The sequence below is a fragment of the Homalodisca vitripennis genome, chromosome 1, assembly GCF_021130785.1.
Source record: "Homalodisca vitripennis isolate AUS2020 chromosome 1, UT_GWSS_2.1, whole genome shotgun sequence".
Lineage (NCBI taxonomy): Eukaryota > Metazoa > Arthropoda > Insecta > Hemiptera > Cicadellidae > Homalodisca > Homalodisca vitripennis.
Window position 1 is genome coordinate 194,331,059 of NC_060207.1, and position 60,948 is coordinate 194,392,006.

The 60,948-nt window shown below is 32.9% G+C and overlaps 2 protein-coding genes across 3 annotated transcripts; both read right to left on the bottom strand.

The window, feature by feature from the left end:
* Positions 1-16,184: 16,184 nt before the first annotated feature.
* LOC124352980 (phospholipid-transporting ATPase IF-like) lies at positions 16,185-45,222 on the bottom strand. Of its 2 annotated transcripts, none has more exons than XM_046802743.1 (19): positions 45,166-45,222; positions 44,395-44,476; positions 43,070-43,171; positions 41,793-41,912; positions 40,289-40,398; positions 39,991-40,155; positions 37,398-37,555; positions 36,179-36,282; positions 35,316-35,458; positions 34,123-34,365; positions 33,345-33,487; positions 32,513-32,672; positions 26,587-26,689; positions 24,969-25,138; positions 23,852-24,074; positions 21,833-21,978; positions 18,421-18,524; positions 16,786-16,918; positions 16,185-16,360 (listed from the first exon to the last, which is right to left on the bottom strand). In XM_046802743.1, the coding sequence occupies exons 3-19, from the start codon at positions 43,128-43,130 to the stop codon at positions 16,271-16,273; spliced, it is 2,376 nt and encodes a 791-aa protein (XP_046658699.1). In that variant the 5' UTR covers positions 43,131-43,171; positions 44,395-44,476; positions 45,166-45,222; the 3' UTR covers positions 16,185-16,270. The 2 variants fall into 2 exon arrangements, with proteins under 2 accessions (XP_046658699.1, XP_046658700.1); XM_046802744.1 differs by having other exon boundaries at positions 45,150-45,199.
* Positions 45,223-50,536: 5,314 nt separating this feature from the next.
* On the bottom strand, positions 50,537-60,360 carry LOC124354473 (phospholipid-transporting ATPase IF-like). The gene is made up of 4 exons (XM_046804952.1): positions 59,968-60,360; positions 57,876-57,971; positions 53,838-53,927; positions 50,537-50,722 (listed from the first exon to the last, which is right to left on the bottom strand). Exons 1-4 carry the CDS (start codon positions 59,968-59,970, stop codon positions 50,537-50,539), a joined length of 375 nt encoding a protein of 124 aa, XP_046660908.1. The 5' UTR covers positions 59,971-60,360.
* Between the last annotated feature and the right edge of the window lie 588 nt (positions 60,361-60,948).

Genomic DNA, 60,948 nt, shown 5'->3' on the forward strand with positions numbered 1-60,948 from the left:
TATTGCTAGTCAAACATTTAAAATAACAAATTATAACCTCTAACCTGTCATAACAGTGCGACCAAACAAACGAACTAAACCGACCAATCACCACGCGCGGAGTTAGAATTTAACTGTGTTTAGCAAGAATTTCAAATTCCAATTTTAGTAAATTTTTTATTCAACTTTACCATTTACAATAACAAATTTTAATTAATTTCAAATTATGTACAATGTTTTAGTAAACAAAATATATTTCTATAGTTAAAATTTGTGCAATTCTTATTTTCATTCAATTCCTTGTTCCTATTGTGCAATTTAATAATATTCATATCAATAAATATTCTACCGAGAAAAAGACGTTGTCACGTAAAATCTTCGCCCGTAAAACCGACTTTACAGGCAACCATAATTTTTTTAAGTGTTAATTTTGCCAATCAAATTAAATGGCTTTAAAAGACCCACCTTTTAAAGTCCAGTTTACCTGAGTTGTTTTTACAGATTATATATTTAGATGAGATTGTAATGCCCCCTTTTAGGAAGTACTAAATCATAGATGGGATCATAGAACAGGTGTATTGCAGATGTTTTTGATCTGCAAACCCAAAACTAAAGAATAACTTTGCAAACACGTTACATAAGTTAGAGTGCAATCGCTTGTGCAACACTTATAATAGAAATTATGATAATTTTGACTATGTAACAGTGACCACTTTTCTGCTCTTTAAGTATGGTGCCCAAATTTGCATACTCTCCATAATACTTATATTTATTGACAATTTATACAGTAAAAACACAATTTTCATCATCGAATTATACTCACATACTGTAAGCTATTTTCATTATTGTTAACGTCTTGTTATATTTGAACAGTTAAATATGTATTATTAACTAGCAGTTACCCGCGACTTCGTTCGCAATTTCGTAAATATTTCATCTGTATAAGCACTTCTGTTTCGAGTAAACTATATTTCCAGCGCCAACGTTGATTTGCCTTCTTCGCACGACCAAGAAAATATGTTAACAAGTTTATATTACTTACAGTTTACTCTTGCCTCTTTCCTGATCTAGTAGTAAGCTCTAAGAAGCTTACTTCTGTCAAAAGACAACTAATTTAGGTTTCATAACAATCTTTAAATGTAATGTGAAAGTTATACTACATTGACTATTATATCTGCACTGCTAGAAGTTACCTGCTCCTCCGCACGCAATTTAGTAGGCGTTGCACGTGTATAACCACTGCTGGTTCCAATGAATTATATTTCTGACACCAATTTTTAGTTTGCTTTGTTGCCACGATCAAGAAAATACGTCAACATGTTTATATTTATTGCCATTGTAACTTACTTTGTTCTTAGTTTTTGTGTTCCAGAATTGATTTTGCCTTGTTTCCCGATCATGAAAATATATATTTATCACCGATCAGAGAAGCCTAAAAATATGTATTATATCTTAGAAAATGTACTCACTATAAATGTAAACAAACTGAAACTAATAAACAATGTTTATACAGAACATTATACATGATCTTTTAATTAATATATCACAACTTTAGAGACCAAAATGGGACCAAGACCAGTGGAGCGTAGCCCGGAGGGATTTTCAAAATAAAAATAGGGCCATATTCATTCCAGGGACCGTAAGAATACATGTAAAATGTCAGTTACAATCGGTTGAATAGTTTATGAGTAAAAGAAAAACAAATAAACAAAGGTACTTTCGCATTTATAATATTATTAGGATTAGGATAATTATAGTTTATTAAAAAAGCTAGTATATTAGCAAGAGGAATGCCATAATGATGCCAAGCAGAAGCAATCTTCTTTCAGAGAAATACTGTATCGGTCCCCATACCGATTCTGGAGGAACTCGACCTTCTGCAGAAGGCTGACAAATGCAAGCACACAAATTCAGCAGTTCAGAATAAACTAAGCCATTATTTAAGTGCTGAACAAGTGGATGCACCTTTCAATCGCAACAAATGTTTCACTCATAACATACCATTATTGTCAAGGTCATATAAACTATAAGGTCGTATAAGTTTTTGACTTTTGGGAAAAAATAAATAATGCTATAAAACCTATTTTGGCAAGCTGGCATTTAAGAGTTAGCTGTTAATTATTATTACATTATCTTATTGACTTGAACAGGGAGTATTGAAACAGACGCTCTACCAAATTCCTGATATTCCCACCAAATATTGATGAGCTAAAAAAAGCTTCTTCTTAACTCACTCTGCCATCCTTGAACTAGTTGCATGTTTTATTATGTTCTAAGTAAAACTATGCAGTATTCAGTCGATCTGAGTGAGATAACATTTTCGTGCAAGATCAACTCTGAAATAAAACGTCAGTTCTTAAAACAGACTACAGGAATCAACACCTTATGTATAATGTAGCGACTGGAATCTGACGTCACAGACTTGATTTCTGGAAACTTCTTAGTCTCTGATTTCTTTTGGGATCTCTTCAGACGAACATGACTCCAGTTTCCAGGAGTCAATTCTGTGACAGCGTTCAGATGGTGAAGTCGCTCCACTTAGATGATGGTGAACTGGAGCTAAATTCAACATTGAATTTACGTATATCCAAAGTTACAGTATTAAACTAGAATTTTATTATCAAGAGAGAAAAATAAAGGATATAGACAAACTTGACATCAAACCGTGAGTGTTTCATACTATTGAGAATAGGCACAGTCAGGATGATATATCTAAATTGATAAGTAAAGGGCTAAACAGCAATTTTCTTAAGAGTATAAACACATGACAAACATGCTAAATTCACGTTCAAATTCTTTCACTATCGCTCTTGTCGTTAGTTTGTAATTTTAATATGTCAAACTCTAAAATCTACTAGACTATTATTTGGACAGTACACTATGGTACGAAAGGGATGATTTTTAATCAATTATTTCTTTATTTGTAACTTTTATTTGGCATTTAATAACATGATTTTTTTTGTCAAGAGGTCAGTTGAAGATAACAAGATAACAATTGAAGATAACAAGATAACGATTGAAGATAACAAGATAACAATTGAAGATAAGGCATGTAATGAAGGTAACTTCTGCAGAAGTCCAGGCGGGATCTAATTAATGTCTTTTTCAAAAGTCATGTTGGGACTTCTTGAACATAGTCAACACACACATAGTGAACATTTCAAACCGCCTGTGTGCGTGCGTGCGTAAGTGAAGAGGCTCATAACCTTTCAACCCAGGTGGACCGTCTGGTCTAGGAGTACAGTCACGTTACACGTTTTGGGGTCTCTTACAGAAGAGAGCTGTCACTAATGAGGTTTTATTTACTATAGAAAGTACATAAAATAGTAAGCCTTGTCATCTAATTAGCAATGCTGCGTTAGTAATTAGTAATGAGTACGGATGAATAGCGAGACTATACTCGTATCTGTCCATGTCTACTACACAGTGATAATCCATTGTAAGCATATTTTTCTTTCGCTAGAATTACTTAAAAACTTAAATGCAGCACACCATATCGTCTGGGAAAGATCTTGATCATTTTAGATTTACTAAATGTTCCCAAGCTTACACACTCAATTCACTGACAGACTGAAAGTTAATTTAAGTAATACCTTTAATAGTCCGTAATATTTTGGTTAATGTGTTTATAACAATAAGAACATGTTGTGATCGAATTAAAATGTTCTACTCTCTCTAACCACGTAGAATTGAGGGCCACGAATCAACGCACAAGCTCGTCTTAAAGGCGGTACAATTTTGTTTGCTGAGTTACTATAAGAAAATACTGCTTTAGGCATAACCCATTGAGATACTTCTTTTTGAAGACAAATAAACTATTAAAATAAAGTTTGATCATTTCTCAATTTCTAGGCATTTAAATTTGTTTTATGGAGTATCTTGTAACACAGAAAACGGCTGGATTAAAAGATACAGTATGTATATTAAGAATAATCGAAATGAGTGACATGTTTTTATTTAAAAAAGTAATACCCTTAATTAATATTGTATTTAAAAACGTGTAATCTCCATTTATATTTCATAAAAATAATATCATTCCCTTAGTCACAAACTATTAAAAAAAATTATCACTTGAATTTATAATTTACTAATTATAAGTTAGTTATAAGATACCCGCGGCTTCATTCGCAATTTTTTAGGCTTGGACGTGTATTAGCACTTCCAGCAAATATTGGGTTTACGTTGTCATGATTTAGACAAATTGTCAAAAAGAGTATACATTATAGTCATTGTAATTTAATCCGGTCCGGTTTTTTTGTTCAATAGTTGATTTTGCCTTAGTTTTCCGATGAAGAAAATATATACACACATCTGAGAAGCCTACTTCTGTCAAAAGTCAATTAAACTATATAACATTCTTTAAATTTCTAGTAAAAGTTAGGCCTATATAGTACATTTTTCTTTGATATCCGCATTAAAGTACTCACCAAGCACTTTTTACTACCACTACTTTTTTTGCAAGTAGATTTTTACGATAATTTTTCATTTTATTATCTGAATATGTTTTTTACTCTGTGCTCAACAATGGTTGCAGAAAGGGTTGAAATAAGAAGTGTTATTATCAAGCTTACTCTATGCTTTAAACACCATATATACAAACAAATTGCAAATAGTGGTTAAATTAATTACACATATGATAGTGCTACCATAAAACAATAATTACACAGAACAGTTGACTGAAGTTAACAGGCTCTTACACTATTATATAAAAGTCGTGTTCTCTTCGCCTGATTTTTTCCCGTGCACATCTATGATACTTTAATCGTTGTTCTGCTAGTCGGTGTGACAACGAATCCCACAGTAGTTTACTGAACAATATTTAGAAGATATTGAGTACAGATCTCGAAATATCCCTTCAAGTGCTTCAGGTGAGTACGACGATCCCTTGTCAACCCCTCGACAAAGGAAACCCGTGAGTCGGACAGTAGGTCCTATGCCGGGACCGTGGACCCACTGTCCACCCCTTAAGAAGTAGGTAAGAAATGGTCCCGACAATTTTACGACGTGGACCTACAGTCTGTTTACCATATTTATCCAAGGTATCCTAAGAATGTCCATGTAAAATTTCAGTACAATCGATTGTATAGTTTATGCGCGAAAGCAAAACAAACGAACAAAGGGACTTTCGCATTAAAAAAAAAATATTTAGAATATTAGGATCAGCATATAAAAAAAGTTACTGTAAAAAATGGCACCCTTATCTTCAGCGAGTTTTCTTTGAGCTTTCATTACCCATAAATGCTTGTGACGTAATCGTTCTATTATTGCTAGTTCCAGGGAGTTTACAAGGAAAGTGACTATAAATTACAAATAAGAATTATCACAATCAAAAACCGATTTCAACATTAATGTGGTTGTGGTGATGTCAGACTTGGAGCAATCAAATCTTAACAAATGAATAATAACGATTGTGAAATATAAAATTATATATATATATATATATATATATATATATATAATTTAAAATGTAATTAATTAATAATTTCAATATATAAAATCTTGATATCCATTTATCATATAAATCTGTATCATTAACTACTGAGCATAAGTTACACATCTATTGATTAACAATCACCACCACTTGATGGTTATTCTTAAATTTTTATCGAATGAATTTGACGCGTTTTGATATACAATTTTCTTGTGGCAAATTACATTTTATTTTAATTCACGATCATTATCTGTATAAACATTCATTTTCTTGTGCATATTCTTACCCTTCTGTTTATAATTTGAATATTTTCTTGTTCACGACTAATTTTACTACTTCGTAATCTATTTCACTAGAACTACAATAGTTGTATTCTACCATAGAATAAAATATCAATTCTCCCCTACAAGAAGATATTAAATTTGAACTTTAGGAAAAATTAAGCATAACTCCATTCTTTGTTCTAAAAAATACGGATTTAAAGTTGAAAGAAACCCACACAACACAACTTAATTTGAGATTTCCTCCACATTACTTTTACATTGCAGAATCATCGGAAAGTAGTTGGAGAACTCATCACAGCACAACAAGGAAAGGCTTAACACAACGTTTCGAGGATGGAATCTATCCTTTTCGTCAGGTGGGGGAGTTATTAGTAAATACAAAAATATAAAACAGAAAGAAGTAAAGAAGGGAAAGAAAAGAGTCCAAACATATCCAAAAGCTGCTTGGAGTCTGTTGTCACTGCAGTGAATACCCAGAAAGTTCCGAGTACCTGCATTCACTGCAGAGACAACACCTGGACTGGACTCCAAGCAGCTTTTGGCAATGTTTGAACCCTTTTTTTTCAGTTCTTTCCCTTTTTTCAATTCTTTCCTTCTTTCTGTTCTCTATTTTTGTATTGTACCTACTAATAACTCCCCCACCTGACGAAGAGGATAGATTCCAATCCTCGAAACGATGTGTTATACCTTTTGTAACTATAACGATGGCAAGTGTCCGAACTTCTGTTATCCTGTCAAACCTACCATCGTCAATAAAAAACTTCAAACTTAAAAGGAAAGGCTGAGGTATCGTCTAAAACTCTGCCATCAGTAGTGCTGCTCGACAGTATTGTAGAAGACGTTCCACAAATATCCACTACCATTGTGACTTTTCCGTTATAAATATTCTTTATTTTCTAAATTTAATAATTTATAAGGCAATATTCCTAGGCCTAAAAGCCAATAAAACCACCCACTCTGATTTTACATTTTCATTATTCCTCAAACAATTTTATTCAATGGATCCAAATAAGTATTAGGCTATAATTTAACAATTTGTAAATCACAACTGTTTTATGAATTTATAACAGTGTTGTTATTTAATAAATGGTTACCTTTTAATTTAAAATAATCTCTTTGTATTTTAATGTTTTAAGAATTTGTTATATAATAGTTTCAAGGGAAGTAGGGTATATATTTGCCGAGGCAATGCCATTTGCTCTTTATATGAAAAAAGTATTGTATAGGGCCAAAACTTGATCCCACAGGCACCACCGACCACCCCTACACGGCCTGCCTGCAAGAAGTCCTTGACCATCGCCCTTAAGCGTGCTGGGTTTTCAGTATTTCTGATGCCAGTGAACGAATTCCACAGACGACCTGCTTTCGAATTCCAACAGTGGACGTCCTATTAAAGGCTGAAGAACGGTGAGCAGGAATAGCATGAAGAGAAGGTCGTCTTCGTGAGGGTCTATGACTGACATCGGATATGAAGCTAAAATTGTCGGACAGGTAACTCGGGGATTTGACTTGAATATTGAGTATGTAAGAATGAGAGTATGATAATCACTAGCTGCTGGAAATAAAGAGAAACGTGTTCGGTGGGTCCAAGATAAAAAATAAATCTAATACAGTAATTTTAGGCTCGCTGAAGCCTGCTCGACAGCTCTACAGTCATGTCGTTTATCATTATTTTGCAATGGTTGAACTGTGGAAACACCATAGTCTTGACCAGCATAACTTTAACTTTAAGTCCCAGGTATACAGCAAAACATCAACACATGCACAAAACAAAACTCTTATATTTGTTTGGTTTCTTAACTAAATACATCTTTTTCTGCTACAATTTTTTTATTTATTTTTTTTTATTATTATTTAAGGAGAAACCGTTCCCATTTTAAGCTTTAATCTGCCCGTCCTCATGGGCCACTGGCCTGTGCGAGGATCTTATAAAACAGAATAAGGGGGAGAGTCGATACAGTACAAGGTCGATGGTACTGATAAAAAGAACAACGGTCACAGACAGGATTCGAACTTGCGCTATCTCTAACACATAAAAACAAATAATTAAAATATAGCATGATTGATTGAGATTAAAATATAAGCACTTTATTATAAAATGCTCATTATTAGGACATATTTGTAAGCATAATAAGGCCATCCATGAGTATTACACTCCTGGAAGCAATATCTTCTGGAGCTTAGAGGTGGATCCAGACAACTGATATTTCCGTAGGGATAGAGAGTAAGGTCCCATTTAGTTCCTTAAAATGATCTATACCCGTTTCTTTGTTGAGAACGATCTTTCCGCACTGCATGTCAGTAATACGGAATTATTTAAATAATAATAATCGTTTAGTAAAACAGTAATTGAAAATTGAGGGGGTGTCCCGACCCCTTGGATCCCCTCGTTGGCTATGTCCTTGATTCACAGCTGCAAAATACTGTTGCTTCGAGTATTTCACCAATAAAGTAAACAGAAACAAGATTGCTCTAGATCTCAAAGGTTCGATCCCGCACGTGCCTTGAAGCTGAAGCTACCGCCACGAAGCAGAGATCCGGCGACGATTTGTATTTAAAACGTAGGGCGGGTCGGAAGGATGACCTCACAACGATGAAATCAAGGAGTCATAGATTAATAGTATAACCGAACAATAGCAATGGCACGGGCCCGCCACCCGACCACGCCCGAAGTTAGCCGAGTGTGTCCGAACTGCTCCATTGCGCTCGAGTCTTATTGCTTCCCTCCAAGCTTTGGGTTGGCTTCGCTTCCCTTCTATGTTCCATATGTTTCAAACACATACAAACTGTAGCCATGCACAGTTTTCTATTATTTGTCGAATATTTTCACAAAAATGGTTTTTTGTGGAAAGAACTCTAGTTAAAATATCTAGGAATGAGAGATTTGGTTGATCTTAGTTATATTTTGTATTCCTAGTTATGAAAAACACCCGTCGATCTATTTAGTTGGAAAAAAAATTATAATTAAAATAATTAATATTGGGAAATTCAGTAAAAAGAGTTAAAATAAAATATTGCTTTTTTATTTCTGTTTTTAGATATCTAAAGCAAATAAGTTACACAAATAACTGATTTTTAAACAAAAAATGGTCACAAGTGTAGAGTTTTTGAGCATGTAATTGTAATATATAACATTTTAGTTTTTTATCATAATGTTTTACTCTCTAAATAAACCGTTTTGTTTATTATAATTTTTTTATGAAATTGATGTAACTCAGATTATGTTTGTTTTATATTACAGCATAGCTCACTTGTGTTTAATTAAACCTAATTTCAGGTAAAGTCTTTGTGATATAATATTACAAATTAACTAAACACTATAAAATGGAACAACTCTCCAAACCTGAAAAACTAAATGTAGATTCAAATAATCCCACTACTTAAGAAACTGTTAAGAACTTCTCTGAAGTGTCAAAGGTTGATGGAGGTAACAAACTAGCACATACCCGCGACTTCGCCCGCAATTTCTATACAGCATTCAACAGTTCAGAAGTATCAAAAGTTGATGGAGGTAACAAACTAGTACATACCCGCGGCTTCGCCCGCAATTTCTGTACAGCATTCAACTTTTCGGAAGTGTCAAAAGTTGATGGAGGTAACAAACTAGTACATACCCGCGACTTCGCCCGCAATTTCTATACAGCATTCAACAGTTCGGAAGTGTCAAAAGTTGATGGAGGTAACAAACTAGTACATACCCGCGGCTTCGCCCGCAATTTCTGTACAGCATTCAACTTTTCGGAAGTGTCAAAAGTTGATGGAGGTAACAAACTAGTACATACCCGCGGCTTCGCCCGCAATTTCTGTACAGCATTCAACTTTTCGGAATTGTCAAAAGTTGATGGAGGTAACAAACTAGTACATATCCGCGGCTTCGCCCGCAATTTCTATACAACATTCCTGTAATTGTATGAATAGCTCCCACGATTTCATTAACACTTGATCTGTATTTTAGACCAATGTAGAGAAAATCCAAACTCCATAGTTTTCTCAGTGAAAGCATTTGTGATGTAATATTATAGGATCATATGGTATTTTAAAAGTGGAATTAGTCATATATAGTTATTCGGCTACCCATTTGACATTGTTCATGATTAAGGCAACCAGACGCAAGTGTGATTAATTCTTATTTCAGGTTTTGCACTTATAATTAAAATTAATTATATTCCCAACGCAAAATTGAAGTTTTCTTTTTTCTTCCGAAAAAAATGTGTATATAGATAAAATTGTGTAGTGAGTTTAGGTTAAAAACATCAAAACTGTATAAATTATTTAAATATAGATCAAAAACTATATAATTGAAAAAAAAAAAAAAAAAAACTAAAATGAACATCAATAATGTTAACATATTTCGATACTTACATTGTGACAGTTGCCTTCCATATGTAAAGATAATACGTATATGATATAGTCAAGTTCTTGTTTCCCAATTCATGTTAACTATATCATACTATTTCCTCGGTCCTGTCTAGGAATTATATAAGTATTTATATACCTAATCAGCAGCGCATACCTCATCAGTAAGAAATGGATGCGATGTTACCTCGGGGATTTTCTGTCAAAAATTGTACTGCTTTGTGACCCTGAAGAAATAAATTAGTTTACCTTGTTGCCATAGTGTTAAAATAAGAATTGTTGTTATTTTTATTTTGCTTTCAAACTATAAATGTCCAAAAATTAATATATTGGTTAAGATTATTAAACAAGTTGTCATAATACAGTGTTTACACGTAATAGTTGAATAGATTTAACTGGATATATGAACTCACATTACACAACTTTAGAGACCTAGATGATATATTTTGCCACTTTAAGACCAGTGGGGCGTAGCCCGTAAGAATTTACGAAATAAGAATAGGCCTATGTTCATCCTAGAGACCCTAGGAATGCCCATGTAAAATTTCAGTATAATCGGTTGAGTAGTTTACGCGTGAAAGAAACACACACACTTTCTCATTTATAATATTATCAAGAATTCTACACTTTCTCATTTATAATATTATTAAGAATTCTACACTTTCTCATTTATAATATTATGAAGAAGTCTACACTTTCTCATTTATAATATTATTAAGAAGTCTTGAGAATGAATTCCAAACAGCTGAAATTGTAGTCAATTGGATGGATTGGATTGGATTGGATTAGACGTTAACGTGACCATCGATAACAGTGTGACGATATTACAGTACTCAGTGTTAGAATTTCATTACAGGAATGCTAGATAGCGTTGAAGTAACTAAATTTTGAGATTTTTTAAAATTTTTTTTATTTTTCGTAAAATATAATTTTTGTATTTATTAATAAAAAATTATATTTTACGAAAAAAAAACTTAATAAAAGTAAGTATACCTCCAAGAATATGTGTACAAAGTTTCATGATGATCGGTTAAGTCCTTCTATGTGTACATAGGTGAATGTTTAATTCTCGATGATTCTGTGACTAGTCTACAAAAACTCTACTGTAAAACCAGGTAATAAGTGTTTACTCGTCATAAACTCTTAACTCGGAAACAGCAGCTTGGGGAAAATGTTGCACAGTTTTTAGAACTTAGAATGCTGAGTAAAGAGTGTAATTTCAAATCTGTGTCGGCTGAAACAGATAGAGACGACTGTATCCGAGACGCGTTTGTAAACGGACTCATATCGCTTGAAATAAGACAGACTAATGGAAATCTTTAATATACCTCAAAAGGACTCTTATGAAGAAGCGCGTTGCTTAGAAATAGCATAGTATAATGCTAATAAGTATTAGACGCCAGCCAGCTTAAACAAGATATCCTTGTTTGTTTAACAAGGAAAATGAAGAAACTGATGAACCTCTCATTGCTGCTGCCGCTGCTCTCAAGTGTATGTCTCGCGGCTATGGCAGTCGGGGAACGTCGATAGCAGGAAATGCCGATTATGCTTACGTCCATCTTCCTTCGAGAAAGTACAATAACACTTAGCTCCTGCAGGTGATTACGATTTATCAAAGGACTCGCAAGACATGCTAATTCCAGGGCATGGCGAAGAAGAAATTACTGCGAGAGAAGGAGGACCTTACTTGAGATCAACCAGGCCTACCATCAGAAGTTAAAGACCTGGCTACCCAATACAGAATCAAAACTCAGTCAGTTATAAACTGCATTTTCCTTGTGAGAGTGGGAGCTCCTAGAGCCAGACGTATTCCAGCGTATCTCTCGGATTATAACTCAAACTAAAAAGTTGCTGAGAAGAATGTAATAGATCATATGTTAATTTGTTATCATACGTTTTATTCTCTAAGTTCTCTACGTGTATTTTATGTTAGGGCCTCGCTGAATTGTGTTTAATTAAACCTAATGTCAGGTAAACTGTTTGTGTTGTATATATTATAGTTATTTTAGAACTGTTGAACTATACTAATACATGTTGTTATCAAATTAACATCTTCACTTTTATTCTTGACCGGGCGGTTTAGAGCATTCGACATTGGTCATGTTATGGAGCTCGTAACGTTATTATCTTGAGCTTGTAATTTTGTAAACCGCTATTTAAAACTTTAATTTTAACACCAGTTTCATTAGACAAATTTTGTTTATTTACCGCCGGCACCTGTCATTGAACACGCAAACAAACCGCAAGGGCGGTTTGCCACGAGCGAACGTGCGCGGTTTGTTCGCGCCCTGCAAGAAGCCATAATAACTGTTGCTTTATTTATTACATTTGAAAATTTCCCATAAGACATTTGGACCTAGAATGACATGTTTAGCAATTAACTGGTTGCTATTGAGTAGTTTCCAAATGTTTAAAATATTTACATTTGATCTGTTTGACCAACAGTGCTTTGCATTGAAGGAGACGTAACAAAATGTTTGATCGAGTAACTGACGATTTTGCCTATAGGTGGCGACCTAGAAGAAACCCACTGCTTAAGTAAATTGAAAGCAATTTTTAAAATTTAAATTGAGGCTTTTTAAAACTAACATGTTTTAACATTTTTCACTGCAACTATTGTTGTTATAATCTTATATACATAAATAGGTATAATTTTATAAATTCTAATTTTTATTTCCATGTTTGATTATGCAAACCGACTATAGAACTTACAGTGAACATATATCATTATAACTTATTAAAAACTATATGTTCAAATGTATACAAAAATGTATGCTTAAATGTATTTAAAATCATTGCTTAGTCTCTTGTGTCTGAGCTATAGATTAATGTATGTATTATTACTGTACAGGGCTGACTCATGGACCAAAGACGTAGACAGCAAGGTCCAAGGGGTCCGGACCCCCCCAAATTTAAAATTTTTTAAATTATTCTTTTAGTAAACGATTATTATTATTATTTAAATAATTCAGTCATCTGCTGGAAGATCGTTCTCAACAAAGAAACAGATCAAGAACTTTTTAAGTAACAAAATGTGGCCTTATTCTCTACCCAGTACGGAACAATATCTGTTGTCTGGACCTCCCCTCCAAAATGTCCTGGCTACGTTCTTGTGGTGGAAGATGAGAATGGGTGAGTAGGAATATTGGCAGCGAGTGACTGTGTCACAGGGCGAACAATTACTAAATATGGGCATGATTGCAGGTTAACAAAGAATTACAGGTTATACGCAATTAAGAAATAGTTCCATCTCAGTATGAATTTTAAATTGGTTTATGTAGTTGGAAATATGTAAGTAAAATTGAGTCAGGATAGGATAAGGTTGACAAGAACATTCATTGGTGACTTGATAACGAAGGTTCCTGTGAAACACTGTTGTGCCCAATCTTTTCCCCCTTCTCTGTCACACTATTGCCGGTATGCTTGATAAAGTCACAATGGAAAAGTTGATCCCTTTTTTCGTTTTTTACTCTGTTTTAAGCCTCAATGAACCTCCCCTGGATCTGAACGTGTGATCTCTCAGTTAGAGAACCGATACTATATCCATTAGTCTACAGAGGAGGACTTGATATCTCTTGATGTAAAGCGGCTGAACCGCTTGAAAATATTCAAGAAGAAACAATATACAAGACATAATAATATCTTCCGATTCAGGTTTATGACCCACACATCACTGATGACCCCATAGGTAAGTTTCTCTTTCAAAGTACAGGCAGGCAAAGGTCACTCGAAATGGTTCTAAGAGCGAATTTCCACTCTATTACATATAAAAATGTTCAATTATGTTTCTAATAATTTTATAGTTTTTTTTAATATTCAATCTACAAATCTAATTTTTTTATTATTTTCAAACAAAAAGAGTTTCTGTATTTTTTTGTTGTAAGAAGAAATATGATTAATATCCATAAATTATTTTAACTTGTTTTATTATTATAAGAATTATTTATTGCTGAATTCTAATGTAATTAACATGTAGATGTGTCTGTGTAAAAAATATGCATGTAAAGTATGTTTAATATAATAAAAAACATTATTTTAATCAAAATTTCTCCCTCGATTAACAATGCTATAGGGTTACATATGTACAACTGTACTGCAGTGTCAATAAATGCCATTCTAAAAATAAATTAATTTCGAAAAAAAGATCATTTTTAAATTTCCAATTCTTTTAAATAGCTCCTAAAACCTAAAAAGTTTTAATATCAAGGTACGACTTTCATTACCGATATCAATAGCTCTTTTAAAAACTAAAATCTTTTGTATTTTAAGTTTGGTTTTATATTGAATGGTTGAGAAATGGCACCAAAAATAGTAATTTTTATAACATTTCGTTGTGTTACAGCGTTTTGAACTCTTGCATTTGCCGTACATAGTAAATTAATTTTTAAAATTGATCTTACTTTTTTATAACTTTTTCTCCGTTAGTTGCTGTAATTTAAGTAATTATTATTTATATAATTATCTAGGTTCTACATATTTTGGTTCAACAATTCTGCTATTCAACTAACTTTATTTAAAGATGTTCAAACTGTAATCCGTTGTTTTCCAAACAGAGTTCTACGCTGGAACTGAAGTTTTCCACATCCCTTAAGACCTCTTCTCTGCTTATTGATTGAACAGCACCCCTGATTCATAGCATCATACTGTCTCGAGTCATTGCCTTTAATACATAAACCAAATCTTTTTACCTTCCAAAGTATTAGTCCATGTACTTTAAATCCGGGTTTTGGACAGGTATGTGACTGGTCCACCTCTCCCAATCCATTTTTGGGAATATTCCTCATCCAGAGTTTTTCGCACCTTTTCAGAGGCAATTCATTGTGTAAGCACATTTCTTGGATAGTTTGTTCAGAAATATCTAACAAAAAATTGGGCAAATCGATGAAGAAATTGTTGTACATATTTCCATCCAAGTGTCCTTTGAAAGTAAACGGTCCAACAGTTCAGTTATAAACAATACCGCATCAAGTATTGAGAGTCCAAATACATTTTTTACATAAGATACTTCTACGTCGTGAGGCTCTTCAAGACTTAACCAGTGAATCTATTACTGTACTACATTTGACAAGAGATGACTTCTTTGGAATTAACAATTTAATTTGTTTCCTTTGTTACTTGTTTTGTTTGAACTTGTTTTCATTTGAATACTTCTTAATTATGTATATTACAAGTAGTAATGCTAAAGCTGTCAACACCATTACAAATAGGTTCCCTATTTACAGGGGACTTATTAGCTACATTATTACTTACATAGTTATCAGGCGTAAGATCAGAAATTAAGTAACTGTAAAACCATTCAATAAACGTCTCCTGGATTTGAGGACAACAAAAGTAGATTAGTATTACTTTTGCATTTAAATTAATAAAACCTTGAAATTCCTAAAACTATGGCTATTTGGGTTAAGAATTGTATAAATGTTATGTTAAAAATATATGAAATTGGAATAAAAAATAAAAGATAGCTGAAAAAATTAAATTTGTTACATAAATCAAATAATGTTTATTTATAATCAAACTACTGTATTTGCTTTAATATTTATGTTTACATAAAACTATTTGCTTGAGATTCTCATCCTTAAACATAAAGTATTTAGAACCTGATCCATGAGTTCCTCAACTGAGTCAAGATTCGTGATTCATGAATTCCTTCTAGTGAGTTTCCTGATTCATGATTTCAAGCATTCCTCAAACACTACCATTTCATTAAACATATATTTTTGGCAAATTATTTAGAAACTAAGTATATCCTTAAGGTAAATTATTTTAAATAAATCCGTTTAGAGGCTGAAAATAAAAATGATGTGTCAATGGATTAATTGAGGAAAAATTATCAGTAATCCATCCATAACAGAATTGGAGAGACCATTCGTTAATGATGTGATTTGAAGGGCTCATCAATCACAAGCCTATCATATCTTTTTGTATTTCATCTTCTGGTAGTTGCAGAGACTAACAACAGTAAGGATGCAGCTAACTAGAGACCAATACATCAGAAAAAGAGTCCTTAAAATGGATTGGATATCACAATTGTGCTACCACTAAATGAATCCTATGCCATTCAATTGGTCTTGAAAGAAAAGTTAACAGTATAAGGGTAGTTTAAGGGAGTTCAACCAGAAGTGTTTAGGACCATAGACATTTTAACATATAAATAGTTTAATGCTAATCTGTACAGAACACAAAAGGTACAAATCACAAACAATTGTCAAAGTGTGTGTTGTCAAGGTTTGGCACCCCTGAGGGTTGGCAGCACGAAAACACCTTTTCTACGAGTTGGCAGCCATGATGGTAACTGTAATCTTCGGAACCTCTGAAATGCAAAAAAAGTCATGAAACTAACCAAAATTTACTACTACACATTTTTTCTATAAATAGGGCAATGACATTTTTATCTTTATAATATGTGTACTATAAGACTGCATACTTTGCACAAACATACCTGATTCTGGAGAACCTTGAGGATAATGTCTGACAGGAAACTGATGACCTCTGACAGGAGGGAAAGGAGCCAGAAGTTGAGAGAGACTAACACTATGAGATAATTACAATGGGTGTATTGTAAGACTACACACTTTGCACAAACATACCTGATTCTGGAGAACCTTGAGGATGATGTCTGACAGGAAACTGATGACCTCTGACAGGAGGGAAAGGAGCCAGAAGTTGAGAGAGACTAACACTATGAGATAATTACAATGGGTGTATTGTAAGACTACACACTTTGCACAAACATACCTGATTCTGGAGAACCTTGAGGATGATGTCTGGCAGGAAACTGATGACCACTGACAGGAGGGAGAGAAGCCAGAAGTTGGGGGACACTATCAACAGGGAGTACACATAGTACAGCGACTGTCGTGTTGTTACTCTATAACAAACAGCATTACTGTATCATAATAGACAATTAATTTGATTAAAAATAATTCGAAATTTTAGATAAAATCTAGCATATTGGTGTGTTAATTTTTCATTTGAAAATTTGAGCATTTTTAAGTATTAAGATAGCACAAAAAGTTTAGTTGAAACCTGCTATATTAATCAAATATCTAATCAATGTTGATTGGTTCTTTACTGTACTTCTTCTTTATTAGTAGCATTATTATTGGGAACAAGTGCAAAATTGTGTGCATAAAAGCATTTTCCTGCCTCTCCCTAAAAAAAGTGCAAATTTGCATGAAATCTATAGATGAATTTCCCTGAAATCAGATCAAACGTCAGCCACACTAACTTTGGTAGTGGACAAAATAGGAGGGTAGCAAAAAGGTTACAAATAGCAATGCTGATTTTTAAGGGTCATATTTATTTTAGTTTGATGTACTTAAAACCAATCAAATGAAACATAAATAATAGTTAGTTGTGCATCAACCAAAAAGACTGGGAGTGACAACTAGAGCAGGTTTTTTCAGTAACAGTGTGTTGGTACAAGTGATCATGGTTCTATGATCTTGAACAGTCAACTTTGCCAGTGAATAATGCACATTTTCTGCTTTGTATTCTTGATGGAAGTGAGTAGGAATAATGGAATAATGAACAGCCAGCAAACACTAAAATAAGCCGTTCTTTGGTTCACAACACAACAATTGAGAGCCTTGATCTGTTAAGAGGTTGTACAAGGTAGGTTCCTCATGTGTTGTCCAAAGCCCACAAATAGCAACACATAAATAGTCTTGCAACTTTCCATCTTCCTGGGACTCTAAAGTCACTTTGGCAAACAATGTTTGTGAGTGACAAATTAAAACACGCAATTGATGGCTGAAGCATTTTGTACTGGATAGGTTTTCAAAATATGAAAACTATTTTGTTTTAGATGAAAAATTGTGTGGAAATAGGACACTGTGTTATAATATTAAAAAGTATCTAAAAATATACTGTTTGCAATCTAATAGTTTTTTTTAACTAACATCTTGTGATAAAATAAATAGTCGGTTAATTCCTTTTATGAAACGGTGATGATGAAATGTCAGGAACACACCTGATCCAGGGTATATTCCCTAGATAAATTGACAGTAACTCAACATGACTAGTCATCCATCATGCATCAGGCTGGGATTTATCAGTGTGTTTCGACTGGGACACTAGTTTGATTTCATTGTATTTATTGTCATTTTATTTTTCTGTTAATTTGTGTTATGTGTTTAAATTTTAAGCTTTATGACGAACCTTTAATATGATGACCTGAGGATGCCGTTGTACTGGTAAAACATGTCTCAAAGTTTAAGAGAATTTGAAGGTAAAAACTAGTCATTCCACTGTGAGAAAATTTGGGGTGAATGATAAAGAAATACAATTGTAAGACCGGAAATCTTTGCAAAAAAAGCTCAAAGATTGGTACAAGATGCAAAACACAAATAAACAATACATAAAACTTACATGAAAATCTTGTTGTAGACATAGCTAAAAATGATGAAAGAAAAGATTGAGACTATTTCACTGATGACGAAGAGTTGAGTCCAGTAGGAACTGTGGATTGCAAGCTGAAACATTGCAAAAGATTTTACACTTCATGTCATATACAGGATACTAAAGTATGTAGAAGTAAACTATTAGTTAAATTATGCGGGCTGTATACTATACTGTAGGGTGTAACCTACTCATAAAGAGACATGTCTCATTTTATTATATGATACAGAGTGGAAAAAAAGTATGGAAACGCTTTCACTAATTTTGTATGGCTTCACTTATACAAATTAAATTTTTTACATCACCACTTGTATTAAGAACCTAGTTTTTGAGACCAGTGGGGACATTTTATCTTTTCAGGGGGACGGCCCGTGAGGAGTCGGACGAAAATCTTAAATGTAAGCATAGGCCGAGTTTGGTATAAAATTAAAGGTCTAGTAAAGAGAAACTTATTACCGCAAACCGCACTTAAAAAGGTTGACCCTATCCAGAGTACGGGCCTTTTGAATTTCATAAGTAACGTTTGATTAATTATTATTTCTCCGCAATTTCACAGTCTCAAATAAACTGTTCTGACTGAAAATGACACTTTATGGAACACAATTATCCAAAAGAATTAAATTAAAAATTATCTATGTATTACAAAAAATAACCATACCTTTTAAATGAGGTGCTCAAACTGCTCTCCGAACACTTGTTGGCAATGAGCTAGTCTATTATAAAAACCTACTGCAGTCACATTTTGAAGCATCTTGGGTGTAATTCTTCTTGCTTCTTCTAATAAACGATTTGTCAGCTCCTCAATGTTGGCTGGTTTAGTTTTATACACATTATCTTTTAAGAAGCCCCACAAAAAGAAATCTAGTGGATTAAGATCCGGTGACCTAGCCGGCCACTCAACGGTACACCTGCGACTAATCCAACGGTTAGGAAACACTTCATCTAACAGATTGCGCACCCGCAAATAGTAATGGGGCGGTGCTCCATCTTGCTGAAACCATACTGCATTAAAATTTGCCCCAAGAAGAGCACGCACTGCTGGCAAAATGTTATTTGTCAACATATTGAAATAAATTTCGCCTGTTAGATTTCCATCTATCACAAACGGTCCTACAATGTTGTTGTTTATTATTCCAGCCCACATATTCACTTTCTGAGGCCTTTGTGTGTGGCCTTCTATCATCCAGTGTGGATTATGGTCGGCCCAGTAACGGCAATTATGCCTATTAACTTGTCCATTAACAAACAATGTAGCTTCATCTGAAAACAATATCGAACTTAAAAAATTTTGAATTTCGTCACACTTTCTCATCATTATTTCGCAAAATTCAGTCCTTCGATCAAAATCATCCTCTGCAAGTTCTTGGGTTAGGGTTACTTTAAAAGGGTGATACTTGTTTTTGTGTAAAACATTCAACACTGAGGTATGGCTCATATCAAGATCTTCTGCAGCCACTCTGGCCGAGGTGCTGGGATTTTCAACAAATGTTTGGAGTACATCCAAAGATTATTGTTCATTTGTAGGCCTGCCACTTCTTTCGCGATCTTTGACTGTTCTAGTTTCTTCAAATCTTTTTACTGTTTTAAACACTGTTGACTTACTAATTGGGGGTCTATCAAGAAAAGTGTCATTAAACAAATGCGCTGTTTCTTCATAGGGACGAACTAGATATCCATACCCACGCATCATAAGCAGCGTGATTCTCTCAAACTCACTAAGTGACATTGCTTTTAAAACTAGTAGAATAAAATGTAAACACTTAAGTAAAAAAATGTATAACTATCGCAGTACCTTCTAGTGAAGACTTTCAACTTTATCTTACGTGGACGAAATTATAATGTAGACTAAAAACCAAGCTGAAATTAAAAATACAAAACTGTGGAGTTTTGCTGTGACAGTACTGTTTGTATTGCCTAAACCAGTTTATGTTTGCCTGAGATAAAAGGGCTGGAGGGACTGGACCTTGACCTCATGTTGATAAGGAGTTATGGTGGTATTATTGAATACTCTCAGTTTCTTGAAGACAAGACAGGAAAACCCCTATTTACTGTTATCCAACAAATGTAGAGGTAAAAAAATTAATTTTTTGTTGGAAATTGTTTTTCAAATTTACATAACCGACATAAAACATACTACTGAAAGTAAATTAGTTACTTCACAAGACAAAATTACTAAATTTCTTTGTCATGAAATTCATACGGCCTGTACTCTGGATAGGGTCAACCTTTTTAAGTGCGGTTTGCGGTAATGAGTTTCTCTTTACTAGACCTTTAATTTGATACCAAACTCGGCCTATGCTTACATTTAAGATTTTCGTCCGACTCCTCACGGGCCGTCCCCCCGAAAAGATAAGATGTCTCCACTGGTCTCAAAAACTAGGTTCTTAATACAAGTGGTGATGTAAAAAATTTAATTTGTATAAGTGAAGCCATACAAAATTAGTGAAAGCGTTTCCATAATTTTTTTCCACCCTGTATGTATATTTGTTCAATGAATATCTTTCACATTTTTTGAAGCCATCTGGCATTCTCTTTATTACTATGAAAGCTCCAGGTTGTTTCTGTGTTTAATGATCAGATTTTTGTTTTAATTCATTCAGATGAAATCTTATCAGAGGATTGAAAGGAAACCACCATGTTTGTTATGATTTTCTTTAAGAAACTGTCATATTCATCAGCCAGACACGCCTTACTTCTTAGTGATCACGAAATAACATTTACGGAACATTTGCATATGCAATACTTGCTCAAGTCTAAATAATACTATGAATCCTCCCATGTGAAATCTCAACTTCGAAGTACCTAAACCAATAGTTGACAAATAACAAATATTTTACCGTCCATATAAACAATTCTTTCTAGCATAATATTGTAATCAGTGTCCATGTAATCTTCACAAAACACTTGTGCTACTTGACACTGTTGCTTTTTTTCATCACATTCTCAAATATTTCCAAACTCTTTGGGTGTCTGGTGGGATAGTGGGTAGTCTTCAGACTCATCATCAAGAGCTGGCAGACAACTATCTGATATTTAAAGGGTTAAATGGTGATTGTCCAAGGAAAACAACAATAATTTGCTGTTGCCATGCTGCTTCTAAGATGACATTTTGTTTCAAATACACAAAAATAGGACCTTTGTCAGAAACTACCATCATTTTTTGATGGAAGAAAAGGAATGCTAAATTCTGGTTGCTTTCGCAAGCAAATTTCCAACTGCAGTAGGAAACATTTCCCTTACAGCGAACTTTTACTTGATTATGTGAAAATTCCAGGAATTGTTTGATTCAACGTTGTATAACTTATTGTGATTCATTATTTAAAATTAAATCATCTAATTGAAGATTTTAAAGTCAGTAAATATAAAAAGTTGTTCATCATACCTTCAGGTTGACTACGATGATGATGTTGTGGAGTACAGTCACTCCAAAGGCTGCAGTATCCATGGGAGTGCTGTTACTCAGAAACACAGAGTTCACACCCAGGGTGAGAACAGGAACAAAATATACCACTAGTGAGTGCCATAAACCTGCCCAAGCACATAGAGTCAGTATCAAGTTTAGAACATTCTTACAATTAAAAGTTGTTATCTCTCTTCAGATAAAAGTAAGAACACAGTAATAAGACATTACATTACTTTACTTTTAAAAGTTAAGATGGTAATTTAATAACATCTTTTTAATTTATAGTCATTCTAAAATCACATTACTCAAAAACAGTTCATTTCTACTCAAGAACGTAGCCAGGAAAAACATTGTGGGGGGGGTCAAGATGAAATTAGAGGGCCTCCCCCGAAAACATTGAAATTTTTGAAACCTTCAAAAGAAGTAAAATAGTACTTTTTTCATTAAGTTTTTACGTCTTTGAATAGGTTGTATTGACAATATTATTGATATTCATAATTGTGGAGGCACTTCTTTAGTAGGCTGTGTAGGATTAATAATTGAAACTGATTAGACTTAAGTAGTAGTGTAATTACAAAAAGATGCTTTTTTTGTTTACAAAACACAGTGCATAATATACAATCCACATTGAGATATATAAAATAACATGTAAAACTAATATGTAAAAGAACTTTTACAGCAATAAATTTCTTCTCGACTTCTGAACCGTCTTAACTAGTACTTGGAGCTCTGGAGAAACTGATATTTTCCCGTAGTGGACAGAAAGTAAGGCAAATTCAGTCAACCGGTCAATCCCCATTTTGATCCTTAAAAAGTCTTGAACACTTTCAATGTTGAGAATGATCTTTTGGCAGTACATGTCAGTAACACTGAATTATTTAAATAATAATAACCGTTTGCTAAAACATAATACAAAAATATTGAAAAATTTGGGGGGGGGATCTGGACACCTTGGGTCTCCTTGTTCGCTACGTCCTTGCTTATACTTATTTAGTTCAAGCATAATGCCTTAATTGGATTTGAAGACTCCACATTATGAATTTTCAAAGTTGCACTTGGTTAGTAATTTATAATTTGCTTTATATGTCTAAACACAGAAATAAACAAGATAACCTTTATTATAACTCCAGTTATTGTAGCTCTACTATTTAGCCTGTAGTTAATGTTCAAACTCAGGTGTCTATACTTTTTGATCCTCAAGTAAAGAGATGTGCGCGGAGACTAACAAAACTATGCGTAAATATCAAGACACGACTCAACATTCTATATATTTGCCACTCAGAGCAAGCAACCCCCCTGCCCCCTCTAGCTGCGGTTCTGGATATAAGTTCCAAAAGTAATGACCATAGTTTATAGGATTTAAATATTGGGAGAGAGAACACAGATTATTGCATGCAGCACCATATACTGGATATTTACGAAACCAATATAGTAGTGTTGTTTGTTAATATTGTTATTTGCCATATGCTAAATGAAGATTGCAACGTCCACAACAAATATGAATCATACATTTCCGATCGTTTAATTGGGAAAGTGAAATTCTGCACATTTATTAAGTAATATGCTCTTTATAATTATTTGCAGTTTCACACTTATAATTGGATGTACACTGTCTAATTATGTTTAAAATTTTTGAGTACCTTCATTGGTTGAACTATTTATAAGTCTAACTTAACATAGAGAAAATGGTATGAATCTTTAAAACCTATTCTTTTAAAATTAAAGTAATCAAGTCACCTCCTTCGTACATTGTAATTATGCTAATAAAATACCACAAAACATAAACTTAATTTAGTTGTAATTGTTTGAACATCTAAAAATTCACAATTTTGCAACTTAGTTTTCTGGAAGAGAACCTCAAGAATCTTACAACTGGGTTCTATACATTAGAACACATACATTCTCATGTTGTCATGTGGGTAGTGAATATGGAATCAAACGGTTTCTGTCCTCTCCTCTCCCCAGAGTCACATTCTAGGTCATCTGTTCTGTACTCACCAACAGCCATCCACTGGAAGAACTGACTCCAGGACATGAGGCTGTTGTTACGGTGGAGTTTGTACAGTTCTGGCCTGGAGAGCAGCACAGAGTCAGTGTAGTTCTGCTCAAACAAAGCGTACATGACGATCGGTGATGCTGAGAATATCGTGTTGTACAGCATGAGGTACACACTCAGGTAGATGGGCTGCGGAGACTCACCGTTCAGCAAAGAAAAGTACACCTGCCGGCATCAACAAGTATTGCATAGTTTATTTTAATTTTATACAAAAGAATTGGGTTTGACTTTGACTTCATTTTTATATACAATATAAATTATTACATTCTTCGTAACGTGTAAAAATACAATTTTAATAAGTGAGCCAAAACTATGTTGTATGGCAGCAGTTTCTAAATAAATACATATTTGTCAAAAGTATAATAGGAAACTGAAGATAAGACATTAATTACAGCTTGCAGTGAATAATAAGGAATGGAAATTTTTTCAAAGGAAAAACATGAATGGTTAATGGGAAGGCCTGTTAATATGAGGCACCACTGGAATGATATTGCTCCCTACAACTTCTTTGTAACCTCAGGTCTCATATAGTCCTCAAGACTCTTTTGTAGAATCAATTGCCATTGAAAGTCAAAGTTGTACAACAATATCCCCAGAAAACCAATCCGTAGTTGCGATTTGAAGAGACTATGTAGGCTATAAAAAAGCGTTGGCCCTTGTTCCCTTTACAAAATCTAAAGCTCACATATCCTGTGCCTGATAATACACACTTAATTAAACACTTAATTAGAATTTTTTAAATTTCTGACAGTTCTGGAGCATTATGTCGGTTTGTTTAAAAAAAAGAGATACCATGCTTTGTCTCCAGCAGAATTTTGATGAGACAATCCATGTGTCTGTCTCATACATTACTTTAAAATTTAAGCCTTGTTACACATAAAAATTGAGTACATTTTACAGAAAGAAAGTATATGCAAAATTAATTCAGCTATGTATCAATACCACTTGAAAATTTTGTTTATACTGAATCAACTGATCAAGTAATTCTATCTCTTAAAACACTTTTACTGGTTAAACATAATTTTGAAGGCGTTTTAGTTCAATACTTTGGGCACATACCTGTGGTGTGATGAAGACAATGTTCTTGTAGAAGAAGTATTGCACCAAAGTGGCACCGCGGAGATAAAACCAATGTCCATGCACGAGAAGTGCACGGGCCAAACAGTGGAACTTGGCAAATCCGAAGTCCGAGCAGCGAACTGCCTGACGTCCTTCCTTGCCCATAATACCTTAGGACAGAGAGATGAAGAAAATGTAAGAACATTGTCTTCAATAGTGCAAGCACCAAGCGGAAACACATAGATACAACCAATATTCATGCACTGGAAGGTCACTAGCCAAAATAAAACTTGGCTTAAGAAATAAAACTGAAAAACATATAACTTATTCTTCTTTGTCTAAAATACAAGAGTTGATCAAGAAGTTCCAAGACTGTACGTATTTTGGAATATCTGAGTGCTGAGGAAAAGTGTGGTTGGCATAACAGATTACTGTGACTATTTCCTAGGAAAACAAGTTTTGTATACCGTTTCTTATTTTATTTGCCATGATCATCCAACTATTTAACATAACTAAGTTTAGTGTTTACCAATTTCATAAGGAATTTAGAAACTTTTGGTGAAATTAAGCAAAATCTTTAAAAACATTTTTTAAATCCTGAAAAGACTAGTCCAGACTCCTAACAACACCTGCTGACAGTGAAATGTTACAAAAATGAATTGCCTTCTGTGATGAAATCGTTGACTTACCATTTATAAAGTAGTAAAGAAGTGCAACATTTCATTTAGCTTATGCTAAGAATTTGTAACTGAAAAACTGTAGACATACAGAATGGAAGCAAAGTTTATATAGTCCAAGGATAAAAAAGAATACAGAGTTCATGGGAGCATTATTGGTATGAATAACATATATGGTGTGGAAACAAGGTCCAGCACAATGGAAAACAAAAAATTATCCAACACTAACAAAAGTTCGTCTAGTCAAATTGAAAAACAAAGTTAAGCTTGAAAACAAGGTTTACTTTCACTAGAGGGTATTGTCCACCATGAATTCCTTCCACAAGGTGCGACAATTAATCGATCTTACTACCCTGAAATCCTGAGATATCAGTGAACGGTTATTGAAAGGAAGAGGCCTGCAATGTGGCAAAGTGATAAGTGTTTTTTACATCATCACAATGCACATGTTTATTCTCTGTTGCTTATTAACAGTTATTGCATAAAATATCCCATAACTCTTGAAATAATATCAAAGATCAAAAATGATCCAAAGAAAACGATCCTCTCATTTAGATGTTGTACTCAAGTTCTCAGCTTCAAAATATTATATTAAATTATAACTCCCCAGACATTTTACTCCATAGAAGAGAAATAAGAAAGAATGTATCTGGTTACTTAAAGCTGTTAATATTTTTTGGGACTTTAATATCTTTTGCTACATTCAAGCAGTACCAATCCTCTTCGCTTCTGAATATATTTTTTAGAGTTCTAAAATATTAAAGCAGAATTGGGGCAGAAACAAAATCTATTGTGTCCAGACACTTAATTCCTTTTTTAAGAATTGACATCCTGTTTTAAAAAGGATCCCATATTCATTGACCACACTAATGTTACTAGATTTTCTATCAATATATTCCGTACTTATAGGCTTTAAAAAGACAACACTATGAAATACTAACCCAGACCAATGTTTGCCTCCTGTATCATGGAGACATCATTTGCTCCATCACCCACTGCTGCCACTATAGGTCGACCTTTGGTTCTCTTCACTAGACTCACAATCTGTGAATCACAACATCAATTAAACATAGTTTATAGAGCATAGTTAAATGTTACCAACATGTGAAAATAAGAAAGTGCAAGAAAAAAACAAATTCTCTTCAGTTTACTTCCTATTTACCTTCTGACTATAATATTTTTTTCCTTCCTTATTTATTAATTACAATGACAAAAGATGATCATATTAAGGTTTTATAAGAAGACAAGTAAAAGCAAAACATGGTTTTATCTCATATTATATCAACACAAAATATATAGTTCTTGATTCAAATAATACTTTAATAAAAACACCCAACAGTAATGTAAAATAACATAAATTATTTTCAAACTAATGTCTCTATAATATAAAAAAGCTTATAGAACAGACATTAAAAATGGTTGTCATTCCGTACTTATTTAAATTCACCCAGCAATAGATTGTGTGTAATTTCATGTGGCTCTAAATGTAATATTTAAATCAATAATGATTGATATCTTAATCCTCTAAGGGTCAGTCTTTTTCTCTCACCAGTTCAAATTCAAGAGTCTACCAAAGGGAAAAATTCTTGGTGGAAAGGGAAAACTAATTAGCTAAAAGTTGAATACTCCTAACATCTGCCTCTTGAGTTTCCTAAAATTGTTGTGAGCTGGACTTGATGGACAGTTGGGTTCGAAGCTTAGTTGGTAACAGCATAAGCGGAATGAGTCTTGACTCATGAGCTGTGCTCCACACAACTTGTTGTGTCATGTAGCCTGTGTCCTTTAAGAATTACTACCTCATCAAGACTCACTATTTTCGCTATCAATGGTTTAACCATTTACAAACAGCAGTATTTTGTCATGCTCTCCACTATGGTAAAATCTTAGCCATGTGTCCGCTGTTGACACCAAAAATAATTATTATAGGACGCAAAAACTGTTTTGATCTATTTGGATCTCATCAGGTGAGTGTAGTACACAGATTTAAGTGTCTACCTCACGACAGCTTTCAGATTTCGAGGAAGCTCAAGATGAAAAGGCATCCAAAAGTCTGCCAAAACTGTGCTTTTCTCTTTTAATCCTCTAAATACAGCTAGAATGTACATAACAGTTTCTTTGGTCCTCTCATCCTGTAGGTTTTCATCTCAATTTCCCCCATACTTCTTCTCTCTTCTCAGATCCCTGGAGAACTTTTTTCATTACTCTCTATATCATTTCCCATAGTTCTCAAACAGAGGTCTCAACTTCATTTTTATCCTAAAGCATACTATAAATGCTAGCAAAGGATGCTGCATCAAAATATCCCTAACAAATTATTGGTCAGAAATATTACATGCTGCAAAACTCATGAGATACTCCATAATTAATTGTATAAATGATCCACAATTAAAATAACAAAGAATCCAACAGTTATTAACAGTTGTTAACAATAACAAGAATAAATAAGAAATGATCCAGGCCTGTACAAAGAATTAACCTAACTACCACAAAAAAAGAACATACACCCCAGGTAGTTAGAAGCAAAAAGGCAAATGTTTTTAGTGTCTCCCTTAAAGTGGCAAAAGCTGCTGAAAAATCAAATGCCCAGAGGCTCGAAAAACCAGCCAAGTTAAGTTCAAAAATGAGCTTGAGAAACTCTCCACCTCTAAATGCAAAGTTAAAGAGAAGTGAGGAAAGTTATGAGGACTTCTTTCTAAAAAATATTGCTTTCTTCAAGAAGCATATGAGGACACACTACGGTTATGCTGGGACTACAGATGATCCATCACAGATAAACCAAATATCTCTGCACACAACTATTTTTGACGACAGTTTGCCCGACAGTATCGTGCTCCCTGCAAATCACACTGCTTCCACAGACAACAGTCCAACAACTTGCACAGAGAACACTTTTTTAGAGGAAGGAACACGACAAGAGAATATAATGGAATGAAACAAAAAACCCAGGATCAAATCTCAATAGCTCACCAAAATATAGATGGCCTAAAAAACAAAATAGAAAGACTGACACACTTCCTCCACAAGTTCAATCCACACATAATAATTCTAACAGAACATGGGCTAAATAGTGATCACTTGAAGAACACCAGGATACCTGAATACGAATTCATCGGAGGCTTCTCCAGAACTCACCACAGGAAGGGAGGAGTTGCTGTATTTGTTAGATTTAAACTAAAAAATACAATCAGCATAGTATCCATCTCTGACATATCATCTGAGCTATCGTGTGAAGCCATTTTACTAAAGATAACATTTAGAAAATCCAACTTTTACTTAATGGGAATCTACAGATCACCACACAGCAGGCTAGAAAACTCACTGGATGCATTATCAGCTGAACTGGACAAAATACACTGTATAAACAATCCAATAGTCATTATGGGTGATATTAATGTGGACAACTTGACGAACAATAATGACAACCAAACCTTGACAGATGCCCTAGAAGGATACAACATAAAAAGACTAGAACTGCCTCCCACACGAATTACACATCATAGCCAGACATCTATTGATTGTATCTGTACAAATCTGAACGAGGACCATCTATCATATGAAGTAATCAGCTCAGGACTATCTGACCACACAGCACAAATCTGCTACATCAAGACAGACTTACAAAATGACAATACAGCAAAATCCAAAAAAAGACTAATCAATCACAATACAATAGAGGAAGTGAGGAAAATCCTAGCCTCCCAAGACTGGCCACAAATTACTGAAAAAACAGACACAGAAACAGCTTTTTCAGCCTTTAACAGCGTTATGAAATACGCGATGGACATATCTTGCCCACATAAAACTTTTAAATTAAAAACCAATCACGCAAAAAGAGTATGGGATACTGAAAGTGAGACACTACGAAAATCATATTTGGAAGCCTTGAACATAGAAATACTTACTGGAGATGTAAATGATAAAAGGGAAACAGCAACTAGGAAGAAGATGTATGATCTTAAGCTAAAAGAACTTAAGAAGAAGCAAAATGCGGAATTCATAGAGCAGGCTGACAATAAATCAAAAGCTGTCTGGAGGGTAATCAACTCTGAAAGAAAACAAAACACCACAACCATAATTCCAGCAAGTTTCATTGTTGAAGGTGAATTACACGATTCTCCCAATAGCATTGCCAATGCTTTAAATCAATTTTTTTCCAGAATAGCAGAGAAGACACTTGACAAAAATAGAACACTGAATCAAAATCCTACACCAGCAAATGTTATTCAGGCTCACTTTGTTACTAACTTGCAGCACCGCAACACTACTGAAGAAGAAATAGGAACAATTATTGACTCCATGAAAGCTAAAACATCTGCTGGAGAGGACGACATTTCTTCAAAGCTAATTAAACATTGTAAAAGTGAACTTTTAACCCCACTGACAACTCTTATAAACAAATCTCTGGACGAAGGAATTTTCCCTAACAGTCTAAAAGTGGCTAAAGTCTATCCCAAGTACAAAAGTGGCCAAATCAATGACGCTGTTAACTATCGACCAATATCTCTGATATCAAATTTTTCTAAGATCCTAGAGCGAGTAATATTGAACAGACTTATAGCACATCTGCAGCAACACAACCTCCTGACCTCTAGACAACATGGATTTATCAAGAACAGATCAACAACAACTGCAGTAGTACAACTAATTGAGTACATTATTGATAAACTAGACCAGGGATGTGTTGCAACAAGTGTCATGCTCGATTTCAGCAAGGCATTCGACTGCCTGGACCACAACCTGTTAATTGGAAAGCTCAAGGCACTTGGGATAATTGGAAAAGAAGCCAGCTGGTTCACAAGTTATCTCAGCGATAGGAAACAATTGGTTGAGCTCAGCTACAAGGATAACAACACCCTTCTCACAGTAAAATCTGAAACCCTCCCAATGAAAAGAGGAGTGCCACAAGGATCTGTCCTTGGCCCTGTACTTTATATACTCCTCACCAATGATTTTCCAAGTTACCTTTCAGAGTTTTGTGAGACAGTGATGTTTGCTGATGACACAGCACTACTTGTTGCCACCAAAAATCGACAAGAGCTTGAAATAAACTCCTATGTGGCATACAGCATGGCAAAACAGTACTGCCTTCAAAATGATCTGGTCCTGAATGAAAGTAAAACCTATCAACTGATATACACATCACTTCCCAATGACTACCAAGGCCTTCCAGAATTAACAACACTAAACTCAAATAAATATCTAGGCATAGTCCTTGACAACAATCTCTCATGGACACCTCATGTGACCCAACTTTGTAAAAAACTGAACATGGGTCTCTATGCTATACGAAGGCTAAAGCAGGTCAGTGATAACAGAACAGCCATCATAGCCTACTACTCTTTATTTGAAACCCACCTAAGATATGGTTTAGTGGCCTGGGGTGGGACAAGCGCTTCAAACCTCCAAAGAGTATTGGTAATTCAGAAAAGAGCCATAAGAACACTGAAAGGACTAAGACCGCAAGAGACATGTAGAGAAGCCTTCAAGGAGCTCAGGATCTTGACAGTTACTGCACTCTATATTCTTGAAACAGTAATGCATGCAGTAAAAATAGGCCGAGCCAGATTAGGAGACCACCACACATACAACACAAGGCATAGGCACAACTTCGCACTTGACACTCATCATCTCTGTCTATTCGAGAAGAAACCATCTTATCGAGGAGCTGCCTTCTACAACTGTCTGCCAGAAGAAATGAAGAGAATCCCTGAGAAGAATCTGAAGAGAAGACTCATGGACTGGCTGCTGGAACGAACAATATACACAGTCCAGGAGTTTTTGGATTGGAGAACTCAGCAATGAAGATGAATAATGACGAATTCTGTAACTCTTACTGTACATACTTTTTACCTAATTCGAACTTAACAATTGTAATTCAAATGACACAATCGCTGTACTCAATGTATATGTGAATAAAGATTTGATTTGATTTGATTTGAAAATAAAATAGGACATAATATGCCAATAACTACTCGAAAAATTAGGATTACTGACACCATAAAGATAATACAACAAAATCAGCCATGCTACTTATTCTTGTTTAAAAGAGAGATTTCTCCCTATTTCTCTCTTTTTGGGGATTGCAACTTAGTGGAAGGTTTTCAGAGTACTTCATCTTCAAATTTAAGTTCTTAACTTTGGAAGCATCATTATTTTTGGAAAAGGTGGATGAGGTACAGCTTACTAATTCTTTACGATTACTAGCTTTCAATGTAAAAACTAAATATGGTGTAAAATTGCATCTTGAACTGAAATGAATGTGAGGTTTAGTACGGTGAATGTCTGATATAGTGGAAACTTGATATATCGAATTCCTTGATAAATCAAAGTTTTGCCATTCCTCTTGAATGTGCTAATTTTCTTCAACGCTAACTTTACCTCTATGTATTGAAGTTTCAGTTTATCAGCTCAAGGAACCGAAGTACAATATCGTACTTTTCATGTCAAGACTTGAAACCCCACTGCCGATACTCCTTTGTTTTCTGTTGTCACCAGTGGTGAATCACCACTCCACCCTTAGTTTGATTTGGACGCTACTGTGATTTGAGCGAATTTAAATCTATGTACAATACTTATAATTTCTTACTACACTTTTTCCAATAAAGTATTCATACTCAAGCTTACATTATTACTGTTGTTGATGGCCTCTATATATTGAAGTCTGCCGATTTAATCTTGATATAATAAATAGAATAAAAATATTAAATCTCCATATATCAATGTCTGCCCCAAACAGGCTTGCTGTAACGAACCTCATTATACAGAAATTCTCGATATATATTCCCTCTTCAGGTTTGATATATCGAGGCTCCACTGTATATGTGATTAACCACTGAAGAACGGGTAAACTAGAGTTTAATATCTTACCTCAGCCTTCTGCTTGGGTGAGAGCCGACAGCAGAGAACTGTTGTACAATTGCAAGCAATTTGACACAGTAAGCCCTGGTCGTGCAACAGTGCTAGTCGCACAGCTGTGCCATCCACCACCAGTCCATATTGTGCCAGGCTCTCCTCCTCCATTTGGCATCTGGCAACACAACGGCAACAATGAACAGTGTTTGATAAGGTACAGAGGTATAGGTTACGTCCCCTAGGTAAGCTCAGCGTAACTTGTTCCAAGTTCAGTATGTCTTTAGTTATTCAGGTTGTGGGAGAAGGAGAAGATAAGCCCCCAAGAGCCTGAGAAAAGTACTTAAATCCTCTGGCAAAGGCACACTTTTATTAATACAAAAAATATAGCAATACAGATGGCCCACCATCTTGAAATTGTTTATCCTAAAGAGCTGACTTATGAACTTACCCAAGGCATGTGGATGTACTTTTTTTCACAATATCTAAGATTTTTATCTTTTTTAAATTTAATTATTTTTGCCATTATTGTGTTCTAAGCTTGAATTGGGTGGTATAAGCTCATTGTATACTGTATATGTGTGAATTTTTGAATAGGTTAGTTTTGGGGTCGAGAGCCTTGATCAGAAAATATATGCAACATTTTTTGTAATCTATATCATGACATTGATTGCAATAAACAAAATTTTAAAAAATCTAAATTAAATCATCACATACAAGATGTGTTTTAGATACTTATAATTATAATTAATAAAAATAAATTATTTAAACCTTCGAGAATTACAAAAACCACAAAAAATGGACTTTTAAGATAGCAGAAGTGGGTAGAAGAGTAAGGAAAGTGCCTCACCTGAACTCCTGTAGAGTGTTAAGACATTCGGTCTCACTGGTCAGATCGTACAAGTCCAGTCTGCGGGTTCCCTGTTTGAAGTGGCCACAGGAGTAGGCAATGTTGAGAGCCGTCTCCACCTTGTCCCCTGTCAGAACCCACACCTGTGCCAAAAAATTAAACACTCTAACTATTGTTTATTTGTGTCCTTAAAAATTGATCTAAGAACGACAAAATTTTGAGAAAAAGTTTTGCAAATTATAGACATAATATAGTTAAAATATTACAGGTAGCTTGTACTAAAAATAGGTTATATGAAATGAAAAAGGTATAACAAATATAAATACTACAATTAACAGATACTAATACTTGTATTTCAAGGTTGGGTAAAGTAAATATTTGTAAATTTTCCAACAAAGAGCAATAACTGACTCTGATATTGACTCTTGGGATTACTCTAATTAGATGTATATGTATCCTTATCGTTGTCCGTTTCCTGACAGTCTAATTTCAAAATGGCCAAAATTGTTAATTTACAAAACTGTAACTTTAATCCTGTATTAGTATCATCAACAATATTTTTTTATTAAGTTGATATGTTGAAATGAATAAGAAACAATGTAGGTCTTAAAACAAAACCTTGTGGCACTCAACGGTTTACGTTAATCCTTTTTCAATTTCAATTATATGTATTATATTTTTTTAATCAAATGGTCAAGAACTTTCTATATCAGTTAATGGAACTTACAGTATTTAAAAGAATGTGTAAGAATATTCTGGGGTAATGGTTTCAGCGAACCTTAATTCCAGCAGATCTGAGGAGCTCTAGTGTCTCTGGAACTCTCTCTTGGAGTCTGTCTTCCACAGCAGTGGCACCCTGGAGATGTAGAGCCGTCTCAAAATCATTGAAGACTTCAGACAGCCTGGCCTCCCGAGCGGTAACATCTATAGTGCTGCGTGCCACCCTCAAAGCTCGGGCCAGCCTCAGGTACTCGCCAGTATCCATCTTACGCAGTCCCAACACCAGCGTGCGCAGACCTCTCTGCCAACAGTTCAAGGGTGAATTACATATTTTGACAGTTTAGTAGAATATTAAGATCTCTGTGGATACATTTATAGCTCTGTTTTGTTACTAAGTTTATTTAACGAAGGAACAGAATATCCTCTGAACTGATAAACAAAATGACTGGTTTTAGAAAGTGAAAAACAAGGGGGATCAACAAAATCAAGCAATTCCAATGAATTGAGTAGAGAGAGGACACCAATATGGAGAGAAAAAAAGCATAGAATGATTACGAGAAAACCAGTATTTTAGTTGGTTTTAAATTGTACTAAAATAACTAAAACAATACAAATGGTTATCATTTAACAGTCGACTATAAATACCACATTGTTCTAAGATATAACATAGCTACATTTAAAAAAAGGCTTGGAAAAAACTGAAAAAAACCTCGTTGACTTTTTGAGTATTTATAAATGCAAGAGAATACACAATTTTTCTAATAAGCAACACAAATTATAAATTATTGATCTGGATATATAGCTCGTATTTTCATAACATCATAAAATAATATACACTTTATTAAACTTGACCGAAACATATTTACTAAGTTCACCTTTGAAAGCCATTTAAAATCCTCATGTCAAGAAAGCATTTAAAAAATAATGTTTGTTCAATTAGATAGTAAATTTCATCAATTACCTTTATTGATACAACAGTTTATATCAAACTGGATGTGTTTGTCTACCACAGCGTGTAGGTAAATTAAAGTACCAGGATGAATGTTAGATTATAAAAATAAGAAATAATATGAAATAGGTTTACTCTTAAAGCTGGTACAACAATGGACAAATAATACGAAACACATATTTTTCACTGAGTTGATTGAGAGCATGTTTTTGAGGAAGAAGATTCATAGAAATGATAAAATGCTTCAAACGTGCCTTACTCATCAGATCTTTGTATCAAAAATGTATCTAGTAGATACATACCAGAGAGAAGTCTGTGTAGTGTCTTATGGTTTCTTCCCGATGACCGGAGACCATAAGAGGCATCATAGAGGATTCTGCCCCCTTACAGAATAGCCACACTTGGTCATCAGAATCTGACACCACCACAGACATCCTCTTGCGATCTACACAACAGAACAACAACTCGGATGAGAAAACTGAGAATGTTATCAGCAGAGGATATATTAGAAACATATGAGTGCAAAACATTATTCTGACGACAACTATTGAGGTGATACAGGTAGGTTCAAAATACTCCCCTCCCCTTTACGACTAATGAATAAAATATATTTTTGTCATAGGTAACTCATTATATCCCTTTGCAAAAAAATTAAATACTGAATTAAAAACGCTCTTAGTGTAAACCACAGCCATGATTTTACTTTCCACTTGACAGCAAAATAACTGGAATCAAAGTATAATATGTTGATGCTGTAATGCTGACATAGTAATGTACAGCATGCAAACACCACATGTTATTTCTGGTAATATGCTATGCAGTGAGCACGTTATTTGCATACTACAAATTGTCTTATTACTGAAAAGGGATCAAGTATTAGAGAATTCACTTAAATAATCTTATAAAGAATTCTCAAATTATTTATGACATTTATAAGAACAATGCAACATACTTAACATTGTATAGAAGTTAATTATATTTAAAACACACAAACCAATACTTAATACTTTTATTTTTTTGAGGCCTTTCGATAGCAAGGCTATCTTCGTCAGACACATCAAAAAAGATAACATTATCGTAATGTGTCACTTCAAGTAAATATTCATAGTTCATAAGCTATACCCTAATGTTTTTTACTTTGTAGATACCATCACGCTGTACAAACCTGAACTAAATTCCAGTGTTTGTAGTTTCTTGAATTTCTTTATTTGTCCTCGAACAGAGACGGATGCATAACCTCCTTCTGTTCCAAGAAACACCACACCACACCTGAAATAATTAAGGTAATATTCTAGTCACACTTGCGAGACTCAAAGTTCACATCGTAATAATTTACAGAACTATGATTTCTGTTCTGGATCTCCTACTTATAAAAATTCAAAATCATGAATAGGCTCATAATGCAAAGAAAAACAATTTTTATTCCCTCTTTTTCACGAATTACATATTTTACTATTGAACTTCATTGATTTCCAAGACATAAAATTGTTATGAATACATATATGTTACATTAATAATGATTGCTTTAATGCATATTCTTGTTTTAAAAGTATTGGTAGAATTAAATTCTCAAAGAATCAAATAAAGAAAGACATTAATTCCTTAATGTTTCAAAGATTAAATGTGCTCAAGAATAAAAACTTCTCTGAAAAAATTCACATCATTCCATTTAGCTTACAATTTTATTGTTTTTTTATAAACAAACAAATAAAACCAATGCTTCAACAAATTTAACATACGTGTATAAACATAGTTCACTTTAGAATATAGAATGTAACAGTAAAAAATAAAGAAAGACATTAATTCCTTAATGTTTTAAAGATTAAATGTGCTCAAGAATAAAGACTTCTCTAAAAAAATTCATATCATTCCATTTAGCTTATAATTTTATTGTTTTTATAAACAAACAAATAAAACAAATGCTTCAACAAATTTAACATACGTGCATAAACATAGTTCACTTTAGAATATAGAATGTAACAGTAAAATATCTTATTAGAGCCAACGTTTTAACCATGCTATGTTTTTTTAGTTTTAAGAAACAAGATGTCCAGTATTAGTATCCTATCCATACATCCTTAAAGTATTATAACATCTCTCAAGACACTCCAGTAGCGTAGCTGAAATACAACACCACCATGATAACCCTCTCATAACCCTAGTACAGGTCATAACTTTTCAAAGTGTGGGTAAATTTAACTAAATCCATTGTATATACTGAAATGCCTCTTTTGTAATAGAACTTATTGGCTAACATTTAATTAGAAACAATTGAATTGTACTAAATTACCAATAGCAATTGCCTGGACTCAATATTGAAGTGAAAGCTATCAATCTACAATTTAACATGATCGCCAAGGAAGAACACATCTATCTAGCCGTACCTGGAAGCAGCCAAGACCAGAGCCTTCTCGTCAGGACTGGAGGCCTGGTATTCCGGCACCTTCCTGGTGTCATGGGGTATCCCCTGGCCACTCATCTCCCCTCTCGTCTGCACACAGTGACACAGAGCCATGGCCAGGAGAAACTGCTCCACTTCTGGCTACAGAACACATCAATTCTACAGATTTGTAGAACAGTTCCATAACGGTTCCATAATGTTTTAATGATTCAACCAATACGTTAAAATGAAACACTGAATATCTTTCAAAAGTGTAATTTTTAAGTCTTTAGCAGCCTTTCATCTCCATAAAGGGATGGCTCTTGTAGTAGTCAGCAAAGGTGAAATTGCATAAGTGAAGTCGAGAGTAAAAAATTTACTAGAGGTCGTAATACAATGAAAATAGAAGAATAAGAAAAACTGTTTAACAACTTGACTGTGGCACATTATTAATAACAATCTCCAATGGTAGCAAAAGATATTCATCATTTATTTTCACAAACAATATCAACAACTAATATTGAGTTTAGCTCCATTTCTCCCTCCATTTAGTGCAATGTCTGACAATGTTACAGATTGATTCCTGAATCTGGAGTCCTCGTCTGTCTGAAGAAATCCATAAAAAATTGATGATGAAAACGTTCAAAATAAATGTTTTGCATTGTTTCAATATCAGATTTATTGTAACAGTGTCTCAATTTAAACATTAATACGAATAATAATACTGTAAAATTAATTTATTTATTCATTATTACTTGATAGTAAAAAACTAGATAGTGCTGTCCATTTTAGTCATTACATTTATACCATACACTGATTTTTTTATGTGTTTATAATTATTAGATGTATGTTTGAAGTTTCTAGTCTCTTATCAAGTACTTCACCGTGTGATGAAATGGAAAACACTCGCCTGATATAGTAGGTGCTGTTTTGATTGTATTGGTTACACAGGAGATAACTCAATCATACGGACTAGGTGTGCTGAGGTCTGGGGAGTTATTTTTGTTAGTTCTGAGATGCGACACTAGGGCTGCACTGTATAATTTTGTTACCATTCAAATGAGATATCTGGGCCTCTCACTCCACAAAGGGTAGTCCGAATGCTCACTTTTTCTTTGCCTCAATTTATAACATTATATAAATTATCTCTTGCACAAATCAGTACCCCACTATCAAATTAAGACTAGTGTCTTCCAGAAGGCTCAAGGGAACGAAATTCCTATAGAAGGACATACTGACAGTAACAGAAGGTAGAAAATCAGAAACAGGACTATTCGTCTGCTGCTGTAGACCCACTTCTTGTTACGGCTGAGGAGTTAAATATAAGAACCCCATCATTGGGTAGATGTGCAGAGAAAAGCTCGGGCTCTTGATAAAAGCTTTTTCTAGAAGACAAATGAGAAATTACTGAATCATAATAGTGTGTCCTTTAAACCATTGAAAGTCTCAGAAACAGAAAAATTTGTTTGCCGTTCTACACCAAAGAGGGGCACATAATGAAATGTTTATACATGTAAGTATAACTTTTTGAGAAAGTTTCTATCTACGGTAGATTCTTAAGTTGCGGAGAAGAGATTTAAGAATGTGTATTAGATATAAGGGCTGATTAATCTTACAGACCGATAAGTCTGCCTCCTTTCTTACTAAAACAGTATGGAAGTACTGAACATGTATGTGTTAAATAAGATGCATAGTAATTCGTCATTACATGCCAATCAGTACTGCAAATGCATCAGGAAAATCCATAACAGCATCTCAGATTAGATCAGTTGAAAATATAGCAAGAAAAAAAAACAACCTTACATGCTATTGAACTGATTAGTAAGAGAATAATAGACCTCTTTTGAAAAAAATTGGAATTTGATATGTGTCCATTTTCTCCAAGAAATTTATGGACTAAACTTGATACTACAGTAAGCTTACTAAATGCTGAAGGAAATGTCAAAACTCAATCACATACAACTGGTGCTTAACTATGAAGTCATCAATTAATTGAGATTATGAGACAGACTCATAGAAAGAGTAGAAAGGGATCAAAGATTTGATTTGGCTTGATTCCAGGTTCTTATTTACAGGGCCGGAAACTTAATTTGATGTTCCTTAATTTTGGGGTTGAATTGAAATGAAAAGAAAAGAAATGAAAAATGAGAGTTAAATCCCCATTCCAGAATACGTATAAACTACATACAGTCAAAACTGTTCATAGACCTCTTTGAGAACAATAATTTAATAATTTTGACTTATAAACAAGACAAATAAAGACTCCGATGAGAATGTTATTCCCATACACCTCTCTGAAAATATCTTAGAAGAATATGACTATGAGTGTAGATTTCTGAAGATTTTGCAATAAATAGGAAAAGTTAGCATAATACCACTGCCTGAACTTTCCAGTCAAGCAATCTCATATAATTTGGGAGGGGAAAGCTCTGGAAAATTTATTTTTATGAAACATTACTTGTGACATACTGATTTTGAGCTCTCACTATCCTAAATTCCTAAATAATTTAAGCCAGATTTTAATGAACGATAAAAGAAATTGATATAGCTCATTTACTGTTCAGGACTTATAAAGTTAAATTGTTAGCTTTACTTACTGGCCAGTAACTGATAGGCAGCTGAGTCGGCAGGACACCACTAGGAGGTAGAAGCATCAGTTCCCCCTTGGTTTCCACGAACATACTGCCTTCAATAGAGCATCGCCGGAACTTCATGTCATTCTCCGTCAATGTGCCCGTTTTGTCCGAAAACAAATACTGCACCTACAAAAATAAACCAATAAATTAAAACATTTCAATCTTTCTAAATTTCAAGCTATATTATTATTACAGTAGCTGGTGTTGTAGTAACATTTACAATCAAAATAACCATATGATGATAACTTAAAATAATTACCTGTCCAAGTTCCTCATTGAGATCAGAAGTATTACATATTGCAGACTGTTCATTACAAAACATGTCCAAGTCCCATTCAAAGAAGAACGTACCAAGGAATCTTTGCAACTCTGAAAGGCAAAATAGTATTATTACACATATAACTCTATATAAATAGATTTTGATCTTTTATCATCAAAGACGGTTTTAATTTAAGTAACTAATTTCTTACTAATTCTTATTTTCATTTTCCTACTAAATAGTTTCAGAGAAATATTACTTCATTAGATTATACATGTTTCTATTTAGTATGCCAATATATAATAGTATTGATAACTTACCACCCATTTAAGTTAATGGTAAACTGAACTTACTAACTATTTATGACGATTTGTGTTTTATATCAATAACCTATTTTAACCCTTAGTACCAGAGTCTTGTGTATATTATGATCTACAAACACATATATTCTTTATTCATACATTCCTTCCACATGGGAAAATGTATAAAATTTTTACTAAAATATTTAATTTATGACCTTTTAATTTAATACAAATTTTGTTTTGAATTATTTTAATAGTTCTCAGCTGGTGTAGAACTATGTTACTTTCATACTGTCGTTCAGGTAAACTGAAATACAATATACAATATCAGCATGTTTGTTATATGAAGTTGCTCTTTTTGTATAGCATGTGTGTGCATGATTTGTTGCATGTGTGAACATGTTTAGTTTTATTTGTATGACAAATAAGCTAATAATGATGTAGTGCAATGAAATATATCTGAACAAATGTATTTTTATTGATCTGAATAAGGATACATAATTAATATGGTGTTACATATGTCTCACAGCTCAGGGGCTATAGTCATGGACAATAATAATTCTCAGCTAGCTTTGAAAACAATTTTAAACATATCAGTTTTAAGCCAAAGAATTTGGTCTGATTAGTTTTTACAAAGCTCATATACACATTGTTTTATGGAACATCTCACAGGGAACTGATAAACCATTATTTAATATTTGGGGTAGATTATGCGACTTTTAGCTGCAAGGGAGAATGGCAGAAGAAACACAAGCCCATTTCAAAATACCTAGGTTGTAATAATGTGTTAACCTGAGGAAGAGATCAGATTGCAGATCTCAAAACACAGTACTGATTTTATGTATTACTGAACAATAACAAATCTCCCAGAAAATCCTATTTCTTTCATAATGCTCTATCATCAAAAAGAAACTTTAAACACAGTATTAAAAAAATAAGAAAACAATTATTTTGAGAATAATCTATGTAACTTAGATATACGTAAAGAAATGTAATAAAAATTACTCAGTTAGACTGTTATAATAATTTCCTGAGGGTCTGAAGGTGCATTCGTAGCATTTGCTCTTACAAGCATAGTGCTGCTGAAGGTTTTTTTCCACTCATTTTTGCTTCTTAACAGTCTTTTAGGTACAAGATTTTACAAATACTAATAAAAAACATCTAATGTTTTTAGAACATATGTAATATATATACTTTCTTACCTATTGTGACATACAAAGAGATTGGAATAATGTAGTAATATAGGACAAAGTAGACGAAAATATCGTTCAAAACATCTTTAACTGTTACTCGTTCCATCGGACCAAGATACCACTTGTCAGCTGTGAACAAAATTATTATTTTTTAAATAACAAACTATTAATATTATAAACTAGACTGTAACTACTCTGGATGTACTATATGTGGTAATGTCAAGCAAAGTAATTTAATGATAACATAAATATGTTTCAGATTGTGTGATTGCTACTCACAAATTTCATAGATCTTTGCAAAGCTATTATAGTATTGCGTAAGGATAGTTAAATTTATATTCAGTTGAGTTAATAATTTATTGAAAACATTTTAAACTTAATTTTTTAAGAAAATATCTTGATCATTGCAGAAGGAATTGTACGCATTTTTCATAGGTATTTATATATTATTAGAATTGTCAAAACATGTAATTTTCTTTAGTTTAATTTTAAAATCATTCCTTGAAGTCATAATTTAGATAAATACTGTAAAAAAAACCATATTCTTATCATCAGAGGTTCTTCATTGGCTTCATTAATTACAAAATTTCCCACAATTTCATCTTTAAATACCTATAAATCCTTGTGGAACAATCAACCATTTCAAAAAACATGCCTATCTTCAGTTAAATTATTTCAAAAGGAAATAAATCTGAAAATAAAACAATAATGCAACCAAAAACCATAATAAGCATTATCTCAAATGCTTGAGTAAATTCCATGACCTATTCATGAATTACCCTATGGACATCATAATAAATGCCTTGTACTCAACCCATGCTGTAAGGGAGACAATTGATTTCTAACAGCTTGTATAATATATACACATGTGTGTTTATTAAATCGATCAGTATAATTTAATATCGCATATTATTATCAGTTCTATAATAAAAATGTATAAATTATTCAAAGTGACTTGTAGTAGAATGTTCATAGTACTAATGATATTTAAGAGCTGGCTGTAGCAAAAAATCCTGGAGTTTTCCCCTTACAATGTTAAACCTCAAATTCTTTAACGCTTTTATGATTGGTTATAGAAAATTAAAGAAGATGTCTCATTTAAAATATATTATTAATACAGATCCAAATGCTTTTTATTTTTTATTTTTAATTGTATACTTTTTTAATATTTAAACAGTGAATTACAAAAAAGTTTGAGATTTTTTCTGAATAGCCAATAGAAATATTGAATAAACCATGAGAATGGCAAAGAAAGAGCTTTTTCAGTACAATGAAAATAGTCTTACGTGTTCCAAAACGGCGTTCAAAACAAAACGTGAGAAACACACTGCTCAAAACTTCAACCATCAGGAGAATAACGAAAAACAGCAAAAATCTGTTTCACTGACCTGAAAAATATATTAAAGGTTATATAAAAACTGAACTCACTCCAAATACACAGCACAAATAACATTTTAAACTTAAAAAGCCAACCTTTAAATATCATTTTTGTAATAGCTGTTTAAATTGAGATTATATGTTTGAAATTGCAATTCAGTAGAAATTATGGCAAAAATGTTAGCACTTAATGAAGTTTGCATGCATTTCTGCAAGTGTTGTTTTTATACTACAAAAACCAAGTCTTCATCTTCTACTGTAACAAAATTTGGTTAACTAATTGAAATAATGACGGTTTGCATGAATTTATTCATTGAATTTCTCTGTCAGTTCATCAGTCATAACGCAAGAGTGACCAATACAATCTCATTAAGAACAATAACACAACTATTTTGAAATATATAGCAAAGCTGTCTCATCTCACCTTTACAAAGTATCCTGTCTCCACACATCTCATTTTGTTACCAATGAATTTCAGTTTGTAATAGTGTTTAATCAAGAAAGCCTAAATAAATGAACACGCATAAAAACTTACAGAACTTTCTGTTGGAACATATATTAGCCTTCAATAAGTAGACGGAGCACAGCCTGCATGCTATTTCAGCTGAACATGTACTGAGATGACACGTTCCCTTACCTACCTTCTTGCCAGTCAAAACAACATTTTGATCAACATCATGGACGGCTCTCTTTCTGTGATAGCTAAAGAGGAGCCTTTAAGGGACTCGACATTCAAACTACATCCCAAAGTCATAATTTATGCTTCAATGCAGAATTTCCTACCAAACAGGATACACCCAAGCTTGTCATCTACCAGTGTTCTTCACTAAGAAGTCATTATTCGCTGGTGCCGAAAACTGAATACCATTTCTAGAGTAAATTGCACCATGATTTGTGGAGAAGTCATGTATAGTGTTCTCTATCATTCACAAATCCTAATCTAAAAAGTTTTTTTTTTTTTTAGTTTTCAGGACTTTGGCAGACAGAGCAGGTTAGTGGTATGGGATGCTGAGGAGATTACTGTATAAGAGATAATAGGGAGTAGGTAGCTATCCTGACAACATATTGCAAACCTACCAAACCACATCTGCTTATGCACACATGCTGTCTTCTCTCAAAACAACGTTAATTAATTCAACATCACTAATAAAAGAACAAAATCAAATTTAGTCACCGGATAGTAAATAAACTCCATAGAAACAAAATTAACTGAAATTATATGACTGTCACTCACTTTTCAATAGTGGAGAATTTATTGATCGTAAGTGTGGAGTTCAAAGCCAGTTTGGTTTCCTTCCCAGTGTACACTGCACAGCCTGAAAATATACATTAGCCTTATAAACATTATTTTAACTCATATCGGAAATGTGTGACATTATGTTACCTAAATAGAGAGATTATAATAATTTTATTTTCATTTTAAAACAACTCTTTTAGCACAAATTATTTATTGTTTAAAATTGAGTTTTACTAAATTTATTGACATACCTTATTTAATCTTCAAATTCTTAGAAAAACACTAATAAGTTTGCTATTTTAAATGTAACACTTAATAATTTTTTAGTAATTTCACTTAGTAATACATAAACATTATCATAAAGGACAGACCTACATTGTCAAAAACAAACCTCAAATAAATAATATATGAGTATGCTTGTTTAATTGAAAAAACCTTTATGTACAGCATTGTTTTAATTTATTGAAAATCAAATGCAATACTGAATTTTTATATAATTTTTTAATAATTTTATTTAACTAAGGCAGATCAGTATCATATATTAACTTCTTTTTCTGGAGGGTTTGAATGGAAAGTTAATGAATAACCTTATAATTAATTGGAAAAAAACAAAAAACTTAATTTCTCACTAATTATTCAAGCCATACTTTTTTGAGAACAGTAGATTAAAGCTTCAAACATTATTCATACTTTATCAATTTTCAGTTTTTACAATGCCAATGCTAAAGTAACAGAGAACGTAAATGTTTTACCGAACGTTGAACCGACCGAATACAAACTCCGTGTTGCGCAGGCGGGAGCCTCGTAACAGCAGGTTGGTGGCATTCAGCGGAGCTGTGTATTCTCTCTGCGCAAGGAAATGTATCTTACTAAAGCTGACACGGTGGCGTCCCTTGCAAGAGTCTCCATGGAGCGTGTCCATTGCATACCCGTCCTGCACAGTAAATCATAGCAAAGAATTTTAAAGAGTCTCACTTTCATTGTTTGTAAATCTATGAGGCTAGAGATTTCCAATTATTGTGGCCAGTAAAATTCAAGATTTAGTTGTTTAACACGTTTGCTATCGATGGCTACAGTAGCAGCGGCAGATTCAGGGAAGGGAAGTGGCTCTCTCTGAAATTTTGTTTATCAATCTCAACTCACTTAAGAAACTATTCAGTCTTGTAAATAAGCACAGCACACTGAAATTGGTGTGAGAACAGTTCTTTATTTACTAATAATATTATTAAAACTCTTAGGGGTAATTTTTATTATAATTAATCACCAACCAAATAATTTTTGGTTACATTTCTATTAAATATTGTTCATTTCTACTGATTCTGTTGGTTTTCGTGGACTTTTATCTACTTTTATCCCTTCTTAAAAGTGCTCTTAAAATCATAAAATAATTCCATTACCCAAAACTAAACATTTATACATTTATTCAAACAATTTTGAAAAAATGTTAAGAATCGCACTTTCTGGTATTTTTTGTTAAAAGGAATGTAAACACTCCAATTTTTTTATTTGATATTTGCGCCATTGCTCATAAAATAGTAACATAAAGAAACTACTTAATGTACTGAGTTAAATAGTTAAAGGAGGTTGGATTAAATTTTGCTGCAGGTAAATAATTTATTTACGAGGTAAGTAAAGTAATTTACTTAAAAAAACTCAACCCGTATATTTTAATTGTCTATTTTGACTCTAACTACTTCAACAATAATTGTGAGTGTGCTGAAAAATAAGTAGTATACATAAGTAGTAGTAATGGTATATTGTTGCACACAATAAATTACTTTTAAAGCTTATTTAAGAGTTGACTGCTGCATAGGCAATACTAGAACTGTGCTGCATTGAAGCCAAGGCGTACAATGTTATAAATGTCATATTTAATTTCAAACCTTCAAACATTCCCAATCACTTTGAATAGGTAAATAGTGGAAGGAGTCAAAATATTAAGCTTCAAATTTATATTTTCCCCTTTTTTTTATTGTGAACATGCTATCATATAGTTTGTGAGTGAGCCAAACTTTAATTTAACCTCTGTATGGTTTTCCATTAGATACATTGACACAGCCTTATTAATTTAATCATGATAAAAATAAAATTGTACTAAAAATTTGTATTAATTGTTTGAACTCCACAAATAAATTTGTCTACAGATAAGACAGAATAGTGTAGAGATGTGTTAATGTTGCTGAAACAGAGTTGTGTACCTATTACTGTCTATAGACATTTAATTCACATGTTAACGCAACTATCACAAGCATACCTTGACAAAGACCGGATTGAACGCCTCCATATCCCCCTCCCCCTGGGTGAGGGACAGACTGATGTTTCCATGGAAACCGTACAGGTCTACAGTAGGAGGCTCACACGTAATAGTACCCTTCAAGTGAGGCAGGTGGTCGACATTCAGGTCTGTGTCAATCGGGCACTCCACAGTCTGCCAATCAGAGGCATATTAGATTGCTGAAGAATCTGAGTACTAGACAAGGTGTAACAGAACTCTACACAAACCTTAGGATATTGTCCCACTGACTAAGAAGAGCTAAAAACTAGATACAACTAATGGTCTATATCTTTTCATTTACTGTCTGTCTGTACAGCACACAGATATAGTTATATAGATATAGATATGATGATATAGATTATAATTTTTTAGTGTAAAACAGTAATATAGACTATACTGTGGATTTTGTTTCACACTAATAGTATAGTTTATAAATTTAAGGTTAGGTGTAGTAGAGGACTTAATAGTCCTAATCTCACCAATTGAATATGTTTTTCTTTGTGTTCAATAAAGACATTTTTCATTTAATTTAATTTCTGTCTGTATGTATTTTTCAGTTCTTCTATTTTTATTTCAGAAACCAGAAAATAAAAAAAATAAATTTGGTGCAGTTTTTTTCTAGCAAATAAAGAGAAAATGAATATTATGTTATATCATATCTCGTTTCAAGATGGTAGACGATTGAAGTTGTTACTTCTTAATACCCTAACCACTAAAAAGATTGTGAACAATTTTTTCAGTAATAAAAGATGCTAACTGTGCTAACATAGATTTACAAACATTTTGACACCTAGATCATAAAAATCAGTCTGTAATTAATGCATATAAAAGCTTTTAACTTTTGTAATGCACAGTCACATTGTTATTGTTTACATATTTATGGCATCATTAACTGTGCATTACAACTGTGGTAGGTTGCCTTCATTTGCCCAGTGGGAGGTGAAAGATCTTCTCTTGGGTTCGTGGCGAGGAAGGTTGTATAACTTTTCAAAATAAAACAACGGATTCGAACTAATATATGATTTATTAAAATTAGCACACTCTTTGGATTAGACTAGTAAAAGAATTAGGTTGGATTAATACATAATTAAGAATTTAGAATGTGGCTTCCGAAAAGTTAAAATAGGGAGAGAGAGAGAGAGGGGGAGAGGGCCTAAGTTAACGTCTGTCGCGTTCCGCACAAGTTAGCCGACTCCCCGAGCATGCCCTCAACATCGCCCGATCCTCCCGCTGCCAAAGCTCCAGACCAATCAGAGCGTGTTTCGTCTTAGGATGGTACTCTGAGAGGTGCTGCCGCCTAGGCGATTCATTTAGTAATTAACAAAGTACATGGTGCTTTTAGACTGCTCAAGGCCTGCGTACAACACAACTATTGCTGATTTCAGCGCATTCCGTACACGTGGCTGCAACAACACCGGTGTTGTCGCATCACCGCGGGCTTCAATTTAATGCATATACAGGCTGTGGCAGTACTCCTGTCCCTTTCTTCTGAAGTGGCCTTAACGCCTATATTAATCCGGATGGCACTTGATGTGTACGGCAGCATTGTTACATATTGTGGAGGTCTTACCAGTATAAAGGTGGTTAAAATAATCACTAAAGTAACAATAAGACATTTTCGTCGTATTAGGTTAAACTAATTTATTTGTTGAAATTTTGGGGCATTAACACCGAGGTGTCACACAACCATTAAAAACTCACATCGCTCGCCATCTTGAAAAATGTTATGATAATATATTAATTTTTATCTTGATTTGCGACTGCAAAAAAAATAATTGTACCGAATTTGAGTTTATTGTTTTTATTTGTGTTCTGAAATAACCTAAAGACTAAAAAACATGTAAGCAATATCCTAAAGTTTGTGTAGAGAGTTTTGTTTCACCTTGTATACATTCCAAGGAATGAGGATGATTATAAATAAACGAGTTGTAACCCAAGTGTGATCTGTTTCAATCGATACCTAGATATATGCAGACATACTTATATCAGCTGTGCAACACCTCCAACCACACATTACTGCAAGTAAGATCAACGGTTAGTTACCTTGAGGTTGGTTTCACCGTCCAAGTTGGCTGTGGTGATGTAACCCTTGGAGTCGGGGTGACTGGAGATTAACATGACCAGATCACATGGAATGTCCATGTCTGCTCCCACCTTCACTATGTCTCCAACACACACCTTCTTGCATCTTATTTCCTGTACAAGCAATAATTGTAAAATATATTTAACATATTCATTCTCAAGCTTTCAAAAGCTGACCATGTTACTCAGCTCAAAGCTAGACATTGTGCTGCTTAGGTGACTCAGTGTTAAAACTATAACATTTGTTTTTAATAATAAATATTTATTAAATAACTAAGGGGCAACATGACAGGGACACTAGTTACAACTGCTAATATGGTATAGCCATTACAACTTTATTCTGGAGATTGCACTTCATGGCAAAACTTCAGATATACTAGTTACAACCACTAATATGCTGGAGGCATTAAAACTTTAATTCTAGTGGGAGTATTGCACTATGTGACAACACTGCAGGGATATTAGTTATACTCCCTCATACACTAGAGCAATTATAACTTTACCTCTGGAGATTGCACTACGTGAAAAACTGTGATATACTAGTTACAAGTTAACAAGTACTAACATTAACCACTAATATGCTAGAAGCATTAAAGCTTAAGCTCTAGTAAGAGTAATGTACTATGTGGCAACACTGCAGGGATATTAGTTATTATCCCTCATACACTAGAGCAATCGTAACTTTACCTCTGGAGATTGTACTACATTACAAAAGTTTTGGGATGTCAATCCAATCTTTTCTCTTCAGTCTTTCAAGGATCCTCTCTAAGTATCAAGAGGCTAACAGATTTCTATCCTTTCTAGAAATCTATTTCTACCCTGCTCACTATCACCCTGAGTGTATAAATATGGTTACTTTGTTGTAATTCAACTTCCCAGCCTTGCTCCTTTATTCTCCTCATCCAAAAATTTGTTCAGATCCTTAGGAAGATAAGTGTACTCATGAGATTTTCAAAGTAGATCTTATACCACAGTTTTTTTACCAAAGTAATTAGATTTATTAATATACTGAAAATGATACTTTAATGCACATCTAGTTTTACAAATGCCTATTGAATTGGTTGAATTCATATTTTTGTTTTAAAACATGATAATTTTAATTTGAACCTCGTTAAATCAAATTCTAAAGGAAATATATTTGTTCCTTCCACTTGATCTTTAATCTCAAATCTTTCCTAATTAACTTTATTTTGAAATATCAAAAGTAAATTTCTTTATGGTTCACTTTCTGCCATTTGCTAAACTTGGGGGTTAAATCCTTAGTTTTTGGACAGAATACTCTAAAAATTGAAAATTATATTTCAAGAATTTTCATATTAAAACTTACAATGTCTTCCCCCATATTTTGTTACTGTTTAATTTCAAGTTTAGTTTTAAATATAAACTTAAACAAGTTATTTTATATTTTTCATGTAATAATTAATTGTTTGTGTTCTTAACAGTTATTAAATCATTTATGTTTAATTTAAGCTGGTTCTGTTGCTAATGAATAAGATTCTGTTCTCAGGAATGACTGATGGTGCTGTAGAGAAAATGTAAGTTAAGGAAACTAACATTAACTTTTCCGGTTCCAACCCCGTTGACACAATTAAAATCTTAAAATATTCTGACCTTCCTATCTTTAGTCAACAGATGTCAAACCAAAACTAAAAGTTTCCACAGCAAAGCCGAAATATTGTAAGAATTTAACTGTTAGAGGAATAATGTTTTGACGCAGAATTTAATCGGAAATCTTAGATGTTATCATAACTAGAACATGTATTTTATCACTTAATTTGTGTTCTATTGACGCAATCGTACCTGCGCCACACCATCTCTTACAACGGTGACTAAAGAATTGTTGATCTTGTTATCAGCTTTGTGTCTTCTGTAGTCTTCATATCCTTGTTTTATGGCACTGACAGTCACCACAAATAACAGAGGGAACAGGGTTGCCCACGAGGTCACTGGACTATCGGGTATCACAGCCTGTTACATGTTAAATCAAAGAACATTTTTATCAGAACCTATTGACTTAATCATAAAAATTTAAAGTATATCAATAAGTAGACACAAGAATCAACCGTATCAGTTCCTAAATATACATAGGAGAGTACTACTCATCTATCAAAATGCTGGCTTTATCTGTCTTTAACATTGGGAAATAACCAAGAGTACATAGATCAATGCCAATTCCTTGAAGATATTTCTCTGTAGTACATGTTCGGATTATTTCAAATGTGATGTAATAGCTTCCCTTGGTTACATAACTGATGCTTTAGAATTTGAAGGCTAACTTAGAAACAAGTAAAATTCTACAGAGAATTTAACGACAAGTTTCAGAGGCACAATATAAATTTAGAACCATATATTTAGTTTAGATAAATCGATGTGAACTAAACTATTTCAGTTATCATGACTAATGCTTGGATGAAATTAAAAATGTTAATAATATTCATCCATAGTTCAATAGGACTTCACTACTATTATTTTTGTAATCAGTTATATAATAACATCAAAGTCTGTAATACCCTATCTAAAGCTTAATCTAGCAATACTAAACTCAAGCTGAAAAACTCTCATTACAAAACCACACTATGGCTTTTTCATGAAAGATATCCATTAATTGTGGAATTATACAATAATAAAATTGCATGTACAAAAACATCAATAACCAGGATATTATTGAACTACATTGTGATCCTAAAATAAACATTGAACCCTTTCAACAATAATACATGCTTAGCTATCAAGAGCCCATCACTTCAGAGAATGTCACGTGCTGCAGGTACTTGGGCAATCTAAAATCCTAGAACCAATATTATCAATACATGTTATCTTAGTGTCACGCTGATAAACTACTGTGTTCAAACAACTAAAGGAAGGTTACCGATGCTGATGAAACATTTACTGTTAAACTTATAACCGCTCCCTTAAAACTCATGTTCAATCAAATCCAAATACTATTTCACAATACTTACTGCAGAAAGGATCTCATAAATCCTTGGAAATTTCACCTCCAGAGAGGAAGAAGATGGACTGAGGAAGGCAATCCAAGACTTAGATTCAAAAGATTGAGTTTCCCTAAAAATTAGGGTTCTATGTGGTACTCCAGATTTTCACAATCCTCAATATTTTTGAGTTTTCACCCAATTTGCTTGCGACTGACCTCCAGAAATAACTGAGCAGAAATGTGAGTATTCTAAGTAATCCACCACATATTTGCAGATCTTATTCATGGGTTTTTTTTTCTATTGGGCGGGTCTAAAACTCTATATTTAAAACTAAAAGGTCTTAAATGTTTCCCTTACCCAAATCTAAGGTTTCTGCAAAAGCTATTAGATTTATGGGTTTTTGTTCCATTACCTCATTTAGACTAAAAATATAAGCCCCTAGCCATATTTTCCCCACTGCACAAATAGTAGGATATTCCAGCAGCCATATCTTTGATTCTTCTGCCTCTCCAGAGAGTTCTTCTTTACTTTATAGGTCTGCAATTGGTTTTTTATTCATATAGTTTTTGTATTCTGGCAACATGTCTGTTTAAAATTAGTAGAACATAAAATTAATGGATTTTTGTGGTGAGTTTTTGTGTGTTATTATACGTTTTATTATTTATCAAAACTTATTTTTGTATGACACCGAAATAACAATAAATAAAAATATGTAACCAATCCAACTGTGTAGTTACATTTTTATTACCTTATATTACACTATATTACGGTTCAAATCATCTTCGAACCAAAAGGGGTGTTTAATATCTTTTGAACCATAGTTTTCTTGAAAATTTGATGTTTTATTCTTTAACTGGCTAAAATTATGTAAACCATTGATTAAATTTGAAAAAATATTATTGGGTTTTAAAAATAAAAGTGCATAGAACACACAGAATAAAAAGGCAGTATGGAGTTTTTACAGTTATTAAGAAGTTGAGCCTAAATGCTGAATCTTACCAAAATTGCACTATTGGTTTTGCATTTGGTATGGTTAAACATTACATTTACGATCAAAATTCAAATTGTAGCCTTACAAAATTGTTGAAAGAGAATGTTTGTGATGATGTGGTTTATGTACATGATGTATTTCATGGCAAATCTCCCCCCCCCCTAAAATAAACCAGACAAATAAGGAACAGAGACAACATAGAGAGTTTAATAGCTGATGATGCTTCCTTAGACAAGCTAATCTGGGTGAAAATTGGTCCCTTATCATTGGTTTCTCAGACTTAATGGTGTTTGATGTCGGCTGGAAACACTTCTGGGAATCTGTTATTATCTACTAGCCACACGTGATGCATTCCAAGAAATACATTTCTTTAACTTAAGAGGGCAAGTATTCTCTTTGTTATTTTGTCAAGATAACATTAATTCTGACTTGGCGTACCTGTAACTTAGTATTTTCAAAAGACTACAGTGAGCACCTTATATTATTTCTTTTCATTAAGGATTTTAAATTATTGTGTAAAGTTGAGACATTTTTTATAGACGTAAAGCTGATTTTTGTTAACATTCCTTACTTTAAAGTAATGAAGAAACTAAATTTTGCTAAAAGAAAAAATTTAAATAACAATAAGTTTACTAAAATATTATTGATCCACTCAGTATCTGAAAGAATTCAACAGTTTTTTTTATACTTTTCAATTCCTGTATAAGTTTTCACATGAGCGATTACAATGATTTTTGTGACTTTACTGTCCACCTCCCAAGGTGACTAAAATCTGTTACCTTTTGTAACGGAGTTACTGTAATCTGTAACTGCTTGATCGGTTACTAATTTGATATTCATATTCAAATTTTATAAGTTTTGAGGTAATATTCAGTCTGTCATGACATTTAGAAATTAGGGCACTCTAAACGGAAGGAGTTTCTATCTTACGTACTCCTACTGCCCAGTGAAAGTGAATGTCAATATTCCACTATCACTGTTCCTTCACAAAGTAATTTGGCATGGTGTTCTTCGGACCTATCCATGACTGACTAGACTAAACTGAGTGTAAATGAAATCGAACCTATCCATGAGAGATATTTTTAACCTATTCAAACATTCAAGAACACTTAGCACACATTATTATTTACTAACATGCACATTTATTTTGAGAACTTACAGCAATAATGCCCATGCACAGGAAATAGAAATTTGCCACTCTTCGAAACTGCTCGAACAGATTCTTGATTAAGAAGTTCCAGGCTGTATACTGGAACAAATGTATACAGTATATTTAGAAGATGATTATGATAAAAATCCAATGTAAATATTGTAGTCTTCAGCAGTTGTGAGCCTTAGCTAATATTACTTTCTACAAAAATAACAGCATTGTCCTTGTTTTCATATACACTCCTGTACAAAACTATCAAACCACTGGATTATTTTTATTATTCAACTGGAACAGTAAATTCTTAGAACAATTCCAGAAGTGAAACAATATTTTGAGAAAGTTTTTGTTTAAAAATAAAATGTATAAAATAAATATTATGGATATAACACTAAATATAGTTATATATCTATGAATATTGTTTATAACTTTTACAATTAAAATACAGAATAAATTTGAATTTTTTATGAAGTTGTATGATTTGTATTTGTATGTGTGTCATCTTGTTAGGGATAAATATCAATTTTGATATTTCATGGAAAATTCACATTAATACATATATCTAGGTGTACAATAATCTACCTGTTTCATAAAAAAATCCGACATACAACTGATTTACATATATTGTTCATAACCAGTTGTCTAGAAACTCTTTCTCTAAACTGAATGAATATTATAGATGTATTATATATTATATTAAACAATATTTAATAAATAACATTTTTATCAGGAAGATTTGTGCCTAAAAGAGAATTATATGAGAGCTACCCAGAACCAGAAAGTAGATAACGTTTTGATGTAAACAAAAAATAAAGAACAAGAAAAAACATGCATTAAATATATTTGAAAGTGACACTAAAATACTACTTTTCAACATAGTCATCATACAAATTTAGACACATAGCGATGAAATAGTTTTGAAATTCCAGCGTTATTAAATTCGGAGACTTCAATCAGGTAGTCACACCCTCCCGTAGTTTCACTTCGTCATCAAAGCACTCTGTCGCAAGCCACATCTTCATTACTGGAAACAGGTGGTAGTCGCTGGGTCAAGATCTGAACTATAAGGCGGATGTGGAAACACCTCCTACTTAAGAGCATAGAGGAATTCTCGAGTCTGATTTGCCATGTGTGGTCGGGCGTTGTCATGCAAAAACAAAATGTTCGAACTTAACTCTCCTCTGTGCTTGTTTTGTATTGCTCTTCTTAACTTTTGCAAGGTTTCACAATACCTTGCAGAATTGATAGTTGTGCCATGTTGTAAGAAATCAACAAGAAGAACTCCTTTCCTGTCTCAAAAAACAGTTGCCATAATCTTCCATGCTGACAATGCTTGTATGAATTTTCTTGGTTTTTTTGGGGGAGTGCGTGTACCTCCACTCCATAGATTGTAATTTGGTTTTGCAATTCACATGTTTTACCCAAGTCTCATTTCCTGTAATGATTTGATCAAGCTCCGAGTCATCTTTTTCATAAGTGTCCAAAAATGTCAATGAAGTAGCCATACACTGATTTTTATGGGTTTCTGTTAAAATTTTTTCCACCTTCAGTAATCACTTCACAGAGTTGGTAATAAATCTCAATTGGTTCAATGTTCTAAGTCAACAAAAATCGTATTACCGATAGCACTTCACGACTAATGGGATTTTCAAGTGCGTCACACATTTTAAACTACAATTGTAAAACAACAGGAGCGACAGTAACCTCTCACTAGCACAGCTGATTAGCCACTGAATGGAGAAATGTACTGACATCAAAATGGCCGCAATAGTCCTGACCCTAGCGGCTAAAGAGCGAAACGTAATCTACTTTCTGAATAGCTCTCGTATATGTACCTTTTTCCATATTATGTAATATTAAAAGAATTACTAAAGTATATATAAATAACACATGCATGTATACAATATGACAATGTCCATTGCAATGTACGTAACCTGCTGAAGGATCAATAAACTTCTTAGTACGTCCCTTCTGAAACCAATCATCATGAGAATTACCAGCCTTCTGTGCTTCCCTAAACTGAGATAATTTTATAGCTCCTTGAAAAGTAGTATCCCACTTCTTCCTGTCCAGCTTATTCAAGTTAACCTAGAGTTTGACATGTGGTCTTTACCTCGGACATGTTCAATGGATGTAATATCTAATGGATTTAAGTCAGGAAGGACATTATAAAAATGGAACGAGATGGTTCCATATCATGCAACAGAGTGTTCAGTGTATATTTTTCTATATTTAATTGTGGTACAGTTACTTATAACAATACGAAAAAATGTGGTTTTAAAAGTGTTCTTCCACTTATTTTTTAATATAAAAGGTGCTTTTTTGTTAAATTAGAAGACTGTCCAAATTATTATTTGTTGTCAATTATTTTTAAATTTTAAATATTACATATTTAAACAGACAGCACAATACAAAAATATCTTAAGTAATTTTTCTTACTACAAAGTTAAAATGTAGGTAGACTTTTATGTGTTAATGTATTTTTAAATGTTATTTTAATAATTAACTAAAACTATAAAAGAACTTACAATTTTATTATTTACTTTATTCATTTGATTGAAATTAGTTTAATAATATTAATGTAAATAGAAGTTGAAGACTAAGTTGTATTTGTCCTGACTGATAAAATTCTACGTTCATTCTCTGAATTTAAACACATTTTTACACAGTAAAAATTTGCATAGAGACAAATTATATTTTATTCATTGATTCAGTTATAATTTGTAATAACACTTTAATACAATATAACAATAAAACTGTACCTAAAAAATGACTTATGGGACGTCATGTTTCATTAATTTAAATTTAGATTTTTGTGATACCATTAGATCATTTTGTATGTTTATAAATAAGTTTGATATATTGTTTTCTATTATATTATACATGCCAAAGCTGGTACTTGTATTTTAAACCCTGCTAGTTTAGTATGACAATGGTCTATATATCAGGATATAAATGCTGTGTATTGCCATTTATTCAGTGCCAATCAGCTACTATGAAAAGAACAATAATAGGTCTTTATCAGATTACCTGTCAAACTGTCAAGAGGACAAAAAGTTGGCACTAAGATAGCGAGTCTGATATCGGATTCCAAATCAATTATCTGTGTGCCGACAATAATCACATCTACATTCAAATAACTGTGGGGATTTTTTCAACTATTCGTGGCTAGTTTGATAAAAAACAGTGAATTAAATAGATTACTTTATAGACACTTTTAAAAGGAGATTAAAAACGTAGGCTTTTACATCTCAACTAATAGAATATTAAAAATGTATTCAAAGATATTGTCTCTTCAATTACTTTACAGAATATTAAACATTGCATTATTAAAAATAACAATTATATTTATCAAAGTATCTTTGTTTAATAATTATGATAACAATTTTGAAGATACATTGGTACAGCACAGAGAGCATAAGACTGAGATTTTTTGACGTCAGATTGCTAAACAAACAAGGCACGATAAATATGATATTAAACCATCATAAATTAAAATTTTAAGGAATAACTAGTTGTACAATAGAAGCAAATATTTTCTTTGAATCATTGTAAAGACTGCTACGTTTGAAATTAATGTTATACAGTTTATATACTAGAAAATATATTATTTATGATACTAACAATTTTCAAAAATTGATATTTTTGACATTTCCTTAAAATTTATATGTTCTCCAATTTTTAAAATGTTGAAGACAAATAATGTTAGAGATGAAAAGGAAAAGAGTGAAAAATTAAAATTATTGGCTATTAATTAATATTACAATTGTTTTCACACAAAGCTCTTCAAAAGTCAAAAGGTGATCATAAAAGCTCTTATATTTGCTAATCAAGTGTGTTATTTATAAGTCACATTCTCAACTCGTCCCTCCGAAATCTATATCATTGTTAATAATAATAATAATGAATTCAATCAACGATTGAATTCTGAACAATTAAGGCAAGTTTTATGACTAAAATACACAGGCCAAAATAACAATATCTTTAGTATCTCTTTCCAGTATCAACAAAATGGTTCATACATAAATGGGGATCAGATTCAGTACATACCTTGTAAGAGATGACTCTGTTGTCTGGAAACGTTTTGCCATCGTACTTGCCGATTTCTATAGTCCGAGTTTCTACAGCAGCAGAACCACGGTTACCCTTTCAGAACATACAAAAACATATACCCTTACAAAACATAGATAAGTTGTTTACAAGTCTATTAAGAAAGTGAATATTTTACAAATAATAGCTTTAGTATTCATACATTCTCATGTACGACCACAAAGAAATGAGAAAGTTTCAAACAGTTAAAGTTTGAAAAAAATGAACTTTTTAAAATTTATAAATACTCAATAATTTACTTCAATTACACTTTATACATTAAACTTTTGCAGTAAAATGAACAAAAATACCAATTTTCATAAAAAAAGGAGCGAATTCCTTATGGAATCAATTCTGTAAAACTATATTTAAAAGTGGTTTAAAAGAGATGGTTAAATATTAATTGTAACAAAATGGTTATAGTTCCTCCCTCTCCCAAACTTTTTATCATAATTTGAAAAAAATATATTTGTAGTATTACAGTTCAAGATTGATACTAGTATTACAAAGTAGGGACAATTTTATAAAGGTAAAATATACTGTTAATTATATAGAATATTACAAAATTTGCCATGAAATTTTCCAAAAAAGTAGAGACAGTGGAGGAGTATATTTAAATTTTACTAACTATAAAAAAGTTTCCATTTGTTTTGAAGTGCTGAAAAGAAAGAAAATGTGTATGCTACCAATACGCAAACTCATAGTACATACACAGCCAATTCAGCTGTCTCTCGGGAGTTGGCATGAGTTCACCAATATACTTATACTTTATATACATTTTGAGCCATAGACATGAATACAAGATCTTTTATTAAATACCCATTTGAGAAAAAATTCAGAACACTTTATCTCACTAATTGGTTTTCTACGTTTTAGTGTTAAATAGTCATAAGGCCTTCAACCCTCCTCTCACTCCTATAATGGTGAACATAAAACTGGTTCACTATGTAAACCCAACCACAACGCAACTATAATATCTTTATATAACTATCCACTGACACAAATGAACAATATTCACATGGTTTTGGGGACTTTCATTGAGATAGCTTACACAATTTTAATGTAACCAACGTTAGCTCTTCATTTCCTTCTTCCGTATTTGAATTATATAATATTAATGATTTTCGCCTCAACATGAAGATATTGGTACATTGTTATGTTAATGTAATATTGTTTACTACCAATTTTCCATCTTCTTTATCAGTAAAATATAGTTCTTTAATCCAACTATTTTCCCCATACCTTACTAAAAAGGAAAATATAAAGTTTATTATTAACTGAAAATTTATTTAATCTTTATATGAATTTTAATAAAATAAATAAATATAATTTTTATTTTGTTCAAAACTGTATAGTTATTACTGATATACGTTACTAATACTCACCTTAAAAATTATTACAGTAATAAAAATTAACTTACTGACTGAAATTAACCGTTCACTAATTATCCATATAATTTGTTTTTAGTAACAAAATGACGTGCATTCAGTGGAAAAACCAACATTTTAAAGAGGCAGGACTAGATTTATTTTATTAAGTCGTTTATTAAATATTACTTTACACTTGTAAGTGCTACACATTTTTGTATTTATATTAAGTAAGCTAATACGGAAAATAAATTTAATGTTTAATGATTGATGAATAAATTATGCATTTTTGCTGATGCAAGACACATATGGCGTCTATAGTATAGGTACTCAACATATTACATAAACAATAAGCAAAAGTTTTGTTATTTTTGTATGACTATAAATTTTCGTTTTATGAATATAAATATCAGTATCTACAAAACTACTGAAATACAGTGATATAGTTTCCATTATAACTTTTTTATTAATTATCTTTTATTCCAATTATAGAATGCACTGATATAGTTTTATTTCTATTATTATTTGCATTAATAGTGTAACAAGAGGCAAATAAATAAATTGTACAAATAGAACACAAATTCAAATAAAAATCAATTCTGAAACCATGTATGCCCCGTTATCAAAATCGTCTCTTATCTTAACTTTTTCACTGACGAAACTGAGCAGTAGTGTACGAGACTCACCATGGTACAGTGTCAACAGCTCCCCATGACCCAGTAGACTAGGCGAGCTCACACTCCATCACTGCTATCTGCCCACCACACCTTGTAGATTAGCAGAGACTTATCAATAGATCAATATTACCAATGGCTGAGGCCTACTCCACAGGGCGTGTGTCTTAGGCCATGGATTGCTCATCAATTTGTAGAAAAAAAACTAATCAAAACGGAAAACTATTTTTGTTTCCTGACAGCATTACTCATTGTCAAATTACTACCAAGGGCTGACAAAAATCAGATACTCCTCATAGGGTAAGTAAACCCACAATTAAACTAGTGAACTCGTATTAACTTATTTAACTCACAGTTTGGGGTCAAACGAGATAAATTATTATGTAAAAATTTGGTCTAAAAAAATGTTCAATCTTAAAATCTTGGCCATAAAATATGTTTGTACTGTTTTACTAGGTTTATATCATTACTAGTGTTTTTTTACTATACAAAATAATTTTAATGTACTCTTAAGCATTCTAGCAATGTTACTATTTTTATTTTTATTTTCAAGTCTAGAACCTACAAACTGAATATATTCTTTATTTCAATATGGCTACTACAAAAATGTTTAGTTTTTAATGATAGAAGGCTCCTGAAAAGTTTACATACAATAGAAACTGCTCATGTTGTATTAATTTATAATTTATATTTACAATGACTAAAAATGGTTTAATTTACAAACCCCAAATAGTTACAATTCTTGGAACACAATGTTAGTTGAAGCATGGTATCAGAACATAGAATAACTAGTGCAGTCTCAGATAAAAAGAAGTAACTATTGTCATTTGATAGTAAAATTTTAATTGTTTAAATCATTTTAAAATACTGTGATAAAATTGTTATACATATTCACAATGTACAAATGTTTGAATTATTTATCTTAAAAAATAACAGTAATCTTAAAATTAACAGTTTAATTTATCTTGTATCACAGAAAAATGGATGAGGTAA

What these genes read in the sequence shown, in the direction of transcription:
- LOC124352980 (XM_046802743.1), bottom strand. Translation starts at nt 43,130, where the DNA reads ATGGTTGAAGTTTTGAGCAGTGTGTTTCTCACGTTTTGTTTTGAACGC. An exon ending in CTCTTTGTATGTCACAATAG is followed by an intron (nt 40,399 to 41,792) that starts GTAAGAAAGTAT and finishes TTTGCCTTTCAG; the next exon opens with AGTTGCAAAGATTCCTTGGT. An exon ending in TCAGATCTGCTGGAATTAAG is followed by an intron (nt 33,488 to 34,122) that starts GTTCGCTGAAAC and finishes TTTTTGGCACAG; the next exon opens with GTGTGGGTTCTGACAGGGGA.
- LOC124354473 (XM_046804952.1), bottom strand. An exon ending in ACAGAGTCATCTCTTACAAG is followed by an intron (nt 53,928 to 57,875) that starts GTATGTACTGAA and finishes CATTTGTTCCAG; the next exon opens with TATACAGCCTGGAACTTCTT. An exon ending in TGTGCATGGGCATTATTGCT is followed by an intron (nt 50,723 to 53,837) that starts GTAAGTTCTCAA and finishes AACATGTAACAG; the next exon opens with GCTGTGATACCCGATAGTCC.